This window comes from Amphiprion ocellaris, chromosome 12 (genome assembly GCF_022539595.1).
Source record: "Amphiprion ocellaris isolate individual 3 ecotype Okinawa chromosome 12, ASM2253959v1, whole genome shotgun sequence".
NCBI lineage: Eukaryota > Metazoa > Chordata > Actinopteri > Pomacentridae > Amphiprion > Amphiprion ocellaris.
Window position 1 is genome coordinate 11,010,794 of NC_072777.1, and position 60,948 is coordinate 11,071,741.

Sequence of the window (60,948 nt, forward strand, 5' to 3'; positions counted from 1 at the left end):
AACAAGTAATCGATAATCGTTGGCAGTATGCAAAAGCACAACTTTGAGTTACTTGTACTACTGTTGAGGGAAACACAGTATTTTTTACACCTATAAGCTACATTTATTTGGGAATTTCTTTGTAAATTATGAGTAAAAATACAAAATATAGATGATAAATAGATATTATGTATCGTGAGCATGTATTAAATGTGTTTTTGCAGATAGATATAAGTAAAAACATTAACACTGGGGTCAAACTCAGAAAATGCTCTGCAGTATGTTGAATAACAACAATTAATCCAACTTTAATTGACTGCAAATTGACAGTGATGTACACATTTATCAATCCAAACCAATAATATTTTAGTTATTATGCTGAAATGGGCCTTTCTGGTTACTGATTACTTATATTTTTGGCAAAAGTACTCAGTATTGATGCAAAACAATGAATGGATGATGTCAAAACTAACTTTGCTTTTACAGTTACTTGTTATATATTCATATACATACAGTTAAGTATAAAAAAGTATAAAATATCATGAAATGTAAACACTAAAGTGATTGCATGTTTTTAAATGACATTTTCGACAGGGCAAACCAACAACAATAAACATCAAGTATCAGAAGCAAAGTAATCACAACACAACAAAACACACAAACATCATCCGAAACGCAACATGTCATAAAGACTAAAAAGTACTAGTAGTAAGTAGTACAATAAACTTTCCCTTTTTAAAAAAAATATTTGGGGGTTTGCAATATATTCTTCTCTATTTAAAAAATACTGACATTGGTCTCATAGTGTTGTAAAGAAAAATTTATCAGGTAAAGGTATATTTTACATCTATATAACTCAATAGCAATTAGTCTCCCCGGGAACAACATCCAACAACTTCTAAGAGTATTAACCTCAGTAAGCAGAAACCTGTTTTGTTCCACTGAGAAGCTCATTTCTACTCCACGAAGGTAGATCCTGTGGATTTCCGAGGATCTACCTCTGCACTTTTCATATGGAGCTCAGATGTCTGAAAAAATGAAGTGTACATTCCTCAGCGAACATAATTCTGTCGAAACCGGCACCCTGCTGCATGTGGCACCTCGCGTATAGACGCAAACCTTCTCAGAAAATGAGCACGTTCAATTTTCCATCTTTGAGGTTCTTCTGACACGATAATCTCGCCCCGAGTCGAAGTGGTCAGCTGATGGGTGTTTGCGAAGTTGATCAGACATCACAAATCATCCTGAACATTCCATAAATACAAGGTGAGCCCGACTGCTCGTCTTGTTTGAATGCATGAATGTAACCTCAGCGAGCAGCAGAGGAGCCTGTCCATGTTTTCCATATGAAGGACTATATATCTACTCACAGAGCCTCGTCACGTATTGGAAAATGTCTTTGTGCAAGTCAAAGTATTTATGCCTATTTCTGCAGTACAGAGACAGTAACTTTATTTTGCACCTGTAAATAATTACACATAGGTAACAAAGATCTAAAGTGCACCACCATAAAATAAGTGGATACAGATTGTTCCTAAGCTTTAACTTGTTTTTATGAACCATGTGAACTTTCCATCCACGTGGTTACAAGAGGTGGTTTCTTCACCTCTTTATTACTTCTGACCATGTGTATAGAAACACGGACGGCATTAAAGATCCCAAGAAGTGAAGCCAAAGTATCTCAGAAATGGACACTGACATTTTGAGCTGCTGACTACAATTACAATACAAGCTAAGGACACAACCAATCCATGACAATCAGACACAGTGAGGATGGTGGTGTTTAGGCAACATGAAGTTCAAGGGGTTTGTGCTTCAGGAGGCCACGCCTACTCAATACAATCTGGTTGTAGATGACATCGCCAACACAAGATGGCGACACTCATTCCGCAATATTTTGGGCTCACTTTTGTGGAGCTGGAAGATGTGGACAATGTAACACATTAGCATGCCACCATTGGCTGTGTTTCAAGATGGATGGCACAGTTAGCACAGTTACCAGGTCATGCTACCCACAGGAGAAGCTATATAATATTCATCTTGAAGCTCATCTCTGTGTGTCGAAGTTACGTACAGTATGTATTAGTTTTTTCTCCCTGAGAATAATCTCTTCCTGACCAAAAAAGGTTTGATGTAATTCTACACTGTTTTCGTGTCCTTAAAAATGTGCAGATCTGTAAGTCCCTGCCTTTCTATCCGTCTTCCTCTCTGCTGCTCACTGCAGCTCAGCACACTGGCTCACCTACAACTCAGCTCAAACACTGTAAAACTAATGTACACTACAGAATGACAGGCTGTATTATTGGATTAATTAAGCCATGCTTGTTTGAACTGGAAACCAAGCCTGAAGAAGAAAAATGATACAGGAAGTCCAACCCTGCAAGTTGACAGGAATGGTTCTTGAGGTTTGCGGAAATCTGAATCCTTGTCTTTGCAGTGGAAATCTCTGGCCATGGCATTAACTACCTATTTCACTCAAAATATATCTTCTACCATATAAAACACACCATACTGACATATTACCAAGGTAAAAAAAATTATCTCATTCACTAAAGAGAGACTAGAACCATGTTAGATACAGTTTTCTGTCATTCATTCCCTCCTCAGGATGTGGCGTAAGAACTTCGATGTTCACCATCAGATAAAACATTCAGATTCACACCTGAGTTAACCAGCTCATAACTACACATGATGCAGTTGCTCATAGAAGCACGAAAGCAACACATTCACAAATAGAAATTGGACAAGACTGAGTGTACATTACTCGAGCTTTCACTACAACGAATGAGCTTAGCAGAATTAGTGAGGGTCTTCTGACTTTTTGTGTCAAAAATCTCACTACAAACCTAGAAATTCCAAGTCTAAACCACAAGTGAAGGGACTGTTGTGGATCAAAACGGCCTCCCATGGTGTTGGCAGGGATTCAAATATAATCCTATTCATCCTACAGCTGGAGTCCGCGGTTACTTTGCAGATTCACATTTTACAGTCACCAAATTATTGTAAGCTGAGCGCTGACAACAACTCATTTCCATATTCATGTTGCATTCTATATACAGTATGTAAGCATAAACAGGAACTGTTCTTACAGGAGTAATACCAGACCACTTGATCGGATGCTATGAATCACAGGAAAAGAGTGCAGGAAAAACAGCTGTGCACACAAACCACAACATGAGGCGCTGACAGAGAATTACTGTGTAATGAACTCACATTACATTCACCATTTATATGATCCAGAAACATTTACTAATTCTTTACATACAGTAGTTATGTACTAGCATGAAGGACTGCTGTTCCTATAAGCTGGTACTATGCACACAAGGATAAGGTTGAGGTGATTTTCAGAATAAATTTGAGGGAGTCAAATAAAATTAGTGTATTATTAAAAATGTCCTCATGTCTCTTGATATCAAATTTAATATTCTCAACCAACTAGACCATCCATTTGTAAATAAACTCTTGTTTTTGCCTTTGTTCAGACTTCTCCTTAGTTTCCAGTCAACAACAACACAAACTTTTCTTCTTGAGTAATTATCCTGAATATGTTATTTCACTCTTTTATACATAAAAAAGTGAGGTATTTTATGATACTTAAGTAAGAGATTGGAGTTCCTCTTCCTCCTGTGCTCCGGCTCTTCAAAGAATAAACAACAATAAACACGTGTCTACTTAGTGATACCATTTGCAGAAGGCACTCTTTCAATTAGAGCTTTTTAAAGGTCACACATACCCAATGAAAGCTAATTGGTCTTACAACATGTTTGTTCAAACGAGCGGCTCATTTCCACAATGTTGTGTGTTTACTTTGGCGAACAATCATTGCCTGAGGTTTGTCTTTCAGAGTCGGTGCTTATATCACTTTCAATCCCAGACCTTTACAGCAAGCGCAGTCATTGAATAAGACTAAATTTATGTTTTCTGGCAGCAGCTAACAGTCAAGACATCATGACAGTTCATATAATGTTATCTCGTGCATACTGACATTCCTCAACATTTAATGTAATGTCTCCACAACCACAGCACTTATGTTACTTAAAAAGAGCGAATTTGTGTTGTTTTTGAAGCAATATAGTTAAATGCAGTCTGTGCTCTGTGGTGAGTTTATCTTGTTGCCATCTGATGGTTGAATTAATTCAAACATTAATGCCAAAAAAACTGTCATCTGATAACTGGTCATGATGCTGATCATGACAACATGGAAATATGCAACCTGCCATACTGCAAATAACAGTAAAATCTGTCTTCATATAAAATGTTTCACACTTTGAAAACTTCCTGAAAGGTCTAAAATGGTGACCCACAGCTACTTGATGAAGAATTATTGGATTTAATTTAGTTCAGTTTTTGTATGCAACTAGATTTTTTTTCATTTTTAGTTTGTAAATATAAATTGCAATTTTGTCATGTTTTTTATTGCTAAATTTAGCAAATTACCACACAACCAGGCCACTAATTGTAGCTCCGCTTATAGTTTGTGATAGCTTTGATCAAAGTTTATCACTTACCCACATCAAAAGTTTCTTCATAGTTCTAAGATGCTTTCATTCATAATCGGGTCATAAAGTCTTCCAAATCTTTTGTGTGTATCTGTGTATGGGGCATTTAGGGATTTTTCGAAGTTCAGGTCATACATCACTGAAAAAGCTAAATATTGTACAAATATAATAATTATCTGGCAAGTGACTTGAACTGAGGCCTCAGCTACACTTTCACACTTACATGAGTATTTGATTAAACTGTGTTTTTCCTTGGTTCTTAAAAAATATCTTCCTTGAAGCACAACAGTAACCAGCACACAACACAACTGAAGCACTGCCAAAAGTAAAATCAAACCAAAAGGTGGATACAACTCTAACCCAAGAGCCATGTTGGCTAATTACAAACTTCAAAAAAGCAACTGCCTATCTATTTCTGGTAGACATCCAGCAAGGAGGGAATCACTTGTGGTTTGATTCTGACATGTCTGTTCTGCAGTGTAATGGAAAAGAAATTGTACATTTATGTCTAAACATGTCAAATGGCCTCTTACCAAGTTTAGGTCCAGCACTATTTGGTCTTTACTGTTTGCATTTACGTCATTATAGAGTCACATGGTCTGAATGACTGAAACATTTACTCATATTTCATTAAATTTTTTCCCCTCTGTCATTTCTTTTGTCTCTCTGTTTTGCATCTAGAGCTGGGAAACATTTTTCCATCATGCTGGGATTCCAGTCAGATTTCATGAATTGCTTTCACACTGAGTGGTTATCACTGCCTGAAAAAACCAAACCAAGGATTTCATTTTCGCTTGGCTTTTAAACACTTCTCTGGACAGACAACATCTTTAAACTTCAGTTCTAGGAAACCAGGAGCTAATGTGTCACCTTGGCAAAATGCTACATATTTACATGTCCTGGTTATTAATGTGTCCTCTGATTCGGGCCTGTCTGCACTTTGCACAACTCTAATTCCTCTTTTCCTTTCTACATATTTTCTCTTGGGGTACTCGACGACACTGAGCTATACGAGATGAGCCTAAATCAGCAACATCATTTTTTCCATCCGTTTTCACACTCACATGCACACTGGAGACACGTGACTGAAAATAAACATCGCCGCCTGCTTCTCATTACTCTAATTGGTGATTTAGTAAGTCTATGGCAGCTGACTACATATAAACCCATACTGGGCTCGGGCTCTTCCGCCAATAGGAATTTGGCTTTAACCAAGGCTCCCCAGCAGTTTCTGTCGTCTGGCAGGCAGCAGCTGAGATTCTACTGATATAAGAGATAATCTGTCCCAAAGTAAGGTCATAAATAAGTTCAGCCTTTTATCAGTGCACACGCTCTGATGTCACTGTCCTGTGGAAAAAGGCTGTAGGGGAGTTTGGTAGAAATTGGTGCAGTAGTTATTTATACTATTTACTCTGAATTGTGAGCAATACCACTTAAAGTGAGCAACAAAAACATCACATTATTTACTTTTATGTCCATTATTAAATCAAGTTAAAACGTCATTTAGATTTAGACAAAGAGGCACAGGCACATCTATGCATTTTTTTGCAGGTACTGGTAACCACACTGATCTTGTCTCTATTGCTTCTTTAATTCTGCATGAACTTGTGCACAATATTGAATACTATTGTGGCGTGAGGAGAAGAATGCGTGTTGAAACCCGTAAATAAACGCACAGCAGCTAGGATATAGATTGAGGTTGCGACAACGCCACCCAGAGGAATTTCACCCCTGGGACATTTTATTCAATAGGATCAATCAAGGATCATTTAAACATTCTCAAGGCACACATGGGTTCATAATCACTCGGGCGAGAGACGTGTTCCAAAAAAAAAAATAATAATAATATCTTTATTTAATTACAACATTAATTTTTTATAAGTAAAGGTCAAGGCCACCAGGTTAAAATAAAAAAAATAGAAGCACTCAACTTAAATATTAAGGGGTAGGTCGGCTTACCATGGCGGCAGGCAAAAATCAGAAAATCAAAAGAGAAAAGGGGTCCAAAAATAATCCCACACCTGTGACACGACACCAATGAAAAAGGGGACTCGTGGAAACCACCACCAAGGATTGGACTGCCGCCGAGGCTCGCCGAACCTGCACAAAAGAAACAAATTATTAGTAAGTCTAACTTAACAGAAGCCTGGTGACCAGACCGATACACATAATCATAAAACACACAATATGAGGCAATATAATAGCGTTACAAAGCCTAAGGCTTTAGTGCCGAAAGTGCAGTGCAATAAAACTACTACGCTGAAGCAAAGAGCCACAGAGAGAGCGAGCCGACACAAGTCGACAAGAGAGCTGAACAGAGAGCCGAAACAGCCGTAGAGAAACACAAGAGCCGAAACAGCCGTAGGAAACAACAACTGCGGCAGTTATGCTGCAGCAACCACACACTAATGTTAATATAAATGCAGTTATTAAAACTGGAAGTCACACAGGCCCTACGCAGCTATGGAGGGGAGAAACCTGATTACTGAGCCAGAGAACACAGCCACGACAACCTAAAGATAAACACACACGGGGAGAAAACAAAACTAAACTCGAACCAAGCAAACTGATACAAAACTAGGCAAAACAACTACAAACTAAAACAAAGAAACAACAAAATAAACAAGCAAAAAGACAAAGCAACAGAGGCAAAACTGTGATGAAACAAAGAAATGTTTAACCACAATCAAGCAACAAACGATAACAACAAGCATAAACAAACATTTTGGTTACCTCGGCTGTCCGCCCCTACACGCGCATGATGCCGCCGATAAACCGGGACACCGTCAGCAGACTCTGCACTGCAGCCACAGAAGACTGGTCTTAAAAGAAGAAACAATATTAATACAAAATATAAAGTTTACCAGTGTTTCGCGTGCTGCACAGTGCCTACCTGTCCAGGAGTGTTCAGGAGTATACTGGAGTTACGTCCGTCAATCAATTTGAACCCCCTGCTGCAACAGCCAAACCAATCATTAGTTCCCCCACAGCTGTATGGCGTGATGGCTAATCAGCCAGTCACACTATCATTACAATTAAGACCTTCTTTCCAGCAATGGAAGTAAGGCAGCTTAAACACAGCAACACTCTGACACTAGAGGATGTCAAATGTTTGTGCCTCCAGTCCTAATGCGAGTCCTTTGACATTCAAAATGATATGAATTCTGGATGGGCCTCCTTTTGCTCTCACTTGTAACATTTTGGAAACCTTTTTCTGAGGTTTAGCTCTATGTCGACAGGATTAACTTCTGCAGATTTGTCAGCTGCACATTCATGCTGCTAGTCTCCTATTTTACTACATTGCAAGGGTTATCATTGGATTCACATCATCTCACCCAAACCAGCTGAGGCAGATGACCGCCTTCCCTGAGCCTGGTTGTGTGGGAGTATTTTTCCCCTCCCCGATTAAAGGTTTTTTTGTTTGTTTGTTTTTTTTTTTGTTCCTTCCTACTCCCCTTTGGATTCTTGGGTTCTCTGGTTAAAATTTGCAAAGTCTTCACTTTACTATGTTAAGTGCTATGAGATGATATATGTTGTGAATTGCTGCTACATAAACCTGATCTTCGCTTTGCAACATGGTGCTGGAAGCAGACGTTACATGATGGTAAACTGTGGCCACAAAGAGATGTACATGGTCAGAAACAGCGCTCAGACAGACTGTGGCATCTATACTATGATTGTTGGAATTAAGGTGCCAAAATGTCCAAGAAAACATTTCCACCACCATCACACCAGTAGCAGCCTGGACTGTTGACACTAGGCAGGTTTTCTCCATGAATTCATTCTGACCTACAACCTGCAGCCTCAGCAGAAATGGAGATTCATCAGACCAGGCTATGTTTTTCCATCTTCAACTGTCCAATGTTGGCCAGCCTGGGCCCACTGCAGCCTCACATTTCTGTTCTTGGCATACAAGAATGGAACCTCACGTGGTCTTCTGTCGTTGGAGCTCATCCACCTCAATGTATCTGCAGTATTTCATGCTGCATGGCGGCCACATGATTGGCTGTTTAGATAATTGTTTGAGACTGGTCAGTGAGTGCATGTACAATACATAGCAGCTGGACGCATGGAAAATAAACACATCTGATCTAACCAAACACTGACAGTCCTGGTTTGACTTTATAGCTGATTAGCTGAAATGATTGATTAGATGTTACTGAAACGTACCTGGATGCTCAACTCTGGAACAGAAGTGGGGCTACCAGTGGAGGTTCTTCCCTCACATGAAATCAGTTTGCAGAAACTTTAACCCAGCAACAGACACGTTTAATTCACTTGAAAAGGAGAACAAGAAAGACCCTACAGCTCTTACTGTATAGCTATCATAATCAACAACACACAGTGGAGTTTGGTCAGAAAGAATCTGCTTTGGATCAACTTTATAGTCATCAATAAATCATTAAATTAATCAAAATACACCCACATCTACTTTTAACAGTATTTATTGGGGCTGTAACAGCCAAAGAATACAACCAGTATCAACAACATACAATGTTATTCTCCTAGTGTTTTAGCATTTGTGTAATTAAGGATCGAGCACTGTTACGATCCAACCTCCAGGGGTTGGCTGGATGCAACAAAACAACCAGAACGTTATTGGTTCAGGTGAAGGAATTTATTGCTTAGCGGCAAATGAAGCATAAAAGTGATAACAAAGAACACAAAACTGGTGAGTGTTGCTAAACCAAATAACAGAATAAAACCAAATGAAGGCTAACAGTTTCTAAACTATCTAAACCCAAAACAAAGTAACTAAATTCCCTAGCCAAACACAAGTATATCAGATGACTACTGTAGTCTGAAAAAGTACCTCCTACACTGCTGTAGTTAATATTTGTGGTTACAAAATGTAAACTTGTGTTTAGATTACTTTGTTGTTTCCAAACAAATGCACACTCACTTGTTTTAATTTATCTTTTTTCCTGTCTTCGATTTATTGAGTTCCCACATTAATAATTGAACTATTTATTACAAGAAGTACAGCAAACGGGGTCCCGCTTGCATTTTCAACATCTGCTCTTGTTTAGCAAAATCTGTTACATATGTGTAGCCACGTAACATCACCTTATTTAACTTGAAAAAATCAGAAAAGCCATCGCGGTAAATTTCTTCCCACTGTGGCAACTCATGGAGAGGGAATACAGCAGAAAATGAAGATAAGAATCACAGGAGTTACACACAATGATGCTACAGCAGCATGAGCTAAAATTATAGATTTAGAACATGTGTACAGGCTGGTGTAGTTTGAGGACAAATGTTATATAAATAATGGTGTCAGTGAGTTTAGCTCTGTTCAGCTTGCTTTGAAGGCCTTAAAGAAAACTGGATGTGAATGGAACACAAAATACTGCACGGTCAAATTACAGAATAATATAACACATACATACATACAGTCATTAATAAAAGTTTCAAGTGACTCCTGTTTGACTACTGCTGGTGACCCCTCTGAGCTGATTTGAATAGCCCATTTATTACACTCATTAGTCACAAACACTATAACAGGAAAGTCTGAGGAGCTCAGCAAAGATTTGAAAAAGAAAAGTCATTGACTTGAACAAGTCAGTGACAGCAGCTACCGACCCCAAAATCATCAGTGCAAACTTTTGTACAGGGTGGGCCATAGGTTTCCATACTTAGGAAAATGTATAATGTATATTTTTTTTAATGTTTCAGACGCGTTTGACACTATCTTTGGGGGCACTTGAAGGCCATGGTGTATCAGGTGAAGATATGAGACATAAATCATCTCAAGGAACGTATCACCAACGCCTTTACAAGTAGTGGTGCAACAGGATCATGTTGTCAAACACATCCATCTGGAGCAGTCTGAAACTATTTCTTAGATGGCACATGTTGAAGTTGTGGACATTCAAGTGCCTGGTTTCAGCCCTAACTCTAGGCCATCCTAGACTACCTCTTGTCATCTGAAGCATTGTGTCATCTTTTGATAGTCACTGGTTAAATGAGTGTCTGTGTACAGTCACACTATCTGATCATTGTCCTTTAAAGGCATTCCACAACTCAGCTCTGTATCTAAGTTCCTTCTTTAAATCATTAATCCCACACTGTTCTATTACGGTTGAAAAGCAGACAGATGAAGCTGTTCAGCAACAACAGAGCAGACTTTCCATGACTGTTAGAGATGAGATGAGCTTCCTGCCGTGTCGGAGCAGCATCCAGAACAGCCAGCCATCAGTGACGTCAGGCTCTCTTTGTACTCATGACGTCGCAAAATAAAGATCTTTCCGTGTGAGGTTTACAGCAGGATTGCTCGATGGTATCACTTTAATGTCTCCTCACATAACAAAGGAAACTTGCTTTGAAGTAAAGGAGTGTTAATGTGATGGGGGGGGGGGTATTTAGACTCAGTTCTTTACAGTCAAACTGTTGGAAAGATACATTTTAGAAATACATGTTAATCCGTTTTATACAGTTTTTTGTAAAAGAAAGAAAGAAAGAAAAATGTGTTTCCTGATTGAAATTCATTAAAAATCATAATTTTGATATTTTCTTGGTCATCAAGGACTCTAGAGCTTACATGGTAACAGTTTTGTAATTGATTACTTTTTGAGCTGTACAAATGCCAACAATCCTTCAAACTTCCTCCTAAATTTGAGATATTTGGACTGTTGGTGTCACGGTGAGAGGAAATTCTGAACCCAGGAGAGAATTCACAGAGCGGTAAACAGAGGGTTTAATCAGATTTCTTTATTTTCTTTTGCACTGAATCCCTTCTCTGATGTTTATGTGTTCTCCATCTCTTGGTGAACACGTTGATGCTGCTGCCACATGTCCGATTCATCGTTCTCATTGGTCGAATGTAACGTGAAGAAAAAGAGCCTTTGCACTGCTTTTATAAGGAGCATGCTCAAAAATCCTAAATGTTCCATGTTGCCTCAATGAAATGGCAGACTAGAGAGCATTGTGACAGATATAGTAGAGGAATAAAACTTTGCTGTGGTTACAGGCTTCAGAAGCCAAAGGGTCAGACAAGTTTTGAAACTGTTTGAAGACATTTCAGCATGTGCAACAGTTGATGCAAAATGGTTTACATGCAGGGAACAGTCAGAATTGTTTCTTTAGCTGGTGGAAAGCTGCCAGACCAGCCAATAAACCCTGGCTCTTCCTAGTTTAATGGACACATTAATATACTTTCAGCCAATCAGATCGCTTTACATGTTTCATTACAAAATACACAACAGAAATGTTGTTTTATTAATTCATTCTTCAATAGGTGTATTTGTCACAGTTAAGTTCAACTTCACAGTTTTCTCACTGAAATGCAGATAGATGATTATTGCTGGTGTTTGATCAGTTTAAACACAACTTTAAGTACTCTTGTTTCCACAATTAAATTCTTTTCCATTTTAACCAATTTTTATTTTCATATTAACACTGTTACATTTACATTTTGCTAAGATTTAGAGTAAAAATGTTCACAGTAAATCGTCAATATTTGCTTCAATTTTTGTGGCTCTTCTGCTGTATATTCATTTTGGACACACAATGTGTGTCACTATGTCAAGTTGGCCATCAACAGAGTCAGATTTTATACATCATGATTGTTTATAAATCATTGTTTTCAGCATTACTGCTTCTATTGAAATTAAATAAAGCCTCAATTGATGTGATTTTTTTTAAAAAGTATGGAGCTACATCCATGTTTAATGATTAAATAAAAGAATTTTCTTGTGCAAATGAGGCTGTAGTTAGTTAGTTGATTATATCCATATATATATATATATATATATATATATATATATATATATATATATATATACATACATACATACATACATACATACATACATATATATATAAAAATAAAAAATCATGATTAGAGCCTCTTTATTAATCAGTGTTATTTATTTATTTCCTTACAGAATTTCATGTATGAATATACAGCATATATAGTTCTAAGTAGCTGGAGATGTAACATTTCATTTTACAATCTCACCTTTTATTTGTTTTGGGCTAAAATTTAACAAGATTTTTAACATTACAATAACCAACAGTGTTTGAAAAACCCAGCAGGTCATATTTTCAACAACTGTTGGTAAAGATGAGTGAAAAAAATGACATAATATAGAAAAAAGCAACAAATAAATAGATAAGGAAACTGCCTGTGTGCCTTCGTTCAACAACTTCACATCATCCTCTACTTCACATTTGACGAGTTCATCACTGGGGGTCCGAGGAAGTGCAGCATGAAGTCATGTGGATGAGTGGTTCATCATCTTTTAGCTGGTTGTGGGCAGAACCTAAGTCATGCCTGTTGCTGGGCAACATCATCAGAGATAAACGTATGAAAGTGGGAACTGCATTAGTTTACATATATTAGACACTAGTGCTGCTTGTCCTGATGAAGGTCTGAGGACCACCTAGTGGGCTGGACTTTTCTGCTCCTTTCCCAGTCAGTTTATGATCGACGTACAAGTTCAAGAATCTAATTTGTTTTGACCCCATCAAACCAAGAAAAACTCAAACCACAAGGTGACATGTAGCCAAAACCCTGTCCAGTAAATTAAATATAACTGATTTACAACACTTAAATGGTCAGTATGATGCAAAAGGAGCCGAAAACTCCCCTCTGGTCTAGACCAAAGAAAACAAACTGTCGGGTTGATCACATCATGGGAATCATCAAACTGTTGGTCAGATTCAGGCCACATTTAAACTGCTGCCACCACACAATCTGTTGGCTGCTGCTGTCCAGCGCTGCAACACAAGGCTGAGAACAAAGAGCCACTTGGGTGTCTGAGGTTACACATTTAGCCCTAAACATGCAGCCAACTCCTACAAACACGTAACTCTGAGCTGGACTGATTATACAAGAAAACTTGGCCTTGTGGTTTACTCTGTCAGTTACAGTATTGATGAACAAGGTTCGTTTTGGAGAACATTGCCAGAGTTGGATCTGCAGCACAGAGTTGCTAAATCATTGAAGATGCGAATCAACTGTAAAATAAACTCTTCTCTACTATCAGCACTTTTATTTTAGATACTAAAGCATAGTAAAAAAATTGTGAAATGTGACTGTACTGAAGTAGTGATACTTCTACTTTGTTTTTCTCCGCTTTTGGTCTCCACCATCACCTTAGCAAGAATTGGACTCTTCAGCTGCTAAATGCTCCACTTTGTACATCAGCGAATTGATAATTGTGGGGTCAGAGGAGGTGGTGCAGGCTTCGATAGGTTTGTAACAGCTTTAGGGTCATGTCTGATGAAGACTAAGTCATCAGCGAGCTAATTTTTGGTAGCTTAGTTAGCTTGTTGGGTTGTACTGTAGAATAAGGTAAACAGTGAAGGAGTAAATCACAAAACTGCCCTTGAAACAGTAACATTTGTTAATCTACCTGTTGTTTACTTTGATTTTTCACCTATTTTAGCTTGACTTGAAGCCCTGCCTCTCAGCTTTAGTCATGTCTCTCTTAGATATGACTAAATTACATCCACCTACGAAATCTCCTGCAGTCCAATGCTGCAGCTCTGCTATAAATTCCATTTTATGTCTATTATTGAAGCTACGGGTTTGGATTGGTGGTTAATGTACTGGACACAATGCCATATAAATGTAGTCTGTGCCTTCTCATGCATGTTAATTAGATGGACAAAATATTAGGTACAGTTTTTATTTCATCTTTATTTTATCAGGTAGAATGAGTTGAAAACAAATTCTCATTTACAATGATGATCTGGCAAAAGGCCGCAGCAGGAAGGAAGATAATAAACAAACAATACACAGGCAAAAAAAAGGCACATAAGTGTTTGAAGAGAGATTAAAAACAACCCAGATTAATGCTAGCAATTCAGGGAGAAACAGTCAGCATGTGCAGCGGTCAGCCAGGGTCTGCTGCAGCTTCTGCTTAAACATGTAAAAAGATGGAAGAGTTGACAGTTTGAGAGATTTTTGGAGGGAATTCCAATCGATTGCTACAGCAAAGTGAAAGGAATTCCAGCCAAAGACAGTGCTTGGGGATAGAGAGTGTTATGAAATCACTGGACCTCAGGTAGTAGTTGTTATAGAAGGGCTGGAGGAGGTTGGAGAGGTACTGAGGTGTCTTCCGTGATAGGGCTTGTAGATGAGTAAAAGCCAGTGCTGGAGTTACCTGGTGTGAAGGGAGGACTAACCCCCCAGTTTGTAAAGGTCATAATGGTGGGTGGAGAAAGGTGCACCGGTAGCAAGACGGATGACTGAGTGACAGAGGACATCAAGACTGTGAAGGGCACACTTAGAGGCCATTTTATAGATGACAACGCCATAGTCGAACAAGGGGAGGATGGTCATCTTAAGGAGGCTTTATTACTGTAAAGGAACCCTAGTCTAGATTTGACTTTAGCCTGCAGCATATTGATATGAGAAGTGAAAGAAAGTAAAGAGTCCAGCCAGAGACCCAGGTACTTGTAGGAGTTGACGAATACCATATCTGAGCCATCTGCAGTTTTAATTGTAATGCAGACTCTATATGAATATGAATGTGACACACATGTATTGATATATTTAAGTTTTGCATTGTAATGAATTATAAAGGATAATCATGAAGTACTGGAATAAATATGACGATATAGTAGCTGAAGGGGGCCTACATAAAACCAACAAAGCTCCATGATAAACATAAAGTTGAATCATTTCTGACATCAACAAAAACTGATGGCAGAGCTGTTGCATTGGATTACATTCAATCGTACACATGCACCTAATTTAGTGGCCAGTGAGTGTATTTAAAGGTGAGATGGGATACTTATATAAATGTTTTGATCCAGCTAATCTAGAACTACTCTATTGGGGAGGCTAAAGTATTAATTGGGGGATCAGACCCCTTGTTTACTCCATAATTCAACCCCTGCTCAGCTGTGTGACTGCAGAAAAGTTGCATGTAGATAAAAACACCATCTGTGTTGTCTTCTGTCGTTCTCGTCATGCAACTGAAGATTTCAGTCTTGTGTAATGAGTTTCTGAGCTTTGACCTCATCCTCTCCAGGGGCCACTTCATGGAGCTCTGCCCTCTCACTGTGTCTCAATGAAACCTGCAATCAAACCAGCTGTAAAAAAGCAGTTCAGTGTACAGACGACACTGGTGCATATTTGTGAGCCATGTGATGGATATTTTTCTTGGAAATACTCACTGAACTCAGAACTCAGTTTATTTACTGTGCTCCAAATTAAAATCATCACCTTTCAGTCTCCTGAATATTCTGATTAGCTGTGATGTTTTCTTTTCTCTCTCTACATGTCAGGCTGCTTTACTCTGAGCAGTGACTGGATCGGACCTCCACCTCTCTGTTTGACAGCGACAGAGCAAAATATACGGTCAGCATCTCGTCTGCCTGCTTGTGTGAAACCTCCACTGATTCCATATTTCCCTCATTAGTCTGCGGCGTTTCGTGCCAGGTCCATCTGCCTCCCATTAACGGTGGCAGCCAGAGAGGCTCGACGCTCACAGCCTCAACTGACGCAGCGCATGTGAAAGCCTCTATAAAAAGTTTCCCGTTGTTACCTTTATGTCATGGAAAGTTGCAGATTTGGGGGAGTTCAAACCAGGTTGTTTTTATCCCTGAGGCAAGGCTGCCACCCTCTGCTGGAGCTGGGAACAGTGGTTTCTGTAAAGGGGTCATTCCATGAAAAATCAGCCACTGTCTCTGTGGAGTCAAAATTGAAAATGAGACCTCTTGATTTCGTGGCAACTTCTTTCAGATTTGGTTAATTTTATATGAAATGACTCATATATAAAACAGTGATAATAGAACATGTTAACATACTATCTCCTTTTAAACAGAGAACAAGTGAGTTAAATTTTTCCAGTGCTCCACTATTTGTTTGACTTATTTTTGTAATTTTTTTTTCAACATCTCATTTCAAGTGTATTTAAAAAAAGAAAAGAAAAACAAGCACATCTCATTCATATAATGTATTTGTGAAATGGCCACAAACATCAACTTTTGCTGCAGTTTTTAAAAAATATTTTACCACGACCAGGTGATAGAGACAAGGAGATTTATTTCATTGAAAACATCTCCAAAGTGTCCCTGATCCCTGAGGGTTGTTCAGTTTGGCCTCACAGCTGTGCAGCTGTTCTGACTGAATTTAGGGATGTTTTTTCAGGTGGAAATTTTTTTAAAAATTAGAGCCTAGGAGTTAAAAGAATAAAAATGAAGAACAGCTGTGCCTGAAATCACTTTTTTCTTTTTTTTTTTTTTTTTACTGCATAGTGCATTACATTTACCCTCCACTGGCCTTTACAATCCCCACACTAGAACAAACCAGAAACATCGTAAGGTGATCTGAGCATATTTTAACCTCTTATATCTTCAATTTTACTGTTAAAATTACTAAATTGATACTTTTGTGGTGAAAAAATCCCCTGTAAATGCTGAATCACTTTGGTTTCGTCACTAAAAACACCACGAGCCTTCCTAAACATCCTTGAAACTCAGCTATTCTGATTCCACTTGTGCTCAGGTTAAAGGTGGTCAGAGATGTCATGAGCCAATGACACAACAGATGCAAGTTGTCCCACCCCAGCAGGTGTCAGTCAAACTGGTCTACCTGCCTACTGAGGAGAAGTTTAAACACCTCAAACATTTTGATAAAGTTTCTACTGAGCAGCTGAGTGTAAATAAGGTGATTTAATACAAAGTCAACAATGAACACTGCACTTCACTGATTTAAAGGGTTTGACAAGAGTTGAGGAGAGTTTACGGCAAATTTGAGTTGAGTATTTAATACAAAGGCTCTTCAGTCTTTTCTAACTTGTAATGAGTAAGAAGATAAAGCTCCTCTGCTCTGTTCTGTCCTTTGTTTGGGAACTGCAGCTCCTCAGAGGATGTGAGCGCCTCCTCAGATTGTTGTCCAGTAGAAACAACCTCTCAGGTCGGCTGCTGATTGATCCCAGATGTCTGCAGCCGCCCGTTCCACTGACTCATCTCCTTGGTCCTCTTGAACTGTGGTAGCTGTGTGATTGTGACATCCTTACATTGTTTGATGTCCAATGAGCAGAGCTGTCTGCAGCGCATGTGTCCACTGATGTACATGTGGCGCAGCGCTGCTCGCTGACAGATGATGCATCGAAGGGGTCGTGTTCGGAGGAAATATTTTGCCTCTGCAGTCGTGTTTATATTCTGCCAGGATGTGATCGTCTGTCTCGGGGTTTCAATCCAAACTTTCTCTTTCTTACAGAGAAACTGGGACTTTCACACTTTGTTCTTCCAGCTTGGAAAAGCACTCAGAAGAAGTTTGGATTTTATCCTAATGGAACAGATTCTGACCTGTGAAATCATCTCTAATGACCACAAGCTGTTAGCAGGGATTGTTCTGTTATTCCATCACTTTGGTCTAAACTAAATTATCTCATCAGCTATTGGATGATGTGATGTTAAATTGTGGATGGACATTCATGGGCACTTTGACATTTTACATCTTGCCAGCATCCGACTTATTCACAAGTCACACTTTGCTTTGAAGGACTCTCCAATCCATCCATCCATCATCTATACACCGCTTGATCCTCATTAGGGTAGTGGGGGGCTGGAGTCTATCCCAGCTGGACAGGTCGCCAGTCTATCACAGGGTTACATACAGAGACAATCATGCTCACATTCATACCTGTGAAGTGAGTTACCTGATTTTTGGACTGTGGGAGGAAGCCGGAGTACCCAGAGAAAACCCACACATGCACAAGGAGAACATGCAAACTCCATGTAGAAAGATCCCAGGAAGGCCTGGGTGTGAACTGAGGACCTGCTAGCTGCAAGGCGACAGTGCTAACCACTGATCCACTGTGCAGCCCCTCTCCAAATCAAAGGAACCATATTATGCAAAATTTTTACCGGAGTTCCGATGTACAGCGAAAATCGACTTATGTCACACCGTAGGAACGGAATTCCGACATAAGTTGAGGACTGGCTGTAGTCAAAAAGAACATTTCAGATACCCACATCGTCATTCTTCCAAGAAAAATGAAGTCAGTTTTATCATTCATGTGTGTGAGGTTTCTCATTACTGATATGTAGAATTCAGCTGCAGGCATCTGAAATGCAAATTGTGGAAATCTGCAGCTCAATCATGACTAGTTGTAATTCCAGTTTCAGATATCAATAGTTTAATCCTGACTAGCAGTTCAAGATAGCTTTACTTCTCCTCAATTCAAGATATCTACTTTGTCCTTTTTAAGATAGAACTAGTCGGACTGAGTTCGAAGATATCTCAAATGTGAATTCTGCCTTGTCACGTAGTAATAACAGATATCTTGAAGTTTGGCAAAATCATGTTTGAGATATCTGTCGTTACATTAGAAGCTACAAGTGGGAGTCCGAGGCGGCCTGCTTTTCAAACACACTGTGGCACCGCGACTGTAACTGCATATGACAAGTTGTTTTACCACCATGTCAGAGCCTGAAGGGAAAGTTCGAGTCAATTTGGACCCCAAGTGTCTGATAAACAAAGCTGTTGTTCTCTGCAAAGCTCTTTTTGTTTCATAACATTTATCCATCACAGCAGCCGCCATAACTTCTGCTAACACAGTTTAAAGTCTTTGCTGAAACAATATCCAGTCAGAAGCCTCATTAGAGCAGAATCACACACAACAAGTCAGACTAGTCGTAATGATGTCATTTGAGAAATAAATATGGTAAAATGCTGTTTTGTAAAATTTAGGAGACATATTGTGGGGACATGTGAGACTTACATTCACTTGTAATATTTAAATTTGAAATACAATAACGAACCTTAGAAAGCTCTCACCAGGCTGGTGTCCAATCAGCTCTGTAGTGATTTATACTGCTATCACATATATTTACTCAAGTACTGTACTCCAATTCCAAGGTATTTATACTTTATTTCAGTAATTTTATTTTCTGTCACTTTCTCCTTTGACTTTACTGCATTTTAGTGCTAAATACTGTACTTTTTGTTCTACTACATTTATCTGACAGCTGTAGTTTTTAGTTATTTTACATAAAATTGGGCTTATAAAAACCCAACAGAAAATAATGTATAATATAAAATACAATTGATTTATTACACAATAACAGCTGCTTTTATGTTGATGTATCAGTGATAATCATCCAATAATAGACTACTGGTAGAGGTCATTTTGATGCATCATCAATACTTTTACACTGTCAGTACATTTTCCTGAAAATAACGAACTAAATGAACAAAGATACAAAGTGCTTTACGGGAAAATTCAGATAAAACATTTATCTGAAACATGACTATAAACTTGCTGTGTTTCCATTAATTCACTTTACTACATAGTCAGAAACTTCTTTTTCTGTCTGTTTTTGCTTTGTTTGACACATAAAGACCTACGGGTTTTACATTCTTTAAAATGACTACAGAAAGAGATAACTCAGTTTCCTGCCTCTTGAGGAACATATGTATTTATAATTATTTGCAGATTGCAGCAAGACATTACTCCACAGCTCAGCCTTTAAACCTAAACCGCTGCCAATATCCTTTTTCATGAAAGCAGTTAAATTTTATGTATTAGTGAGGTCGACCCTGTGAATCACTGCATGGAACTCATCTCTGTAGGTGTATGGAGTTTCCTCCATTCAGGACACAAAAAAAGGATGCATTAATGCAGACTCAGTTTTGGGGGACTTTTAACCCACATACATTTAACACTAGCATGTTTGAAAATAGCATTTTCTTTTTTCTTTGTTCTCAGAAACACAAGTGAAGTGCTCCCACACCAACAGGTGGTGATATGAACTCATTACTACAGCCACACCAGCCAATCAGAAGCCTCAAAAATGCTAATATCAGTTTTTGAAGGTTGCCCACAATAGGCCATTTTCCACTGAAGGAGCTTACAGGATGTTTTAGGGCAGCTCAAAACCAAATAACCACCACTGTAGAACCTCTTTCAGGACCATTTTCAGTGGAGATAGAAATACCAATTCTGAGGTAGTTACCTCTGACCAACCCTGAAACACTACTGTGAGGATTTTGATGCTGATTGGATACATTTAGAGAGGACAACAGCATTTTCTGCCCTCCCGTTGTCCTCCTTGAAGTTAACTTCCTCATTAAAGCAGGAAGATCCTACACCACAATGACTGAAAGAGCTGATTACTGTTGTACATGTTCATGTTACTTCCTGTCTGCCCCCAGTTCCTGCAGTGAAAATCCACCTATTGGAGCACTGAAATACAGTGAATTGTATGTGTGGATTGATTCTGGCACCTCTGTTGACCAATAGTGGAAGAGTAACTGTACATTTATGTGTAAACATGCAAAAAGTCCTGTTAGCAAAGTTAGCACTTGTTTGGCTATGCATGCCATTAAATCGCCTTATGTGGACAATCGAGGCATCACAAGCTTAAGAACTCCATTTTCCCTGTCTGAAGGTCAACACTGCAAACAGATTTTCTGTTTTCAGTGACCAAAAAATGGATTTCCATGTGGATGAAAGGCCAAAATGCATGGAAAAGCTACATTTTAAAGACTACTTAAGGCCACTCCACACAAGCAAATACAGTGAGGATGTGCAGGGGATGGAGTGGAACTAGAAGTCATGGTCATCAGAAAACTCAAGATGGCAGTTGCCAGTTTTGATGTGTGAACAGACACAAATGTCAGATGAATTATTCAAAGAACATCGTACTGCTTAGTAGGCTAGCTACAAAAAAAACCCACTAATGCTGATAGAAAGTAGAGTAAATTTGAGCAAAGTGAAATAATGTTGAGTGCAGAGGTTAAATTTTATTGATTAGACTCAGGCTTTGCAAGCTCAAGTCTCCACTTAGCGTTTTTGATGTCCTCTTTGCTCACATGATTCATAAGAACAAAATGATTGGTGCATTATCCATGCATCCATCCATCCATTATCTATACACTGCTTAATCCTCATTAGGGTTGCGGGGTGGCTGGAGCAGCTGACTTAGAGTGAAGGCAGGGGACACCCTGGACAGGTCACCAGTGTATCACACGTAGAGACAAACAAGCACTCTCACATTCACACCTACAGACAATTTAGAGTTAGCAATTAGCCTCAGCATGTTTTGGACTGTGGGAGGAAGCTGGAGTACCTGGAGAAAACCCACACATGCACAGGGAGAACATGCAAACTCCATGCAGAAAGATCCCGGGTAGGCCAAGACACGAAGCGGGGGATCTTCTAGCTGCAAGGCAACAGTGCTAACCACCGAGTCACTGTGCAGCCCTGCTAGTTAAAATAATTATTTTATTGTTAGTATGATTATTATTGTAACTCAGATGAGGGTCTGACCATATTTTTAGAGAAATATAGACATAAGTTGGTTCCATGTTGCAGGTATTGCTTCAGCTTCAGCAAATGTTTGCTTTACGACTTGTGTATTTCTGCACCCTAGTGGTGGAAAATAACTTCCCCCAACTTTAAAACAACCTGCAGCCAGCCTTTTATCAAACCCCGAGAACTAACCACACTCAAGAGATGATGATACAGGATGCCAGATACCGTCAGCCCAGTGTCGGCTACTTTACAATCTAGACCCTACAGTGACAGTACGCGCTACTTCTTTTCTGATAAACGTGACCTGTGGGGCGTCTTGCACCTCCAGTAGAGGTCGGCTGTAATGAGGCAGAACATCTGAGGCCATAAAAAGCCAGAGAGCAGGCAAGTGCTTCTCTTGTCCACATGTGGGTCAAATATTCTCAGCTCGACTCGCCGCTCAAGCTGTCCATCATCTCAGAGGCTTTGAAGTTTGAAGACGCTTTGTCGTTAATGTTTATGCCCGGGTCGCTTTGATTGTCGCAGGGATTTATCGTGCTGCTGTAGCAGTCAGCAGTACGCATGCTTTAGGATGCAGATTTATGGGAGGCCTTTATGTGCTGCTCCTGCTTGTGTTTGGTCGTTCATCTTAGTCAGTTTGATTAAAGTTACTTCCAGCCCGGTTAATGTCCACAGAGTAAATCCTTCACACTGACTGTTTGGCTTCTGTCGCTCATTAGTCTCATGAGGTGAATGTTCTCAGTCACAGCAGCTTCTCAGCCTCCAGAGAGACTTAAAGTGGGTTTCAGGGTGAACTCAAATATGAAAAGTGGCACCTGTTTTTGATCTAATTAGGTTCATCCAAGAGTTTTCCTGCAACAAAATCTTCTTTGCTTCTCCTAAATGTTATTGGTTTAGTGTGAAATTTGGCTCTGGTGTGAAAATGGAGGAAGTCCAAAATATTTTTGCCAATCCACTAACATTCAGATTGCAAACAGTGCCAGCATCAACACAGATAAATTCACAGGTTGCACACTTTCCTCCTGCTCGTTCAAGTGTCAGATATAGGGTTTCTTTGGAAAAGTTATAAAACAAACACAAGAGAATCTTATGCAACAAGACAGAGCTGTAATTTTTATGAAACTGATGACACGTTCACACACACATACAGCTATCAAGAAGCCAATATGACAACAAGTAGGTTCTGTTCTCTTTGAGGTCAGTTTTTACTTTGCATTAGCTCACATTTTGTCGCTTTCTGCCATTAAAAGCAGCTGAATTAGCTGTTAGCAGCTCCTGCTTGTAATGTACCCACAGGTGTCCAGACTGCAGTCACTGCATCACTGTGATACTGAAGAAGCTTTAAAAATGTGAAGATTCTCAGGCTGCCTTTTCCTATAATTTCTATGCAGATCCTATTTCAACAAATACTACGACTTACATTGCAGAACTGTCTGTCATCAATTCATCAGTGTGAAATTTCAAATATCACCTCGCATCAGTTGATCAGAAATGCAGCATCACTCCAGCAGCAGCTCTGATATTATCAGTGTCTCATTCCTAAGACTAAAATATTGCAGGTGCAGAATCAGAATCAAGAGAAGAGTCTTCGTTAATTTTCCCTCAACCAAAAAGCATTTCTTGACTTCTACTAGTGTCACAGAGCAATGTACTGGAAATGTGTCATGCCATGTATTTGATTGGTTGATGCAGACCTGTAGCAACACACAGGAAAAAAATCTAAAACTCCCAGAAATCAAATTTTCTCATTCACATTTAATCTTTCACACCAATCTACACTGTTTACTTGACTTTATAAATCTCTTACACTTTGGATTAAAATAGTTTTAGTAAAAATTTAAAAAAACAATCACCACTTTACCTTTAACAGCCTGACAGGTTTGCACATCTACAGCTGAACTAGCCTTCGTTTGATCCTATTTACATGCCGAAGACGACGAAGAGGAGGAGCACAGCTGGCAGCAGGTGGAGGCGGCTGGAAGGTGCAGCGCTGACCTCCTGCTGCTGATCGGCTCTGCACTGACTGCAGCCGTCACCGCAGAAGGAGCAGGCGGCCATTTCTCTCCTCCACCATGATTTATACGTCGTCTCCGTCCTCCGCCCTGCATCAGTGAGTGAAGGTTCGGGGGTCAAAGGGCAGCATGAAAGATTTACATTCTATTTCTGTTTGGTTGTGTGTGTGTGTGTGTGTGTGTGTGTGTGTGTGTGTGTGTGTGTGTGTTTTAAAATGTGTCTCTGTCATTTCTGTTCATGTGTAAAATTTCTGAGAAGAAAGAGGGTGAGAGCCAAACATAAACAGCACCTATTATATTAAGTTTTTTATGTACAGTTGAGGACTATTATTATTATTATTATTATTTTTATTATTATTATTATTATTATTATTATTATTATTATTATTATTATTATTATTAAAATAGTTTTTGAAAGAATTTTAAAAATATTATTATTTCATTATTTTTTGATAACTGAAATAGTTAAATATTTATTTTATTTAGGTTAATATTAAATTGCTCATGGATGACAAATATATGGATAAAAATATTTTTATTAGAATATATTTAATAAAAGCTACTAGCATTATTGCTTTATCATAATTTATTATTATTATTATTTTGTATAATTAATGTTTTTTTTTCACAAAAATAATGACAAAATTAATGATAATGAAATTACAAATAATAATTCTGCATTTTTTACAATTAAACACAAAAGACACAAAACAAAATTCTCTTAACCAGCCTTGTGTAACTATGACTACTCACTGGACCTGTTCAGCATTTCCTGCTTTCTCCATTGAAATGGTGAAGTATTTTTAAGTCTCCAAAGTCCCCAAAGCAAAAGGCTATTTTTTGAGTTTCTTTTGCATCACTACACTGGGGCAGGTAGTCAGCCGCTATCAGAAACCTGAATGAGATGAATATATACAACAGTATCCTGCTTTCTTTCACTCCTGGCAGATTCAGGTTTCTCCTAACTCACTGATCTAGTTTTTTAGAAATCAGGACATTGTATGACAAAAGCCTGATAAAAACTCACATTCAGACAGACACTTTCTGTGACACATCTTAAACCCTCAAAGTCCTCCAAACCCACCACTGAGTGGATGCATTTTGAAATACAATAAGTTTTGTGTTTCCATCAGCAGGTCAGAGTGCGATCTGAAAAAAAACTGATAAAACAACAATGCTACATCCATTTGAATTATAGCAGTGTCAAGCAGCCCCTTCACTGAATGTACCATCTTTTAAAAATGGCGGCTGGTTGTGTGTTAATACCAAATTCAGGGACCTCCACACACAGAAAGTAGAGTGACTTTTTCTTTTAAATGTGACTACTAAACCAATCAGCCAAAGTCCTGACTGTACAGATGCATATTTATGTGTGATAATGTGATGGTAGCCTTAATTTGTGTTTATCTATGGCGGGCTAAAGGTACAAATACAATCTTACTTGGTTCGTAATAGTCATAGAGGAGAACAGTTGCTCCTTGGACCTTGGCGACTCTGGACTCCAATACCAGACGAATCTCCAGACACATCTCACTTTCTGTCACCTGGAAACACATTTACAGTTGTCCTGTCAGCGTTTGGCTTCAGATGGACGGACGGACAGACAGACAGACAGACAGCAGTCACATTCAGTGCCGTGTGTTTGAGTGCAGCTCACAGAGTCCAGGTACAGGATGACTTTCCCCGGCTGCGTCTCCACTTTTTTAATAACTTGGTCGGTCTGGATGGCGTCAGGTGTCAGACTGAAGCCGCTCAGCAGACCAACCTCCATGATGGCCATTCCTGTCATGTTCAAGCCCAGATCACGCGACAGACTGCAGAAACCACAGAACAATGTGAGGAAGGCCACACTTCACCACAATCTCACAAATATCACAAAAAGTTACTGGAAAATGGAACATTTGATTTATCAGGCACAATCAATTAATCACGGTCACAATAAATCAACTGTAGATAAAGTATTACTACTGTACAGACAGAAAAGCTTTTTCATTATTGTTTCAATCTAATAAGTTAACAACTTCTTATACACACGCACATGGAAAACACACGCACAAATGGTGTGTGTATATATATTACATATATATATATATATATAGACAGATAGATATACAGTGCAAGTATATATATAATTGTGATAATTATATAAAATAAAACATAGACAAATAAAACCACACAAAAGTGTAAACATAGTTTTGTAGGTAAATATAGAAAAATGCATTTATTTTGAAAATATATGAACACGTAAAAATACGGGTTAGGGTTAACAATTAAGAAATATGTTTTCAAATTATTTTGACACTTATTTGAAGATAAACTTCAAATAATTCTAATAAAATTAATATAATAATGTTAATAGTTAGAATAAAATCAGTAGAAATTTATGTATTCATTGTGCTGTCACAAATTATGTCAATTGCTAAAAAAAATTAAACATTATATATGTATGTTTTTCAAAAAATCATAAAAATAGCTGCATTATTATAGTATTATTTTAGTATTAAATATAATAATAATAATAATAATAATAATAATAATAATAATAATAATAATAATAATAATAATAATAATAATGCCAAAATGACAACCATTTTTTCAAAATAAAATCAACTAAAAACAATTACATTATTCTTTAATTATCAATTATATTAAAATGCATGACAAATAAAAGATTAATTAAAGTGAAAAAATGAATTAGCAAATCTACCAGTGAAAAGAGAACATTTTCATATGATTTAAATTTTGTGTACTGGCTCAAATATATAGAATTTTATTTGACAAATGTTTCAGGTTTTCAGATTTTTCTGCCCTCAGACTGGCTTCTGGTGTTCACGTCATTTCTCTCCACATCGTTGCGGTTGATGTTTTACTCTTTGTAAAGAGGCGTAATGAAATTTGGCCTGACGTCCTGCTGGTTGCTGTGTTGCTGACTCTGGTGCGTCATGTCGTTGGCATTTAAACAAACAGACACTGGAGCTGCTCACCTGTAGCAGATGTTCAGCTGTGCTGAGTCCATTTCTTCGTCAGTCAGCGAGACGTACAGCTCAAAAGGCTCGCGTTCGCCGGCGTGTCGTCTCCTCCTCCTCAGCTCCTCATTCCTGATGTTGTAAAAGATGTTCAGCTGTGGGAGAAGAACACATGAATTTATAAGAGGAGAGGAAAAATCTGACAAATGTCAACAATGAGCAACAGTTTGGCAAACCTCTACTTAATGCTTAATAACTTGTTAGCATCACAAAATCAGGACTACTGGTTTAAACTGAAAAGTACCATCAAATGTAGGAGAGTGACTTGGTAATTTATTTATCTGCTAAAATATATAGGACTTTAAAATGTGATTACTGACATAAAAAAATGTATTTAACATTTAAATTCCATTATTTTGTCATATATTTGAGGTTGAAACTGTTGCTGTCCTTGTTGCTGTGATGGTAAGTATTTAGGTTTTTGGTGGTGGTGGAAAATGTTATTTGTAACAGTTTGTATTTTCTGCCACAAGGGGGCTCTCTCTATTAAAACAATTTGGCATTAATTTGTACAATATACTGATGATTTCATGTTTGTGTTACTTTTGTGTTGTTGTATCATCGGGATTTGACATATTTTCGAACATTTAAAAAAAAAAAAAACTAAATACATCTAAACGAGTCTGTTAATGCCGACCAGCAGGTGGCGATGTTACACCGGTGACATGCAGAAGTTCTGTCCTGGTACCTGAAACAGGGCGAGTCCATGACCTTCTGCCGTCACCTGGAGGTTCAGCTCGTTGCCTGGATCAATCTGAAACGTCACAAACAAAATTATTGTGTATTTCCTCACAAAAGTGTATTGTTGGATTTACTGTTGGAGCTGGTGTGCTCAGACTGCAGAGAGTGGGGAGGGGTGGCTGGAGAGAACACAGAAATATAATAGAGCTGTAATTTCCAAAGGAATCAATATTGTAGAGTTAAATCTAAGTCATTTTACAGTAGAAGGAGTTTACTTTAATGGCAAAAGACACGGGGGGGTTAATGAATGAGCACAGAGGGACTTTAAATTTCTGCGGAAAACGAGTTTCAAACTAAAACAACTAAAATAACAAAGATAAACTGCTATAATTTGACTAAAACTACAACCCATTTTCCAAAAAATACTGACACTACATCAATATTAGGTGTAAAAGATTCACACATCGTGGCAAAATTCAACAATCAAAGCTACGAAAACTATTACGTACATATTAAGATATATTTTTAAAAGTTGTTTCATTGTGCTTCACATACACTAATTTCTGCTGTTATATTAAAATGAAAAGCAGCACAATTTAAGTTACAAAAAGGGAAATGTTCGTGTTTTTTTTAACTTAAAAGTAAAATAATTGTCAAGTGTATTGATAATGAAAATAATGCTATGACGGAATATGACCTTACATGAGGTTTTCTGTGCATTAATTACAACAAATTACAAGAATAAAAGGTCTTAAGGTCTGATCCAGGGTCTCTACAAGACCAAACCCAGAAGGAGAGTGGCAAATCTATGATTATTTAAAATGTATATCTCCAAATAAGATGAAGTAAATCTGACTTTTGGGGCCTTTTGGGGCTCCCGAGTTCTGTTGCTAATTTTGCCAGGTTTGTAATCCAGACTACATATAGATCAGTTTGTTCTTTATAAGGGAAGTGAAGGATTTTTGGGCATTCAGCAGATTATGAGACACCACATAATGGGGTAAATCGATTATTCTGTCAGTAATTTTCTTGATTGGTCAATTAGTTGTTTGGTCTTTAAAATGCAAGAAACAGCAAGAAATGTCAATCAGTGTTAAAGCCTTAGATGACAAAAGTCTTGATTTGTTCACAGACCAAAGACATTCAGTTTACAGTCATAGAAGTAGGAAGAAACCAGGGAATATTTACAATTAAGAAGCTGGAATCTGTTATTTTTTCTTTAAAATATACTCAAACAAATGAACCAATTGTAGAAATAGTTGTTAAATAGTTGTCAAATAATTGATGGATCCCTGCAGCTCTTTACTGGGGACACCTTTGTCGTATGTGACAACTGGAACTGCCCCAAAAATATTCTTTAAGAGCAAAGAACTGTAACTACTATCCTTCCTTTCCTTTGTGACTTTTGGTAATTTTAGACTCCTAAATCATAAGTGTGCTCTTACATTCTGGAAGTAAACATTTTTGTGCCTCACTGCCCTGTGACCTCTGATTGTTTGTTGGCAGAGTTTTACTATCTGACTCAATAAACACTGGTGGAAAAAGTTTCCCCTTGGTGTTTCTGATAAGTGTCTCAGTGTACCTGCTGGCTCTGGTGGAGCAAGTAGTTCTCCTGGTTGATGTGGAAAGAAGCGACGGTGTTCACAGTGTTGATGTTCACCCTGATGCTGATGTCGGTGTCTTTAGACCCTCCCAGAGCTGCATACGTGGCCAAAGCCTGCAGAGCCACGACTGTGTCCTGAGAGAAAACAAGATTCAGGGTCAAACGCTGCACATCTGAGAATGTGTTCCGTTCCAGCTCAGTCTCTGATGGACGGTTGCTTTGATATTCACTGCTGATTTCCTGTTTACAGCCGAGCGTAGCTGCACGTCCTGCGTTTTGCACGTTGGTGCATCTGTTTTTGTGTAAATTTCTGCCACACAAAGCCTTGCTGTGCTTTATTGAGTGCACTGTATTTGACTCACTGACAGTATTTAGATGTTTTCTGTCTCCCATCTGTCACGCATGTTTGTGCACGTGTGAGTGTCCATGCGTGCTGAGACGTCTTTTTAGTCACTGCATACCCAGACGGCCACAGTCTCCCTCTGATGTGACATATAACCACAGTTTACTGCTAAAGTGACACGGACGGGAATTTTTCCTTTTACATAGATCCAATTTGACGAGTAGTGAAAAAGTCTTGTCTTTACAGTTTGGTTTTATTGTTTTGTTGTTGCTGAAAATGATATAATGCACCAAAAGAAGAGGAGAAGAAAAAGAGGAAGTTGCAGGATTCTGAAGGTTTGGCAAATGTTTCCTGACATTTGTGTTCCAGTTTATTTCAACTGCATATATTACCATTGATGTGTCTATCGTGGCATCATGCTAACATTGAGATCTCTATCCAGTTAAAGTAATCGCCTGCATCATGCCAGTTTGTTTCCATAAGCGAACCTGACTTTCTGGTAACTCAGCCACTAAATACAATGGTAGATCATTTTTTAGGATGAGGGCAGGTCTTTTAAGTTCCATGGTCGGTCCTATTTATTGAAAGCAGAGTCCAAGATTTGGAGGATTGATGCAGAAAATCAACAGAAGTCCTGAAAGACTGCAATCTTCCAGAACAAAGTGTTGTTCCTGTCCTCATTGCTTTGCTGCCGACTGAAGAGGAAAACTATTGTGACAAAAGTGGAACCAGTTGCTGGCAGACTAGAATATCTCCATGTGTAAGAAGAATCCCAGCTGTTTAACTTCAACTAATGAATCTGAAGCTTTGATCTTGGAGATGGGATTCTACTTCCCCAACATCAACGTGAAGAAAAGACCAAAGGCAGTCATTCTGAACGCTCAGCTTCCCATATAGTCAGTAGAAGCTGCTACAACAAGGAGAAAGTCATTTTATGTGCTGGATATCTGCGGCACCAACACACGCTGAACAGGAAGTTCTGCTAGATTTTCTCCACAAACTGTAGATTGCCACATAATTTACAAATCATTTCTTTGCCCCTCACGTGCTGATTGCGCAGAAAATTACAAAATCACATTGACTGTTTTTAGGATCTGACCTGAGTGCTTCCAAATCCTCCCCTGTCGTTTCTCTGTTGGCTGAGCCACTTCATGAGGCCGAGACCCTGTGAGACCAAAGCCAGCCTGTGCAGAGTCAGCAGCACGTAGGACACCATCTCAATGTCCGCAGAGCGAGGTTGCCACGACGACGACACCCCGCCATGTGTGGAGGGCCATTCCAGGCCTCCGTCTGCTCACAGAGGAACATTCAGGGAAGAGATGTGTAGAGTTGAAAATGTAGGAGAATGTTGGAAAACTCTAAAAACAAAGTCTTAGACATTAAAAAAGGGCCGAGTGAAGAATGTTAGACAGTTAGGCGCAGATTGTGTGATAGACCTGGTCAATCATAATGATGCAATGTAAAAAAAAAAAACCAAAACAAAAAACAACATATGAGCAGAAATACAACATCAGCATGTGTCCCAAAATGTCAAACTATTTCTTAAAAATACAGACACAGCTGTCTTACCTATCGTTTCAGCTCGTCCAAGCAGATTGCTGAGTGCCGTCTGGGCATTGGAGCTGCCGTCCAGAGCCAGAGCGTAGGTGAGGAGGCTGAGGCTGTAGCTGCTGGACACTCCCAGAGCCAGACGGGCCTCCAGGTACATCAGGGCTGCCGACACCTCGCTCGCATACTGAGCCTGACAGACAGGAAGCAGGGCAGCAGCGTGTGAGACATGAGGTCAGCTCAGCGGCATTTATGGGATCAGATCATCGGTAATTTAAATGCCATCTGCAGCCACATTAGCTCTTTCAGACCGCTCATTAAGGTCAAACTTAACTTATCCCTGTAGGGAAAACAGAACCAAAGTCTTAAATAGAGAAACTTATACCTTCCTGCATTGTTTGTCGCTACTGAAAACCTCATTCTGGCCCTTTGTTGGGACTCCAGCAAACAAACCCTCTGAACTCTGAGCAGTTTCTTGGTGTTTTTAGTTCTTGTCACACTTTTACACACTGTGGGCATTTTTCACTACAATATCAAGTCCTACACTTCTATAGAAACAACACAACCATGATTTGTCTTTTGTCTAGTATGACATATTTATAATGTCATGAAACAAAATAAAAACTAATGTTGAATTGCTTTAATTATTTATTTTACAAAAATTCAAAAAACAAAAACAACTCAGAATCAGCATGTTAAAAGAGTAAAATGATTTTGATAAAATATCATGTTTTTAAGCTTAGATTTGGTCTGGTATTCCGATAGAATGGCATATCACAGGTGAGTGGCTCAATAGCCTTGGGAAAGTTGAAAACTAGACAAATTTGGGCACTTATTTAAAGCTGACATGCCTTTCAAACCTGGAGGTGGGTTTTGGAGTTCAGAGGGTTAAATTTCAGGGGTCATATGATGCTACACAAAACTATATTGTAATAATAGTAATAAAACTATCTGTATAGCACCTTTTGAAAACTTGAATTATCCTCGGGATTAATAAAGTATCTATCTGTCTGTCTATCTGTCTGTCTGACTAAACAAAATTACAATGTTCATTACAAATGAAACAAACAATGATAAGCAGCATAACATAATTAAAAATAATCAATAAATAGTATCAGTTAGATGTCCGTGTAGTTTCTCATTCATCCAGGTCATGGTTATCCAAAGTTGTTTAAATCAATCCAATTGGACTTTAAGACAGTTCCTTGAAGACGTTTCACCTCTCATCCAAGAGGCTTCTTCAGTTCTGGTGGTGGTTGATGTTGCCTCAGCTTATAACCTCTGTGAGGTGTGGTCAGTGTTGGCAATGGTCGTCGGAATGTGAATAACACTGACCACACCTCACAGGGGTTATAAGCCGAGGCAACATCAACTACCACCAGAACTGAAGAAGCCTCTTGGATGAGAGGTGAAACGTCTTCAAGGAACTTTCTTAAAGTCCAGTTGGATTGATTTAAACAACTTTGGAGTATCAGTTAGGTTTTAAGAAATGACTTATTAGATGAAAGTAAATTCAGACATTCTTTCTTTGGTATTTTTTGCATTTCTGTTCAGACTGGAGCTATTCTACCAAACATTTACAATTTATTGCCTTCTATCTATTGTGTCTTTAATAAAATTGTGTCTTATAATCATCATGCAGACACATGTAATGTATAAAAAATAGAATTAACCAATAACCAAAGGGGATGCTAACAACAATAATTCTAGATGCAATAAATCAAGAAACATTGATCCAAGCTGTTTTAATTATGTCCACTCATCTAGTGGCAGTAAGATGTGTCTGTATGTATTTTTTAAGCTATGGATGCTGCTGATTTGATAATTGTGTGAAGCAGTTTTTTCCATTTCAGTGAACCCTTAAAATCTCACTCTGAATTGCAATGGCCTGTGTAAAAGGTTCCATACAATTTAGATTTATTCGCTCTCACCCTGATGTCACTGTCTTCCAGCAGAGCAATCAGGACGTAAGCTGTGAGGGAAACAGGCCCGTCCAGGCCTCCTTGGAGCTCGGTGTGAATGACCCTGCCGGGTTCCCGAAAACTCCCGTCAGCCGCCTGCTGGGCTGCAATCCAGGCCGCTGCTGTGTCCAGCACCTGAGAGTCGATGCTGATGAACGGACGGGCCTGCAGGAAACATCTCAGCACGAAAGCAGAGAGCCTGTGCACACAGAGTTTCTACCGTCAGGGTTTCTGAGAAGCCGAAAAGTGTCCCAAAAGAGTTCACAGATGAAGCTTGCTGTTTGCATTTCTAACGCACCAGGTACTTCCAGACGAATCCCGGTCTCCGAAGGCACTGAAGGAGCCGTCTAGTCTCTGGAAGGACAACTCTCGCACATAACCTGAGGAGAAGGACAGCACAGGGAGAATAAGGAAGTCAGAACAAAATGACAACCAAAAAAACTACTAATAATAAACATGTTAAAAATATTTGGTAGGATCAAATATTCTACTCTTAATACCAGGTATTAAGGTGAATTTATGGGAAGAAAAACACATTTAAGGTTGTAGCTATCATTGGTCACAACCTGGAAATGTTTGAGTCAGTGAGGAGCTGGAGGTCACTGAACAACTGGCTTCACAAATAACACTGTACAGTACAGTTAACCTCTGTGTGATAGTTTAACACACTATTGCACTACCATGTATACATACAGTACACTCACTGACCACTTTATTAGTATACATGTCAAAATGAATGCAATCCAACAACACAACAGCTCTGCCACAAATTCTACTTTCATCAAATCTTCTACATTTTCAGTATTTGCTGTTAAAACGGTGACGGATTCTTCGTTATGTTTGTCATTAAAGGCCCCTGTAGGTGGTGGTATACCTGTATCACATTTAAAAGGGTTCCTACTATTTTGTCCACCCCGTTAACACACAGGAGGGGCATGTCAGAGTGTGTTACTGTGATGTGATCTTTGGGTTGACCTTTCATCATAAACTCCGTGGCTCTGTCCACGGTGTTCTGGTCGGCCTGTCCGGAGGCGTTCAGGTACTGGAGGACGTAGATGTTTGGAGCAAAGTTGATCATGTTCTGTTCACCGCAGCCGTAAGGCATCCGGATCAGAGAATCCAGACCGCTGATGGATGGGCCGAGGATATCGCCTTCACCACCATGGAAGACAAATCAGACATGATGAGTAATGCTGACCGAGCACACATTAATGTTTTTTGAACTGTTAATGTTGGTATTATTTGCTCTATATAAATGAAATTCTGTTTGGTTAGGAGGTGTGTCGATTTTTAGGCCACACTTAAGTCACTTTTAAAAAGAAAAATCTATCTGACAAAATGCTTTTGTTAAAAATTCACATGCTTCAATGTTGAAATAATACATTAGTTGCTCATGAAAACCATTATTTACTTCAGCAGAGAGGAAATATTGGTGGACTGCTCAGCCTTTGCTTAAGACCAAACTAGCTGTTCGGCAGGTGTGATGCAAATGTGTTACACGATGATGCAGATAAGTAACAGAAAAAAGCCCAGACTTCAAACAAGGCATTTTAGACACTATGGAGGAAAGCTTGCGGTGGGAGAGAATAGCTCCTTTTGAAGTGGACTTTGGGTTTTGTAATTTTGCAGACCTTTCACATCCATAACAAGCAGCCATAAAACACACAGGAAATGAAAAAAGTGGGAAGGCGTCCCACATCATGGGCTCTTTAAAACTGGATAAAGAAAAAAACATTTTTAATTTTAAGAATAATTTAATAGCAGCTACATGCCCTGAGCGCCTGCATTTCAACAAAAGCTGTTTTGGGCCTATTCCCACATGACTTCATATTTTTTCCTTCAATAACTAATAATAACTAATTTCTTAAGTTTCTTAAACTGAACTGGTTCCTTCGTATTTTTCTTCTAGGCAGTCTGGGGCATCATCAAAAGTCCATTTGTTTGTTTTCTCCATATTCTTCTCTACAGTTTTGATGACTAAAAGTACATTGCTGACAGAACTGATCAGTGTTTTTTAGCAGCAGAAAACAACTTTCTGATCCAGCAGGGCATAAAATCTGTTTGTAATCTGTTCAAAATGACATGGTTCTTAAAAATAGCCATTAATAAATTAAATTTTAAAAGTAAAAATTACAACCTCAGACATGTGGCTGTTGATTATTTTCAACAAAGCTTTTGAAGTCTGATATTAACCTTTTTATGACGCTTTAGTGAATTTCAGTCATTTCTATGTCATTAAAAACGTCCTCAGAGCGTTTTGGAGGTGTTTTGAAAACATCTGCTAAACTTAACTCCCTCTCTGCTGTGGCAGTTTTGCAGTTTAGGTGTGGTTTTATCTGACCTTCACTTAAATGAGTCTAATTAGCAAAACTGAGTCAACCAACCAATGATGAGTTTCTTAAATCACCTACACACACTGGGGACTGATTCACTGGTGTGTGTTCTCATTGTGGTAATTTTCAGGCTTTCATGCTCAAACGCAGATTTAAAAATATATTGAACAACATATCAGTTATAGACTGCAGTTTACTTATCAGGTAGCTGCTGTTATCTGATAGTTTGAAATGTCAGCAGTAAACCTTGTAGTCTTGTTTCCACTGATCACATAACAAACCACAGCCAGCTGCTGCTCCCTGCTGATCCAGTACTTCACCTGTAACCTGTTATAAATATTCTCCATGTTTAACACCTGAACATAAAGGAAAGTGTGACCTCAGCCTGCTGCTGCATGTTGTGCTGCACACGTGTGTTCCATGCTGGATGTCTGCACCTTGTTACATGGAAAAGTACCACATTAACTTCCTTAATGAACACATGTGAAGAAGCTGTTTCTAGTTATTATAATCCATATTGTCTATAGGCTAGTGCTGCTGGACCTGGCAACAATAAATAATGTCTATATGCCTTTATTAGAAAGAGTTTAATTTTCTTCTTGAGGTTCTGAATCTATGATTCTTAGCTGCATAAAATACACAACAGTCAAAATAAATGTACATTTACACAGATCTCTACTGAATTAATGCAAAACTACTTTAAAATTAAACAAAAAAAAATTGAACAGTGCAATATTTAAATCAAATTTATTTACTTTGAACACTACTGAAAAAAATATCTCTCTCTCATACATATATATATAAAGAAAAAATGAATAACCCACTGGTTGAATTAAAACCTTGAACTGAAACTTCAGGAGATCTGAATCTGTATCCAGGCTAGTTGTGATTCAAGGTCTTTCCTCAGCATGTTTACATACCAACAGCCGTCACCGTGACTCTCTGACTGTCCTCCACAGTATCTGGTGGGAAGGTGAACACGATGTTTCTGGAAATGTTTGACTCAGATGGAGAAAGTTCAAGCAGCAGCGATTTTGAGAACAACTGCTCGAGTCCTTCGGCCTGAAAAAATGGACATGAACAAACTTGGTGAGTAATATTTCTGGGCAAGGCAGAGCTGCAAAACCAGATCAAGACCTGTTGGATTACAGAGGAGCAACAGATGAGAGTCGGTCGAGTTTTCGGTCTATTTGCGTTTGTTCTGGAGCTGCAGCAGACGCCATGATTAACTCAGTCTGACAGGTTCAACTCTCACTGTCAATGATGTTTAGTTGAGCACAACACTGAACCTCTAATTTCATACTGCATCAGCAGCTTCACTTTCATTTAAAAACCTGGATAAGGCTTGTGAAAAATGAAATAAATGGTTTCCAATAAAGATTCGAGACCATTCCACCTATATGGTAACATAGGAAACATATTCATAAGGTATTATTGTACATAAAGTCTTCATACACTTCATTATTTATCTTTGCTGTTGAAAAAAACTGTGAAAAATTGGCAGCAAGTGCCCCAGACAAAAAGTAAAAAAAAAAAAAAAAAAAAACATCTTGGTATACTGTAACATTCAAAGACCATAAAAACTGTGACAATCCGTAAAATAAACATATTTTTAGCCTTTTAAAATACATAAAATTGTGTCAGTTTCCAGTCACACATTTTAAGAGAATGTGATTTTACTAGATATTTTTTGTAATTTAACAAAACAGGGAAAATCTGTAAAATAAAAGTCAAATAATTATTTCATATTTTTCAATTCTTTGTATGAATTTTACTTTTAAATAACAGCAATTTTCTGGATATTAATTACATTTTTTGCTGACTTCAATACAGTGAAGATTTTCTGTAAAACAGTAAATTGTTTGAAATGTTTACTGTTTTTTACCATGTGGTGTATTTCTAATTCATGTTTCTATTGTGTCTCTATTGGTCACATTGAGTGTATTTTGAAGGAGGAGTACAGTGTCTTAGCAGATTAGCTGTGTGGCACAGTGGTCTGGGGTTTTTTTGTCACAGTGATTTATATGTAAAAAGACATCAGAGGAACCATCTTTAGTATTTTTAATCACTATATAGACAATTAAATAGTTTCAATTTAGCCTTTATCTTCTCCAAGACAAATTCAAATATTATTACAACTGTATTTGACTGTTTCACTGTTTTATTGTATGTCTGACTCATCATTTGTTTATACATCAGCCTCCACTTACGGATACCCACTAATGATATAAAGACTTCTATGAGCTTTCAAGTGCATTACAGTGTGTTTTAAACCATTTATTACAAAAGGGGAGTTACACTAAAGTGTTACCAAAAGAACTCTTTCATACCACATGGAGCTACAGAACTGCAGCCACATTATTTGTGTGTTTGTGTGATTTTCTCACAGCACCTTGACGAGCACTGTTGTGCGGACGAAGTCAGACGCCGCAGACGACGTGGCCTTCACAGAGATGGGGATCTCTCCGATTATGAGTGGCCTGATGGGAATTAGGACGGTCGTGCCGCTCTCACTCTCCACTCTCACCTCTCTGACGGTGGGCATGGGGAGCTCCTCGCTGTCTGGGAAGACGAACTCGAAGGTGTCACTCTGTGCAACGATCACAGAGACCTGACAACAAAGACAGAGAGAGTCCACCCAGATCACGTTTAACAAGACACAATGAGTGTGAGAGGAAACAAAGGTGACACATTTGATGCACTCTTTCACGAGGATGAAGGATTTAAAGGTTAAAGATAACAAGTTTTAATATTATATTAACCTTTTGTACAGAAAAATCCCACTAATCCTGTGAACTACATTCATTCCAGCTGTAATCAAACACTTGCTAAGTTTTACTGCTGGTACACGGTGACATGTGCAGTATGTCACATTGTTAGCCTCAAAGCAGATGTGATACATAATGTGACAAGTCCTTCCATTTGTTCTTTTATCTTCCTGTCAACAGTGAACTTTGTCATTTTTAAAATATTATAGTGCAGATACACAGTTAGGAACTGAACACAAGCTCAGAGCAATGTAGAAGTTAAAGTGGAATTTGATATGTTATTTGATATGTAAAATTACCATTCCCACTAACATTTAACAAAGCTATGTACTGCAGAGAAAACTACAATTATACAGTTCTGCAGTTTCATTTAGCAGATGCTTTTATCCAAAGAGACGTACATCTGAGAGTAGAAACTAATACAGGATTTTAGGATAAATTATAAATGCAGCTTTACAAAACCAAACACTTCTTTTATAGATAGAAACAATACTATTTCTACAATATAAAATTTAAGCTTCCCAAACTAACAACATTAAATCCATTGTAAAATGAGTTTCATTACAAAATTCAGAAATAAAGACATCATTAATGAAAAAGGCATCATTACATCAAACATACTTATCATACTTCAAAAATTATTTTTCTTAAGTGAATTTCTAGTGAAATATTTTCTGCATTTATTCTTTTTAAGTCACACATTATGTACTAAAAGCATATTCTCTACACACGTTTATCAGCAAGGTTGTGCAGAAACTGAACTGGCTTCATTTTTTGGCTGCTTGTATCAAGCATAAATCCTGCCTGGTTCAGCTCCCTCCTCACCACAACGATACAGCAGTACAACACGAATCCCAGGCTCCATTTTTAGCCTCATTTCTAAATAAACTCAGTCACTTTGGGCAGCAATCCCCACAGGTGGGTGTTTACTAATAAACATAATCATATTTTAAGTGAAATATCACAATAAATGCTCAAAAAATTGAGTTTCTTATTGTAAATCATGGGCACACTTGTTATTTTACCTGAGACATTCATGCATTTCTTTTTTTCTCTGTGCTCCTTTGGGCACTAAAAGTGGTAAAACACAAGATGTCACAATGTTTGGTGCAATAATCCGGATTTAGCAGTGGATAAATGGGGTAAGTAAATAAATGAAAATTTGACCAAACCACAACCAGTACAATCCTTGTGAAGAAAACTGTTTGGGATTTGAGTAGGAGACTTGTGGATTCTTTTGCATGTTTAGCACTAAAAAAAAAACATTAATAAATAAAGAATGTTTCAAGTTCTCCCAGAGGTTTTAAAATACTAAACGATCCACTGCAGACAGAGAAATGAAGATCTTCAATTTTAAAAATTTAAAACAGAGACACATAGAGTCCTGATTGGTCCAGGCTGGGAGTGCGTCACGATGCTTCAACCATCATCTCATAAATCAGACACCTGCGTTTCAGCTCACATTTAAAAATATTTGTTTATGTTCGGTTGAATTGCAGCTCTTCCAACATGTGTGAGGTGAAGCAAACTGACCTCCAGCTGCTGTTGGAGGTAGTTGAACAGAATGACCTCCAGCACCAGCTCCTCTCCACGGATGATGCAGGCCGGAAGATTCAAGGACAAGAAGAAATCCTGGAACACTGTGAGCTACAGGAAGGTCATACGGAAAACTGTGTCACATGTGATGCAGCTACTCAGAAGTGAATCACTATCTGTACAACAAACAGCCCTACTGGGACTGATGTTACTACATATAACACCAGTGAAATTAGAGGATGAAAAGGGCTTTAAATTAGAGACTATATAAACTATGTAATATAGACTATATAAATGAAAGAGAATAGACAGAAATTACAATGGGAGCACTGAAGCCATGTAAATACCTTGGCTGGTTGGTCCACAAAACCCAAACCCAGACTCTCAGACATGACAAAGGCAGTGGCAGTCCAGCTAGTGATGCTGTCTGGTACAGTCAGTGGTATTTCCTTTGTGTTTGAATCGCTGCAAAAACAACAAAGTGTATTTCAAAATAAAACACTGAGGAAAAACAGGACAGAACAGCAACTTACCTGAAATGAAATCCAGTTGTGTGTGTTGGCACTAAGAAGTGGTTTCTGATACATAACTCGCTGCAAATAATCAACTGTGTTATGGGATTTGTTGCAAACAGCATATTTTTGGTTCAGATTGTTGCTGAGTTGGGTGCGCGATGCCTTTTGTTGGTGCAGGTTGTCTGAGTTTGGTTAAAGCTGGATGTCAGAGCAAGACTCAACTGTCTCAACTGGAGGCTCCACTGTGTTTAGTGTTTTATTTAAGATTATCTGAATTGGCCTGGCAGTGCGTTTCTCATTTATTAGCAAGGATTTTTGTTACATTTTTGCCAAATTAAGCTTAATTTTTTCAGTTATTCAGTTACTGGTGCTGACCTTATTTCCAACTGGGAGATCATCTAATTAGTTAACTAAACTATTATTACTCTTTTAGGTTGACTGTCTGAATGTCATTCTTTTTCAGCCTCTGGTAAAACTACTAAGAAACAGCAACGGGCTAATTATAGTTTTATGTTTTGCTTCACCCTGTGTTAGCATCCATCCAGATCCAGGTCTCTGGAAAGTTCTGGCGCTCGTGTGGCTCCTGCTGTTCCTCTTGATGCTCCACTGCTAGATTGCTTGTCACGAATGTAGGAAATATTCCGTTCACTGCTGTTTAGAAGAAAAGTGTTCGTCACATTAGAATCACATTGTGGTAACACACAGTAATTACTTGACAGTAGAAGGAGGTAAGCTTTGTTTAGCACTTACGCATTGCAGGCAAGAGTTGATGGTAGTACAAAATAGCATCAGTCAGCACCACAAGATCACAGGTCTGCATAAGAAAAACACATTTTTGATGTGTATGATGATAACTAGAGATGTCCCAAGCTCAGGTCATGGATTGGGGTCATTTTTTTTTTAAACAAATCGGTATCACCACCAACCTAAGCCCAGTCCTTTTACTGCATCAGCTGTCACACAGGTGTCAGAAAGAGTGAGCACTAAGGGTGGTAGGACACTTTACTTGCTCTGGCCAAAGGATGTTACACATCACAGAAGTTTCTGTCATGGTGCCTGTTGCCACAGTTTTAAGCAATAAGAGGCTCCACCTGGTGGAACAACCAGGTGCTGACATACATGTAGAGCACGTGTCAGACTCAAGGCCCGCCACATCATTTTATGTGGACTGTGAGAGATGGGCATTTTTTATTCTGATAAATTAATGGGATTTATGTTATTATAACAGGTCTCCAGACTGCGATCAATACAGTTGCATATGCAACCTTTTTTAAGAGCGTGCGAGTTCAAATTTAACGCAGTTGCATCGGATGAGTGCACGATGATCGCTGGTATAAGCAGTACTGCACAAGTTATTGTGGTTGGAAATAGTGCTGTTTCTTTCTCATTGACTCAGTCTCTCTCTGCTTGACATGTAAAATGGTCAATTTAACTGTTACCGTGCTCCAATGATGAAATGATCTACAGTCGATTATGTTAAAAACCCAGTGAGGAGAGAAGAGGAGGCTGGAAGAAAGAGGGAGACACACCTGATAGACACCTGATAGAAACTGTTCAGGTGCAGACAGAGATCTCAACTGAGTCAGATAAGAAGAAAAAGTAGCCCACTACAATCAATCATGGAGGTTAAAATTCTAACTGTGATCTCAATTTTGACTATACAAACATGATCAACTCTGATATTGACATGCAAAATGTGCCCCGCTCTGACATCAGAACACTCTTTTCACTGTTTTCCCATAACTGTTTGGTCGCAAACCTGTCAGAGATGTTGCACTGCAGCTGCCAGGCAGCATTTACCATAGCCAGCATGTGAGGCATTTAGGGAACATCTGTAAAATGTAGGATTTACCATTTAGCAGCAAGTGTTCAGCCTGTGCCAAGTATGACTGATATCAGAGGACTGGGGACAAAATACATATATATTCAGATAAAAACATTTTACAGATATCAAGCCTTGTATCACTGAAAGCCAATGCAACATAACTCAGTTATGCAAAAACAGTTATTCATCAGCATGCATGGTGGATTAATAGCTGTGGCAATGCTGAAGCAAAATAATGGGATGGCGGAGGGGCAATCAAAGCATAAGCTGGTGCGACCTGCGTAACATGAAGAAACAGCGTAGATGCAGAATTGCACATTTTTTCTTATTCTTAAGCTATTTACTTGTGAAGAATATACAGTGGAATGACTTCAATAACTTTAATGTATTTGAAGCAAGCATTAAACTAAATAATTTTGCACAACTTCCCTAATGATAACTGCAGCAGCCACTTTAACAGCAAGCTGATTTACAGGGAAAAGGCAAGGTGCCTGATGATATCCAATGGAACCGTCTTACATATATTTTCAGAATTGGCTCATCGGCAGGTTATGTGGCGTTTCAACTCTTGTTTCTGCTCTGAGAAGTCAAATCTTATCTGAGATGTCTCAGTCTGTCTCAAATATTCTTCAAATATTTTTGAAGTGGCTCCTCAGCCTGTGGAATTTTGCTGATTGGTAAGCATACCTAAGCCACAGGTAAAAAAGCCAGTAATTGAATGCTGGCGAGTTTACACTGACTTGCTCCTCAGACATGTTAAATAACTTCTGGACTGATGTAAGAAGTTTCTATCAGTGCATTAAACGAAATCAAATACTTATAAACAATCTGGCAAAATGATTTGATTTGCAAGTAACTTGGAAATTGTTCTCCAGAGGAAAACTGAGTGCAGCAGCTTGTTCTGCAAATGGAGAAAAGGCAGCAATAATTATGTTTATTATTATCAGGTGATGTTGTTTTGAAGTCAAGAAATCCACAGAGGACTGAAGTTGGAATAGATGTGTGGACAAAACGTCAGCAAAGGTCACTGTTTAATTAACATTTTGTACCATCAGTCAACAGCGGATCTTTTGTCCGTGCAAGTCCCTCAATCTTAACTAAGCCAGTTCAATGTCTAAACCTTATCTACAGTGGAATCAGGTCAGAAAACAGCTGTATTTTTGGTGAGGTGATTATTAATGGGTGTTGGAAGGCCCAGACAAATTATTCCATCTTGCATTGTACTCGGGGGAAATTACAAACAACATATTTGTGCTGTTTAAGTTGGACAATATTTTGAAACCTTAGTTATTTCTTTAAACCCTATGCTGTTTATAAAATTTCCACCTAAAATATAACGCCAAATTCAGTCAACAATTGCTCCACAGATATAGGCCAAAGTGAACAACCTTGGGCTCTATGGAACACAGACACTTAGGAGCAATTTGAAATACATCAAGTCTCTGTGTTTCCATCAGCAGGCCAGAGTAAAATCGAGTTGCACTTCCAATTAATCAAAACTATAAATGACAGCTTTATAAATCAGTGACACCAATGTTATTGGAAATGTTCTAAAAACTGTCATTCGTAATCCTACAAGATTTGAGGCAACAGAAATCAAGCATATTACAGCTGTATCCATTTTAGTCACAGCAGTTCCAGGTAGCGTTTTCACTGAATGTGCCACGCTCTGCAGTCATTGAAAAAGTGTGGCAGGTTGCGCTTTAATAAGCATGGCCTGGTCATGGTACAGAGACCTCCAGAGCTGAAAGGGTGAATAGTGTTTATAAAGGCATAATATATATTTTGGTGTACAGTGGTCCCTCGCCATTTTGCGGCGCACTTTTCGCGGTCTCACTGCATCATGGATTTTTAAATTGTATTTGGTATCGCGGGGTTTTGCTGTGTATAGGTATTTTTATATATTATTTTAATTATTTTTGTGGTAAAATAAGCACATTCTAGCCTAAAAAAATTGAAAACAATATAAAAAATGTAAAAAATAATAATTAGAACATATTAAAAGAATATTAAATCGAAATAAAATGTGTAGCGTACAGCGCTGGGTGCTGATTGGCTCAGCAACAGTGGCATCAGTCTCCTCTGTCTCCTGTGTATAGCATGCGTTCAGTATCTCACCTTGTCCATTCTCACTGTGCAGTGCATTCATCTCTTCATCATCAGTACTGCATAGCTAACTCATCATCATCATCTTCATCATTTAAGTTGTAGTATATTAGCTGGTGAGTACCCATATAGAACTTTATATGTTGGTAAAATTAGGTTTAAGAGTGTAGAAAGTGTTTAAGAGCATAGGAAGTGTTTATAACAGTGTGGGAAAGGTTTACAAGAGTGTGGGGAGGGTAATAAAATAAATGTGGTTGCTATTTCAAGGATTTTCGCCTATCACAGAGGGGTCTGGAATGTGATAGTCAAGGGACCACTGTACCTGCAATGATAATGTATGGGAGAAAACAGACATACAACTAATTACAGGTAAATATAATCGAGAGCAGTAACAAAGTAACACAGGGAAGAAGCTTGAGCAGTTTGAGTTCTACTGGATGCTGTCCTTCCTGGAAGTTGATATTTTAATCACAGGAACAAACATGATATGCGTCTCTGGGGAGGCTGACCTTGAATACTGAGTATGGATCTCCATGGGCGTAACCCAGAGACACGTCAAACTCCTTCATCTCCTTCAGCACCTGTGAAAGTAACACCAGCAATCTCAGAACTGCTACTGTTACAACCCACAAAGACCAACAAAACAGACAGGGACACAAAACGAACACTTATTGTTTGAAACCTGTTTGACCGAGCTGAGATAAAACAGCTTGTGGTGCTTCAGTACAGCCTGAAGTGATTCTGAGGTGGGGAGGCAGATTGAGTTTCACAGGTGTACCCGCAGGGGATGATATACCGGGAAATGTATGGACATGAGGGCCGTGCACATATATTTGGGAACCTGCTACTGTTGGAAAATACTAAACTGGAGAGGACTCTGGGGAGTTATGGAAGCTTCAGGTATTCACTGTTGTAAAGGACACAGCATGTTGTACCAGCAACAATGGGAAACAGGTGACTCGAGGCTCCTAGATTTATCTCTGTGACTGAGGGTCAGACTAAAGCCATAGCAAGCTGCTTCACTTGCTTTGTTTTTGAGACAAAGTTATCAATAACAATGAGTTAAGTTAATCAATAACTTAACATACATTTTTTACCTTTAAAAGTTCTTACATGTAAAGCCCCTTAAGTGAAAGTTGTGATAGTGGTTCATATATGTTAATAAAACTGAGCTGACTTAATCCCTGTATCTCTTGAGCCTCCAGAGTCTCCTTCACTGGGCTACTTCACATTGCTGTGATGATGTTGGTGCTGCTTTGAGTGTCAATAATGGTATTCTGTTGTTTCTGTTAAACCAGACATGTTCCTGCACTTTTTTTTACATTGTCTGCTAGTTGGCCCTGTAAGAAGAGAGGGTTCAAATTTGTTTTAAAAAAATGCATTCCTATCAGTTTCAATGGCAGTTAAAAAGAGATTAGAGATGTGTTAGATTAATTGACTAAATGATTAAAACATCTTTTATTAATGTGCTATGTCAGTTAACTGTTCCACCTGGACAGTCACCTGCCACCAGCTGAGACCAGCAAGGTGAAACATGGGACAGGTAACATCTGGTAAACTAGCATGGTTTGCCAGTATTTTGATCTAGATTTTTTTTTTTTTTTTTAAATGGTTGCATGAAAGCTGTGCTGAAATAAAGTGGGCATGTGGATGCTAACCTTTAATAAATGCAGTGTGTTTTTCTGGGCAATGCAATAAAATGTTGCTCAATTTCAAATGTGTTTTCTTACTTTTAGACTTTGAAAAATGTATTTCTGTTTAATTAGTAGTTAAATTAGTTTTTAGGAACATCCCTACAAGAGACGTCATCATCACTAAAATTAGTACATAAAAGCGAGCGTTTACAATAATGTCCTCTCTATTGCTGAGGAGGACATGTTCAACTAACTCCTAAGTTGAAAACAATTCCTAATGGTTTGGATGAAAATCAAACAGATTTGCTGTCACAATGCATACTATGCACTGATTTCACCTTAAACAGAGTAAGAACAACAGAGTGAACATGCTGTGATTCTCACCGTCTCCGTGGTGATGTCATTGTGGGATCCTGCCAAACGCGTTGCCTTGTCGACCACCAGGATCCCAACCAGAGAGTTGGGCTCCGCCACTGAGATGTTCAGGGTCACATCCTCAGCCGGCCTCGTCATAGTTTTGCTCCAACTCAGGGATACCTGCCAGTCACAGGGAGATCTGTCACTTGTACAAGCGATAACCCAACGGCTCAGGCTCAGACCAACACAAAAAGACCTAAAGTCTGACCCCAAGCTTCACTCTTGAAATACTAAGCCAATGACTATCTAAACTCAAGTGTGCAGGTGTCAATTTTGGAATTTATTAATCTGATAATTAGATCTGAAGGCTTAAGAAGGGTGTCTGTAGTGTGACAACTGGCTCATGAACTGTGTTTTTTTCCCTCCACGTCGCCAGTGTTTGCGGTTCAGGAGTTACACAAAGAAGACCCTCAGAGGATGCTGTCATGCAATATTTTAAAGAATTCAATGTTTGTTCTTTATTTTGTGTTTTCTGTTTTTTCCACTTTGATAACATCATACTCACAGTACCTGGAATCGTGATGCCAGGTTGACCAAGATTCTATTTTGGTCTTTTTGTTCAATACAGAAAAACATTTACAAACAACTGAAATAATGAATCACCTTGTTTTGTAGAACTGGGGTGATGGGCACATCAATCGCATCATTGACAATCTCTCCAGTGGGATGAACACAGTAGACAATGATACAGGCCAGAGGAGCCCAGGACACTTCTGGGACCAGAGTCAGATTAGCAGCATGAATGCCTGTCCCAGCAGAAACCACTTGACCCCTGGATTTCACCTTAACACACAGAATACAGACGTAAGACCATTTGAAGTTGATTCTTGGATAGATGAGTATCTATTATGTTTCCAAGCTGTTTCTAGTCAGGGGCATCATATTCTTTTTTTACTAACTGTTCTCAAATATTACTTTATTATTTGTGTTTAATGCTAATTTTTGTATTTAAATCTGCATTCACTATTTTTTTTTACTAGTAGCACCATACAAATACAAGACAAACTGACATAAAAATATAAAAACAACAAACAAAAAAAAGGAAAAACCAAAAGGGAACAGTCAATAAAGTCACAAAATCATACAATACAAATATTTATTACTTAGTTACTATAAGTATCTCTGGATGATAGAAAAAAATGATAACATTTTCAATTAATTTACTTATAATTTTAATATATAATATAGAATTTTAATTTCATTGGAAATAAAGTTGCATTGTCTGGGTAGATGATAAGTTTCTTACTATGTAGTGAAGGTCAATCATTGGAAAATTCCTCTCAATTTGCAGATGGAGGGGTGAACCAACCTAAAGAGAGGGAAAATGTAAGTGGTTGTATGTGCGTATCGAAAAGAATTTTCTTCTTCAGTAAGATCTTCGTAATTATTGAAGAGGAATTTCAGAAACTTATAAGTAGACACAAGAATGAGAACATTTGACAAGAGGACACAGTAAATTGCATCATGTGACTGTGATGTTTTAACTTAGGTACATCAGCTTCATCTGTAATCCTTCCTCTGAACAGCAATTTGTAGCATGAGAAACTTTTCTTGATTGTTTCCAAGGTTTTTTACAAGTGCCATCATCCAAGGCTAAAAAATGAAGTTAACAACAAAGTGTCAAAAGCTGCAGTTCCTCCACTGACCACTTCAAGCCAACTCTAAAAGTGAGTCAATCATACAGTATACAGAGGGGGTCCTCAGTTTACGACGTCCTCAACCTACAGCTTTTCGTCATTACGTTGGAACTGGTTACGGGCGGGTCCTCGGTTTACAACGTACGGCATTTCATTGTTATGTCAGAATTTATTATGTGAACTAGTTGCGGAGCGGTCGAACACATTGTCACGTGGCGCTATAAGGTGGCTTTGTTAATGTTCGTAGCTTGTACGCCACCTTGGATTGTGCTACATTCGCTAACTTTTTGCCCGTAAATCATACTCTTCTGATGGCAGTGCTTCGAAGAAAAGGAAAGCCATCTCCATGGAAGTTAAATTAGATATAATAAAATGCTTAAGTTCTAAAAACAGTGTAAAATACTCTGTTATGTTCTTGTTAAATGACTCATACACGCATGAATGTTATTGGTATCCATGACTGTTCCGAAGAACTGATAGATATCGTGATGCATGCAACGGCTTTGTTTACATTTTCGCCGGAGTTCTGACTACCGGCAAAAATCGACCTGCGTTGATCCGAAGGATCGGAACTGCGACGTAAGTTGAGGACACCTTGTATAGCCTGTTATAAAAAACAGTTTTGGTCTCTATAGCAAATGTCCTTGTCCATGACAACTATACAGAGACTGAATATTTATGTAGTTCACCAATTTAATTCCTAGTAAGACTTCAAGTTATGCACAATTAAAGGTGAAGTCACTTTGAGAGACAGGTGGATGCCATCGCAGAACAGTCCATAGCCCAGAGGTGTTTGCATGGCCCACTTCAGCTCCACTCCTGCTTCACCTTTCTACTCATTTTTGGATAAATCAGGAGTTGGCTCCACTATACAGCTAATTGCTGTAGCCCACTCTGTCTCTATTGTACCCCCTCTATAAAACAAGCCATTACTAGGTAACATACAATGTATCGCCAGCATAAGAATGTTTCCACTGACACCAGATTTAAAACTGTGCTATACTGTGAAATAAATACATCTACTTGGAACTGATACACCTCATCAGCAGTGTGTGAACTAATTTGTTTTAAGCATAACATTAATTTATACATACAAGTTCCACAGTCTAGCTATGAATCCTCAGGTTTACCTTTGCAGGTCCAAAGGGTTTATGAATCTGCATGTAGGTCTGAAGGGAGGATGTGTATTTTCTGTAGAGCATTAAAGTGTCTTCACTGTCCTCAAAAGAAGCCTAAAAAAAAAAAAAAAAAACAGCACACGAAAATCACATAAATTCTCAGTAGTTCTTCTCTCTGGGTCCTAAATAATGATGCATAACATCTTCTTTGGCATCTGGATCTGACTTAAAAACCTTAGTTTGTTTTTATACAATGTTAATATTTGTCTAATCTTAACACTCTTCTTAATCCTAATGGCTTGGTTAATTATGAAGTTATCATAAACGAAGGAAAGAAAATGGATGAGGTTTTAAAAAGATGATTATAAACCATAATGAAACATTTTAATTAGCTTCTGATTGGCTTCCAGAATCTGTAAATATGGATTTTTGTTCACCTTCTGTGCAGATGACACACCACTTTACATTTCAAATAATCCTATCGATAAAGGGTACTGCATTAAAATGAATACTTCCATGGTTGCATTATTTATGGGGCAGTACAACACAACAATTAAATGCACTTGCACATGCCATTTCTACCAAAAAGAAAAAATATAGACTAGGTAGCATCAAATGTCAATGAAACAGATTTTTGAATCATGTTTACCAATTATTTGGGAGGTTTGTGGAGCTACGTAACTTCATAAGAATTAAATACAAGATAATATCTTTTTAAGAAAAGCTCAATGTGGATCCAAGGAAATATCTGTGTATTAATCATTTACAAATGCATATTTAATTTCATGTTTACCTGGAAGCAAATTTGACATTTTTCTTTTTTGTGTTGCACAGTGAATGAAAGACTTTTGCACTCATGTCAACAATTCACTGGACTCCATAATTAGTACAATCCACAAAGTTCTTTCAAGTGAACTTTCAAGAAAATTTTAAAGTTCCAGACCTGTAAAACAATGATTTTGTTCATGATGTTTTACAGGTAAATAATAAGCTATAAAGAATATGTTTACAAGGATTTACCAGTAACAAAAATTACACCAAAATTCTTGCAATTTTATCCTACATATTTACATTTCAAAGTCTCCATTATATGTAATTTGTGACTTACATCAACGCTGAGTACTTGTGTTTCACTGTTGGTCTCAATGTGGAGTGGTATGATTCCGTCTGGAGGGATAGGAAGCTGCATTTCTTCAGATTTCACTTCTTCTGAATCCATTCCTGAAGGACCTGTATGTAATTCATCAGCCGCTGTTCTTTCCGTTGCCTCCATTGTCCAAACCCATGGTATTTTCTCGTGCTGCATCACTGACACTTGAGCAGTCTTTTGCTGATCTTCAAGTGACAGTGGCTCGCCATTGTATGTAGATATTTTCAGCTACAAAGTTGAAAAAAAACTATTGACAGTATGCTTTTCAAATTGAACAAAACATGTTTTCATAAAGAGCATAGTGTAAAACATATTACGTATGGCTAATATTTTTTTAATACACATTATTGGGGCCTGGTGAGCAGCACATTTGCAACTATAGTCTCGACCCAACTAAAAACAGACATTAAACCGAATAAAGAAATGCATTTTTTTTATTTGAAAAACACGACAAAATTCAAAAAGGAATGTTGCTTTTCTCACCTTGGCAGTGAAAGATAAAGATGGCTTCAATATTCTGGGATACTCTTCAAAGGAAAGTTTATATCGGCTCTTTGCCACTGACACCTTCACTGAACTGTTATGTGTGAGACCTGAAAGACGAGTAGCACTCAAAATAGGGTTGCAACTAAAGGTTACTTTAATTGTTGGTTATTTTCTCAATTATTCGATTAGTTGTTTGGACTGTAAAATGTCTAAAAATGGTCAGTGTTTCTCAAAGCTCAAAAAACTCAAATGTCTTGTTTTCCTTTACAACCTAAAATAGACTCATGTTTACTGTCATAGAGGAGGAATAATAGTAGAAAATATCCATAGTTAAGAAGCTGGAATTAGAAACTTTAGACACTGTTTTCTTTAAACAATTGTTTAAACTAATTTATTGCTTAATCAAAATAGTTGGGGATTCATTAAGTAGAAGCAGTAGTAGAAGTAGTAGTACTAATCAAATAATTGAGTAACTATTGCAGCATCACAGTAATTCACAAGAGTCTAGAATATACAAAATGAGCAATATATAGTTACATTTCAAATGTAGTATGAATGAAATGGTACACCGAATTTCTGGGCATTAACAGGCCTTACGTGTTGTTTCCAAGCTTTGACAATGCCAGACATAACATTCTGGTTACTGAATCCTGTATTTCTGACGTTTCAGTGTTTAATGTAATAAATACATTGAGGCTTAAAAGTACAAGCATTAAACTGTAAAATATAAATCCTGACATATAGAATGTAAATAAATCATCAATCAAAGACAAAATGGCAGTGCTATCACTGACTCAATTTACATATATCCACAAAATAGAGAAATAATTACCTGTTAGATTTTCAGTTACATGTGCCACAATCGTTAGATGCTCCACATGAAATTGGTAGAGGGCGAATTTGTGAGGACTTTGGTTCACTGGATGATAGTCTGGAACATCAAACTCGAAGCCTTCGGTACCATCGATCTAAATAAAAATAAACCTTCAGTCTTTAAGGATGTTTTTCATAATTAGTTAACCTGTTGGATTAATTGATTACTTAGCTTGCATAATTTTATTTCTATTGATTTTAAAAAGGGCTGTACAGTGGCCTGGTGGTTTGTCTTGTAACTACAAGATCTCTGGTTTGTGTCCCGGCCTTCCTGGGATCTTTCTGCCTGGAGTTTGCATGTTCTCCTTGTATATGTGTGGGTTATCTCCAAGTACTCTGTCTTCCTCCCACAATCCAAAAACCCAGTAGGGTTTCAGGTTAATTGGTAACTCTAAATTGTCCGTGAATGCAAGTGTGATTGTTTGTCTCCATATGTAGTCCTGTGATAGAGTGGTGACCTGTCCAGGATGTCCCCTGCCTTCACCCTAAGTCAGCTGGGATAGACTCCAGTCCCCCGCGACCCTAATGAGGATTAAGTGGTGTATACATAATGTATGGGTACATCAGCATATCTTAAATTTCGAGATCTTGTAGCAAGCATATATTTTCTCTTTTCCCTTTATAAATTACTTAATTTTAAAAAAAAGCGCAGCTGACTCGACAGTATAAACATGGTTGTTATAATCTTAATTTTTGCTGTAATCAGACAATAATCACTGTATGCAACAGTCTGCTCCCAAATCACAGCTTTAAACAGAATTACAAACCTCTCTGTCTTCATGGTAAACCTCGTCAATACCATGAACATGATGAATGAAGGTTAGATTCATGTGTCCCTGCACAGGTTTGCCGTACAGATACCTGATGATGAAAACACAATCGGCAATAATTCTCAAGTTCATTCACAAATGAGATCATTAATACACAAACTGGACATAACAACAGTCTCACTTTGCTGTGACGAAGCCCTCCAAAGGATCCTTGCGATAAATCACATCCGGCGCTTGGATCATGACCTCAAACTTTGGCAGAACTGCAATCACACATCCAGCGAATGGACTTGTGTTTATATTGTGTGATAAGGAAGATGTACAAGCGACATTGGTCAACGACAACATACGTACCGTAATGAGCCACATGGAAAGTCTTACTACTGAAGACGCCCTGTAGAATAGACACAAGAGATTAAACCTTTTTACTTTAAGTAACAACATGACCTTTACTCTCTATATACCTTTATTTGCATGAACAAAAAAAGACTCATTCATCGTAACCGCTGTGTAATAAAAAGGAGAGGAATTGCCAGTATGTCTTGGTAGGCTTTTGGCAAAGGTTATTTTATTTATACGGCATGTTTCATTGCACGTAAACTCCACCTGCTTCATATTAGAAAATAAAACATACGTACAGTGGCAAGAAAAAGTATGTGAACCTTGTGGAATTTCTTGGTTTTCTGTATTAATTTGCCATAAAAGGTGATCTGATGCTACTCTAAGTCAAGGATATACTAATAACACAAAAAAAAATCTGATTTTTATTAAACACAATAAAGACATGAAAGTGTCGCCTTGGAATTACTTTTATATACATTGGGGTTATATTTTTGGGGAATAATAAGAAAACTAAGATTTGTTTCTAGGTCAGCAGTCAAAGTGAAGTGGATTAGGGGTGTTATGCCATGTTAAGTCTTTCGTACAAAGATCAGATTTCCTTGAATTTTATCCTTCCATTGAGATGATACTTAGCTATATTTGATCGCTCATCAGAGGCTTATTCAACTACATCAACCTGCAGCCATTATTCACCTGTTATAAATATGTCAGAGGACGAGGAGCATCTCTAAAGCAATTCTCAAGAGACAAAACAAGGACAAACATTTGGGCTAAGTGGCAGAACAGAAGTGTGTATGTAAGGAGACCAACAGGAGAGAAACTGGTACCACAGTGGATCAAATAGAGTAAATTATGCTGCTGAGATAATTCAAGTCTTGGACAGGTTTTATACCTGCAGCAAGCTGACACTGTTCTAGTCATTGAGAGGCAGCACTCCATTCCACAGAGACACACTTTACCCCAGGGGTGGGCAATTAATTTTCATACGGGGCCACATGAGAAACTTTGACGGTTGTTAAGGGCCGGACCAGTACACTTAAAAGCTCTGCTCAATATATATCTCAATAAAAACAGTAAATGAAACAATACAATGATATAATGAAAATGTGGAACACAGAACACAACTATTTAATGAAAGATTTTGTTTTTTCATTCAAACTATGATTGCTGCCTATTGAGTTGTAGATATTTACTATCATAAAGACATACTTAAAACGTGAAACTGATTTTCCAAGTGCTTTAATTACTTTTCAGCAGTCACTGTTTTTACAAGCGAAGTAAGTAAGCCATCACTCAGAATTTATTCTACAACAATATGACCATCAGCTGGCAGAGATTTGAAACTTGCCTTATCATGTCAGTTTTTGTTCATCATGAACGCTATGAGGTAACTGCTACAGCTTATCTGGACTAACAGCTGCTGGATGTACAATAACATTGCAAACATCTTGTACCATTATAGTGTTGTCAGTTTTTCTAAATCTACATTAAGATGACTGTGAAGCATAAAGAAAGACAACAGCTCCCCACTACACTTACAGCAATGTTCAATATATCTCAATAAAAACAGTAAATGTAAAAATACAATGACGTACAATGCCCAACTCTTGAATCTCTGCTCTCAGATCCCAAACTCGTTTAAGCACCTTGCCCAGGCTGATCCATCTGACATCTGTCTGGTAACCAAGGTAACCATGTTCACTATCATCTCCTCCAAAAAGACAACAAACTGTAATTCAATGCTCTTGCCCTGATGAAGTTAACTACTTTAGCTACAACATCAGTCACGTGGTTGATTTTTAGCACTGACTTACACAGCACCTCCTGATGTATAATACAATGCAAAAATATCAGTTTCTGTTCTGGGTTTATTTCAGTCACTTTATCTTGCATCCGTTTCAAAAGTCCAACATTTTTCCCTGTCAAATTTGGACAGCCATCAGTTGTAACACCAACCAAATTCTTCCATTTTAGTCCCAGCTTGTTCATGCATGTATTTACCTCAGTGAACCGTCGTGGTTCCCTTCATCGTATGCACAGCTGTCAGCTCCTCCGTCATCTCAAAGGTTTTTTGTTAGTCCACGTACAAAGATGAGTAACTGGGCTGTGTCACGGACATCACAGCTCTCGTCCAGAGCCAAGGAGAAAACGTCAAAATTGTCCACTTCGTTGTGCAGCTGAAGCTCCAGATTTTCGGCGCTGCTCTCCACCCGCCTCGTTACGGTTCGCCTCCAAGGGGTCACATTAACGAACGCTCCTTTCTTCTCCGGACATATAAACGCTGCAGAGTCCACCAGACATTGTTTTATAAACTCTCCATCAGGGAATGGCTTACTGTTTTTGCCGATTTTGCAGGATATTAGAAAACTCGTCTTGACTGCTGCATCCCTTGATGTGAGCTTTGGTAAAAAAATAAAATAAAATCCTTGCTGCTTTAGCAGTTTAGCTAGCAAACCTTCAGATATCCTCCCCGCTCTGCATCAGTCAAATGTTTGTACTTCATGTTTGGTCTCGTAATGTCGATTCAGATTATCATCCTTGAGCACCGCGATCTGTTCTCCACAAACTAGCCCACAGCTTCACCTCTGACTTCAGTGAAGAAATACTTGGAAGTACATGTCTTGTTAAAAACTGCATTCGGAATCAATCTTTCTTTTTTGCCGTTAGCTGACCAACAAACCAATCAGCATAAACCTTATACCAAGTATGGAAAGCACGCGCGAAAAAACGTTAACTTAGCAGATCTTTCAAAATAAAAGCAGTGCAGGCGTATTGCTTGCATGTATTGCGATGATATATATTTGCATTGACTTTTAATATTTTCCAGTGACCTCGTACGGGCCAGTCAGGGTCATCCGGCGGGCCGGATGTGGCTGCGGGCCGTAGGATGCCCAGGTCTTTACCCTATGGATTGGAACTTGGTGGAGAAGGACTGCAGCAGGATAATGAACGCAAACACACCTCAAAGCTAAAAAGGCCAAGAAAAGCTGACTGCCATGAACTTTATTCCACAGTCACCTAAACTGAAAACATTTTTAAAGTACTTGGAAGCTAACAATGCTAAATGTGGAGTCATTTTTCACAGATTCAACATTTCACTCAAACTGTTGTACTGATATTATTATTTGGGGAGAAAGATGTATGAAGAAGTATCTTCACTTGCGCTCTGACACTTTTGGACCATATTGTACAAGTACATTTCAGCAGTAAATACACTTTGAAGGAATTGTAACTAACACTGAAAATAGAGAAAACATTGCAGATTAATGTTGCAGATATGCTGACACTGAATATATCAATATATATCAGTAATATGTTCTGCCAATATGCTTTGACACTAGCAGCTTTCTGTGACTTTAGATATATATCCTTTATTTACATTTAATCTTATCTTAAATAGCATGTTTTTGCTCCCATAGCAAAGATGGGAGTCTGAACCTGAACCCAGTGCGATTTGCAAGCCTGTCATCCACCCCAACCTCTTCCCGTTGACTTGTTAAACAGAACTTCTAAACAAGTAAATGTATTTGGGAACAATTTGATTGTAAATGAACATGAATTCTAGGAGACAAGGTAGAAATAAGGAGTGTGTCACTCCTAATTTTAGGACTCCTCAGTTTCACAAAGCATTTTAGCGCTAAAACTATCTCCTCTGTCTGAGAGAAGTTAAGGGTTGTCCAGAAGACACTAGAACGAAGAAGACCTACATGAGCATTGATATTATGAAACAAACCTCAAAGTACAATTTCAGATGCTTTGTGTAACTGCTGTCATACTTAGATGTAGATATCAAACTCTGTTAATGGCCCACATTATGTACTTTACTTTTAACAACACGAAAAACACCTTTATCTTAATATGGAATTTAATTCTGTGTTCTGTTGTAATATTTAAAAAATCTTGGAAAAGAGGCAAGAATATCCCACAACATATGTATCTGAATTATCTTCGTAAGAATTCACCCCAGAGTTCAAACAGTCCTTTGTAAGGCACACACTGGGTGGACTTTGTAAGGCGTAGCAGACTTACTTGGCCTGTAGCGGTGATGCTCCAGACACCCAGAGGAGGGTTGTCAGAAAGATCAAACTCTTTGGAGATGACACCAAGGACGCTATCTGCAGCCAGCCACTGCCTGATCAGGTATCCCCGCGGATTCTGGATCAGGGTGGATATGGATGGAGAAACAAATGAACGGATTGTTTAAACTTTGATCAGTTTGTGGTTTTAAAAAAGATTGTACAATAATATTATAATGCTGTGCCAGCTAGAGCTTGATTCAGGCAACAGTCCTTAACATACCCTTCAAGGAGTGATTCAAACAGGGAAAAAAGTATATTTAACTATTTACTTAATTCTGTGAATACACTGTAATTTTCTTCCTTTCTGACACCAAACAATCACTACTTTCGTCTTAGAAAAAAAGAAGCCATGAGACATGAGATCATCTCACAACCCAATGGACATGTAACTGACTTTGCTAATGTCACTAGCGTTCCAAGATACAGGCTCATCACTAGCATACTTTGGCTAGTTTCAAGCACCCCTGGGCTAGTCTTAGCATCTTAGGGCCAGTTGCAAGTATTCCCCAGAATAGTTGCTAGCATCCCAAGGCTACTGTCATTAGCATTCCTTGACTAGTTACTACCATATTTAGGCTAGTCATTAACATCTGTAAGGGAAATGCAAAAATGCATGTGAAGCAAGGTGTCTGAAAGGTGTTAAGACACTTCTTGAATTTTGATTCATAATGATGAGGTTTGTTCATTGTCAAACTGACATGTAAAGAGGCAGCATGTCTGAATTGCCTGTTTTGAATGTTTAATCATATCAAATGTGCATATACAGTATATGAACAGCGAGGTCGGACTCACTCTGATGGTTACATCCATTGGGCTGATGTGAGGCCTCCCGTCAGGATTAATGGACACCACTCTGATCTTCACCGCCTGCCCAGGCAGGTAGTTCAGTTTGTCTGTTTGGATGAAGATGGAGAAGCCTTTGAGGTCGAACTGCAGCCGGGTGGCGTCTGAAAAAACTTGGACATTCCCAACGTGACCTTCGACCTCCAGTGTGAAGGAACGTTTGTAGCCGGACTCATCCTCATAGATCTGCAGGGCACAACATGGAGAACGATGAGGAATTTTATTTAACATTTGAATGACAAACTTTTGTAGCCATAAAAGATAAATAAAGTGTGACTATTCTCTCAACAATGTAAACCTGAGGTACAAGGAATCTGTTTAAAGCTTCTCAGGTGTCTGAAAACTAAACCACGGTGCACTGAAAGCTGGGCTGTGGTCCAGATGAGAGATTTAACTGTGAATCTGCTCAACATCTGTCTGAATTGTACCCAGTCGTATCAGTTTGTGCTCAGCAGTATCAGTTTACACTCCTTCCCTGCCTTGCTTTGAAAACAGACAACTGGAATTTGCTCTGGTTTCATTTAGCAAGAAAGGCTTAACCACTGAGAGAGGACAATTTAACCAACAATACACACACAAAAGGGCAACTTTTTTTTTTTTTTAACCAGAAATCACATGTGTAATGTCCCTAGGGTTATGAAATTGTCAAAAGTCTTTGTCGCAACTAAACGTGATGGCAAATTAACAGCCATACTTACAGGAGGGAAAGTCAGCAGTTTGGTCATACCTTTAAAAAGAGAAATTGACAGTGATATTAAGCCTGTAATTAGAAGACAATCAATCAGTTGCTTTGTTGATGTCCAACAGATGATGTACCTCCTTCAACTGTAGAAGAATTTGAGGCCAGAGTCTGGTTGCCACGAACAATGCGAGCAGACACGTAGACGTCTCCGTCGATCAGGACGGTGACTGATACTGACATTGGGACCCCAGATCGGAGGACTCTGGGAGACAGCACCAGGTAGGAGGGCCGGCGATCAGGCCTGACAAACACAAACCAGTATGAAGAACATAGAGTCAAGCCAAATAGACTGGAGAGGAAAATTTGATCAAAATTCTTCACACTCAGACCTTCACTGAAACTACTTTGTTAGAAATCAAATCAAATTGATTTTTTCATAGCATTGAAATTAATATATGTCTATTAATCAGCAACAAGAACAATGTTGTACCTATGTGTTCAATATTTCTGACATAAAATCTTTTTTTATTATTTTTATTAAATGAATAAATTGTGTAAAGTATATTAATGGTGCAATAAATTTCTTCCTGTATTGTAGTGGATTTTTTGGAAATAATTTTTATCCATTTGAAAATTACCTTTATTTTATAGTACAATGTATTCTCGTATGACGCATTAATTTCATGTCACTTCATTATTAATGTTACTTTTCATGACAGTGGCGTTGCCATCTGTCATCAGGCTGTCAATTTTCAGTCAATCACAAATAAAAAGTGACTTTATGATATAAAAAGTCATGAACAGTTTTAATAAATCTATTTACAAAACTTTATTTTTTTAATAAAATAATTTTTCATAATTATGTTTTAATACTGTATTTTTTTTAAAAATTGTGCCTCTGACAGGTGCTCAAAACTGACAGCAGAAATAAATATAAAAAATTAACTAGGTTAGTAATAAAAAATACATATATCATTAGATAATTTTGACATATATACTCATTTCATTAACATTTTTTGTCAAATATATCAATTAATCACATTGTGGAATTATCTAAAAAAAAATTGCTAGTTCTACTCCCTGTTTTATGTTACAATATTTTGTTTTGTTTTTCCAAGTTCACCTTTCTGTCAATCACAAATAGAAAGTGACTTTATGAAATGAAATATTTCTCTATTTCTCTAATTAAGTACATTTTTAAAATTTCCTGTTTATTTTTTTTTTAAAAATCACGCTACCATGAAAGCCTGAAAGTGACAGTGAATAATCACATGAATAATCAAATTAATGACAAATTCAAATTAATATTTAATTTTTAAAAAATGTATATATATTTTCAAATTACTTCATTTTTTAAAAAATTCCATATTCGTTCATTTATTTTGTATCCACTAAGTTTTTACCTTAACTTGAATTGATTCATAAGCAAAAGAAAAGAAAGCACAAAGAAGAACTGAAGAAAACTGATGGAGGTCGGTTTGAAAAGAAGCAACGTTTGATTTGCTAAACTTTGTCAACATGAGGTTTCACTTCCTGAAACAGATTTTACATTATAAATGAGCAGATGAGCCCTTTAAACTGTCCAGGTGAGGCTCGACCTGTACACTCACATGTCTGTAGTGTTCTGGGAGACGGTGAGAACGACGAGGCCGAAGAGTCCCCACAGCTGGAGACGCTCCATTTTCATGAATAAACGTCGCTCCACTGGGCTTCACTCAGAGCTGGAAGCAGGTGATGTCAGCAGCTGCCTTCATACCTGCAGATACTGACCACACCCTCCTCCTCATACAGTATCACCTGTTGGACTGAACCAGTGTCAGTTTACCTGAATCCCCCACAGGGAGGTTCCATTTCTGGGTGTCTCTGCTCTGATTCAGATTCTTTACTTCAGTGTATGTGTACAGATAAAAACAGGACAATGTAGTGAAGCACTAAATGTAAAAGTACTCAGTGTTGTATTTATAAATACATTAATGTGTAAAGCAGTCTTTTTATTGTTGGAGGTTATTTTTGACAAGTTACTGTGGGATTGTAACTGATGAATATTTACATTCTGATTCTGATTAATCAATTAATTGTTTGACTTGTGAACATTCAGAAAATCTTAAAAAGAAAATCTCATCTCATAAACTATTTGTGTACAGCTGGCTAAATTCAACCCTTTTCTAAACATTGCAATAGAAAAGGGATTTTTACCCTTTTTTCAAAGTAAAAAAAATCTATTCACATGCTGCCTTTATATTTTTACTCATTGTCAGTAAACTAAAACAAGAAACTTCTAGCTGACTTATTAATGTTGATGAATAGCGGTTTTTAAAATCATTTTGTTTTTCCAATAACACAAGTGTATCAGAGCCGCAGTAAAACACAATCCGGGAGAAATTCAAGATGTCATGTTTGCAAAGTTAGGCAGAAAATATAATAAAACTAATTTTGAAGTTATCTCTGTTTTATTTCAGCTGGTTTGCGATTTTTTTGAGCTACAGGTTTAGCTTGCAGTCTTGCTAACATCAAAGTTAGCCTGTAAATGACCACTGTAGCTAGCTCCGGCTATTAGTGCATATTTGCTAGTTGTTAGTAAGCTAGCCTTCTTACGTTAAGATAAAAATAATAAAGTATTATCTTAACTTATTATAAAATAATAACATAAGATAACATTAATAAACTGCTATCTTAACATAAGAACGCTAGCTTGCTAACAGCTAGAAAATGTGTACTAATTGTCATAGCTAGCTACTGTAATACAGGCTAACTTTGCCATTAGCTAATGGACATTTTAATACATTTTTCTCATCCAAACAATGAATGTTTTAAGGTTGTTTCCTCCAAAAATACATCTTATATTACATCCCAAATTAACTTGTATTTTTAATGGTTTGTTCCAGGGCCGTGCAGAGACCTTAAAAGGGGGCACATGGAGCACGAATTTGAAACACCATACAGAAACATACCTTACAATA

The 60,948-nt window shown here is 38.1% G+C and overlaps 1 protein-coding gene and 1 long non-coding RNA gene across 3 annotated transcripts; both read right to left on the bottom strand.

The window, feature by feature from the left end:
• Window positions 1-6,187: 6,187 nt before the first annotated feature.
• Window positions 6,188-7,368, bottom strand: LOC118470179 (uncharacterized). Its single transcript, XR_004847200.2, has 2 exons — window positions 7,212-7,368; window positions 6,188-6,578 (listed from the first exon to the last, which is right to left on the bottom strand). It is a non-coding gene; the product is annotated as an uncharacterized LOC118470179 (long non-coding RNA).
• A 15,419-nt stretch (window positions 7,369-22,787) lies between these two features.
• cd109 (CD109 molecule) lies at window positions 22,788-59,756 on the bottom strand. 2 transcript variants are annotated; one of them, XR_004849081.2, is made up of 34 exons: window positions 59,599-59,756; window positions 58,123-58,289; window positions 58,005-58,033; window positions 57,256-57,492; window positions 56,414-56,539; window positions 52,397-52,436; window positions 52,224-52,305; window positions 52,040-52,133; window positions 51,232-51,367; window positions 50,397-50,506; window positions 49,872-50,141; window positions 48,776-48,877; window positions 47,255-47,317; window positions 46,612-46,791; window positions 45,976-46,128; window positions 44,467-44,538; window positions 40,777-40,840; window positions 40,551-40,677; window positions 39,859-39,976; window positions 39,509-39,622; window positions 37,600-37,818; window positions 36,128-36,269; window positions 33,850-34,026; window positions 33,173-33,254; window positions 32,845-33,073; window positions 30,935-31,106; window positions 30,465-30,655; window positions 29,002-29,157; window positions 27,427-27,492; window positions 26,697-26,833; window positions 25,370-25,526; window positions 25,154-25,256; window positions 23,562-23,802; window positions 22,788-23,394 (listed from the first exon to the last, which is right to left on the bottom strand). XR_004849081.2 is itself a non-coding variant. In XM_023291551.3 (33 exons), the coding sequence occupies exons 1-33, from the start codon at window positions 59,673-59,675 to the stop codon at window positions 23,621-23,623; spliced, it is 4,374 nt and encodes a 1,457-aa protein (XP_023147319.3). In that variant the 5' UTR covers window positions 59,676-59,756; the 3' UTR covers window positions 22,788-23,620. The 2 variants fall into 2 exon arrangements, 1 of the variants encoding a protein (XP_023147319.3); XM_023291551.3 differs by having other exon boundaries at window positions 22,788-23,802.
• Window positions 59,757-60,948: the final 1,192 nt, after the last annotated feature.

Coding starts and splice junctions, on each gene's coding strand:
- cd109 (XM_023291551.3), bottom strand. CDS start 59,675: ATGAAAATGGAGCGTCTCCAGCTGTGGGGACTCTTCGGCCTCGTCGTT. Junction 40,841..44,466: donor ATCCATACTCAGTATTCAAG/GTCAGCCTCCCC, acceptor TTTCTTATGCAG/ACCTGTGATCTTGTGGTGCT. Junction 33,255..33,849: donor CACGGAGTTTATGATGAAAG/GTCAACCCAAAG, acceptor CCTTCTCCTCAG/GTTATGTGCGAGAGTTGTCC.